Genomic DNA, 72,089 nt, shown 5'->3' with positions numbered 1-72,089 from the left:
GCATGGCTACAGCCAGAAATGTTTTCATCCAAAAATTCGGATTTTGAAACAAAACATGATGGGCAATAGAAAAGACATGTTTTCCCAGTGTCTTTTAGTTTTCACAAATACTTACATCTTTTTATTCTACGATTATTATGGATGGGACAAGCTTAAGTAAGGACAGAAGGGGGTCATGCTTTTAGTTTCTATAAAGGAAGTAAATAGAAATGATAATAGAAAACAGACAGAGAAGTTTGCTGTGATCTTACGCTCCCCTGAAAACAAGATTGGATTGGATCTTCTTATATCCTGAGCACATGCTCAGACTTCGGCGGAGTTCCTATCCTTTGACCAGGTCTCAACTTGTGGCTTTCTGTTAAAGCTAGGATTTTTATAATAGCCTAAGGTCGAATCCCACTAAAGTCAGTACAAAACTAACTGAACAAAATTCATTGGCCTTTGTTAAACAGGAGATCAAATTAGATGGCCCCTTCAGGCCTTGACATGTGCGAAGCTATGACTTTGTGGATCTTTTGAAAAACCTTGATTTTCTCTATACTGATCTCAGACACTGAAATTCTGAGAAAGTTTGAATCTGGATTTAAATCTTGAATTTTTTGTCCATCTCTGCAGCCTACAGTCAAATGCATGGTATGCTCCTCTCTCTAAAATGTAGAGTATACACAGGGAAGCTTATTAATTATGGGGGATAAAAGTATGTATGCGGAGAGATGGGAACTACTGCTACCTGGGAAGAGCAGTGTGTAATCTATGTCAACAGCGAAAACAACAGGTAGGTTGCACTCGTACCTGTTTCGTAGGCGTGCTACATGCAACCTGTGCTGTGCTACACGCCGCGCCACAGGTAAACTGGGACTGATGAAGCAAACTTCCATTATACCTAGTGTTCTTCTCCTCCAACATTAGTGCAATCAGTGTTAGTAGATACTATTTTAGAAACATCAGCCTTTGCAGTTTTTCACCACTATGCAAACATTTGCAGTTTGACCACTCTGAATAACAATTATTTCACACAGAATACTTTTCATTCACAAGTCAAACCTCTCTTTAGTTAAGAAGTACCAAGAGTTGAAGTTTTCTCTAACATTATCTAAGTGGGAATAGTGTCTGCTCTGAATAGAAATTATATGCCCTGCTGTTTAAGTGTTTAAATATCTATATTAATAGATAGAGCATCAATATATAGATAATTTGAGTCCAGTACTTTGTCCAAATCTATGTATTTGCTGGAGTTTAATCTTATTAATGACTCAGATACAGAAATATCAATCCAAGTGAAGGTGCTCCTGATAAGTCCCTGCAGAGATGTGTTCAAAACACCTCTGACAAAAAGCAATTTTCTTCCCTTACATACTGGCTGGCAGTGATGCTTAAGTTCATCAGAACGCAGAACACAGCTGTCAGTGGTTCGGAGTTTACTGATCCACGCCATGAATTGATGTCAATAATCTACACTTGAAAACTGTTTAAAATAGCTCAGCACTTGCCCAGTGCATAAAATCCAATACAAGTACCTAGGCTTGATCTCTGCAGTAGGGTGCTAAGCAAAGGCAAGACAGTGACCACAGGCACATATGAATGGACACACAAACTTAGCATAGAACAAGAAATAAAGTCTTCCAGAAATACAGGTCTACAGAAAGACTATTCTGAAAAATTTGATTTCTAATGCTCCCCAACCACTTAGGCTGAGGTTACATGAGCAAATTAAGTTGATCTAAGTGTGGGCTGCCACTGAGAGATGTTTGTGTGGCTGCATGGTAATTTGGGTCAGGGAACTAATCCAACTGAAAAACCAACCTCCTCCTCCTGCAAAAGAAAGTTTTTATCCAGTTCCCTGATTAGGTTCCCTGTGCAGCCACACAAGCGCAAGTGTCGGCATAAAGGCAAATAGAGCAACAAAATGTCAGCTGCTTGTTTTTTTTTAATTCCTTCCCTCTAATGACTTGTTCCTATTATTAAACAAGCTGTTTTGTGCGGGCTGCTTTGCCAGTTTCTTCACTGATACATTTCCTGCAGGAAAGAATGGCAGGTATTGAACTACATAAATCAAACCCAATTCAATCTGCTGGTTGGTATTCAGGGTGAAGTAGCTTAAGTGCAAGAAGGGAAAAACTACCAGATTCCAACTAGGAAAAGTACAAATTCATGAGCTAACAGTTGAGAGATGCACTCAGAAAGGCAAGAACAGGGACAAAGGGACAGCTAGCTGCCTAACTTTAAAAAAGGCCTATTAGCATTGCCTAGACAGGAGGTCTGCATTGATGATATTAAATCATTAGGAAGCTGAGCTAGCACACTATAAAAAAAGGCCACTGACCAGCCATTAAGTGGCCAGCCCAGCTGCCTGGAAATGGCAGGGTGTGGCAGGAGATTAATGACATGTTTCATAAAATATTACCTTTTTTAATCAAAATATTTGGAGCTCTACAGCTTGAAGGGAAATGAGATTAACTTTTCATGAAAATATTTATGAAAAAATATTTATTTTCATCAGATCATATCACCATTTTCTCAGTAGTTGTGAACACCAGCCAGGGACAAGCTGGCTGGAAGAGCAGTCCAGCAATGAGAGGGTTTGTAACATGTTTATTAACATCCTAAGCCTCCACTCTCCCAAAAGGAAGATTTATTCATTATCACTCATGGAAATTCAACAGTGGTACAAATTCATTAGAAAAACATGTGACTGTGAGTATGACACTGAACAGGGAGTCAGAAGACAGGGATAAATCCTATCGTTTTATCATTAGGTGACAAAACTATATTGATTTCAATGAGGTCAGCACTCTGCCTTAGATTTTAATTCCCGTTCTGCAACTGCATCCCTGTATGACAGTGGGTAAGCTCCATCTTTTTATGCCCCGCAGTCTCCTAGTTTGCTTGTCTAGCCTGTCTGTATTGGGAATTCAGAGGGCTGAGGCTGCTTCTTGCAAAAAATCTATCAGTTACTGTCATACAGGGTTCTGATTTAACATGAATGCTCTAAGCACTATTGCAATATGGAAAGAAGTGACTATAGATCAGTCCTTGAAAACAAGTTTTACTAAGTTTGTGCAGTTTCTTGTGTAACTTTTGATTGTGGCTTACGTACGTGCCTTTCGTGCTTTCATTGCACGCCATGCTCTTTACACATGTTTCAGCATCATGTTTTTTCTGGAAATGTTTTTTTATTGCTGGCATGTACCCTGGGCTCGTAGGTGAATATTTACATTGGCATCAATGGATATCACTTCTTAAGAGGGTTTTCATTAGAGGAAAATAATTTTTCAAAAGTTTAATCCTCCTAGTATGCTGTCAATTTGCTGCTACGCACACAGCCTCCAGCATGGCACTAGAATAAGAACTTCCGGGATCTGAACAGAAAGGAAACTTCCCAAAAGATTAATGATTCAGAACCAAATTCTTAATCACAGTCCTTGAAATCTGACATTTCAAAACAGTTTTCATATTTCATGTTACATGCTCTCTTTACACTTCTGGAAAACATGTTTTTCTAATTGAAGGCTATTGTGAAATCTAATGAACAGCAGAGAATTTTTCATTTTTAATATAAAGGGAGAAGCATGGGCTAGTGTGTACAGGAGAAGACAGGATATTAGAACTAAGGTTGCACTAATAACTTTTTGTTGTTTTTGTTCTCTGGCTTTTCTGAAATATCAAGAACAAATCAGTCTCAGGTCAATCACAAACCAACATTTTTACTAATTGAAAAGCTGAAAGGAAACACCATTTCAGGTCAAATGGAGTGTCTTCTCTCCAAAAAAAAAAAAAGTAGTAGGTAGATTTGAGGAAAAATAATATTTTTCTTCATTTAAAAACAAAATTAAGGGACATTTCAAAATTTAAAGGAATTTAATTCTGAAAAATGGAAATTTCATTTTAGGGAAATAAAAACAGAAAATTTAATTACTTGAATGCTGGAGAGCAGCACTACAAATGAGTAGAGAGGTGAAGTTGAAGAAAGTTTTTTTCAAAATGCAAATCTGCACAATAATCTGCACTAATCTGCACAAATCTGCTGAAAGATTCTGTCCAACTCTTAAGTCAACCTAAGCAGGAGTTGTCACTGCAAGAGCTGGCAATACCGAGCTATGAGGTTCAGTCCTAGTTCTACAACTGACTTGCAGAAAGTCGTTAGGCAGAGTGACTCTCTGGGCCTAATTTACGGCTGTGCTTCAGCCTCTCTGTGCCTGCAGGAACTCCTGACTGACAGGCACTCTGCTGTGCCAGAGGTAAGGGGAGCTGGGCCACCTGTAATGACCTTTCGTCCAATTTGCCTGAGTCCGTTAAAGGCTCTGGCTAGCTAGGTGTAAACTTAAGCATACCGACATGGGAAAAGAGGGCACTTTGTACTGTATCTTCCATAAGCTACATTTTGCCACAGTTCGAAGATGAGTTATATCATTTGTGCCCTCATTTACTCATTTGGTAACACTTTATTTATGTTGTGTCAAACACTACATGGGAGACCTGATACCACAACCTGCAGCAGGACAGGCTTAATATTTGTGTGGAACATTGAGATCCTCAGGTAGCAATACATTCATAAATTTGTAGTATTATTTAAATAAAAAACATTACAGTTCATGTCACATACCAACACCAAAAAGCATCTAATCCACATCTATTCCGTATGGGGGTGTTAGTCTTTGTCTGAGTCTGGAAATGGCAGAAGCTCTTACGTAGGCAGAGAATTTAGAACATCACAAACTCATTTGTTTCTCAAGCTGCTCTTAGATTCAGAATACAGTCTTCCCATGAAATACCCTTAATTTGGATGAATTCTATTCTGGACTGGTGAATCAGAGTAAATGCTCTAACACAGGCGCAATCAAAAGCTCCTATGGTGTTCCTATGACTACTTCATGTGAATGCCAAACAATGTATGCGTTCCAGTTTTGAGCGACTGGAAGTTGTCTAGGAAGTATCAAATCTGAACAACAGATACAACTGACACTATCAGAAACCCCAGCTGTAATTGCAGTGTGCTCATTAGAAATGTTGGAATAATTAGCTGGAGTCCAGTCCACCAAGATTCATCCACAAACTGGACTACTGGCAAACACACATTGATTTCTCCAAGGAAAGCCTTGCAACACAACTTCTTTTTCAGCCCATAAAGTCTGTTGAACAGAACAAGACACAGCAAGCTGTACAAGAATTGTTGAGCAGAACAGAAACAGAACACTCAAGTCAAAGGGAGGTAAAAGCCACACAGCCCACAGCTAAATGTACTGTCACTGGGTGCCCAAATCTTTACTTTGCCAGCAACATCCAGTCATGATCAAATAGCAAGCTGCTACACAACATGATATTATCTGCCATCTCCTTTCTCCCTGAAGGAAATAAGCTTGCACAATGTTTTCTCCTGAGACACGTTCTGTGTTTTTTGGTCTAAGAAAATCTTTTTCTTGTGTATACCTTGGAAACCTGAAGAAGAAAATGCAGTGTTGGCTCTGGCTTACTGGTGTCTACTTGATTTTACACCTTGTGGCCTCACTGTACTCCCTCTAAAATTGGTCTCAGAAAATCTGTTTGTAACAAGCTTTAATCACGGGAATGAAACACATCCATATATAGTGGCAGGCCACACTAATTCAAAAACATTTGATAGAGAATCTTGTTTAAAATTACATGTTAACCCAGCGGGTTACTTTATTTCTGGCTTTGCTAACACTAACAGCCCAGTCTGCAACTAGCTCTGCTGTAAGCGTGTTTCTTTCCCTCTACAGTGTGACTAAAACAGACTGAACCAAAAGGGATCTATCTTAATGCTACCTTTGTTTTCCTGGGCCTGCACAAACTCGTCTCAGGATGGCTGGATCATCACATAACTGCTTTGCTGTTAAGACAGGTTCCTTTAGTTATTCCTGTGTTATCCTGCATCCCTGAACTATGTTTGACAGACACCCTAAAATGTGTCAGGTATGCTGTATTCATTCACACTTTCTTGTCATGCTGCTCTCTGCTAAAGTCAGACACGTGGAGGATAAATGACATAGCTAAAGTTACACCATACATTCATTGCAAAACTGAGACTAGCATCCAGGCCATCCCCCTGAATGCCCTTATCGATGCGCAAACCATGGACAATGCTGCTGCCAAACTAGGTAACGGAACATAGCTGTGTTGCAGATGCACAGTGAATATGTGGAAGGAGCTTTTGTTCTATTTTGTTGTGGGCCCAGCTGCGTGTATGGGGATTTTAAAAGGTAAAACAGCTGTAGAGTTTGCAGCCCTGTTCCCAAGGTCTTTATAGCATCCCACATTCTGAGTATTGGCACGTGACAAACACCACAGTAAAATAAAGGCCAAGTGTCATTTTTCTAGTGGGGACTGCTGTATAGTTTCCTCTGCCCTCCCTGGGTCCTCTTTAAAAGGAAAGGCACAATGCAAAGAAGTGTCCTTTTTCCCTATGAAAATGCCTGCCTTGATGCCTTTGTTAGATGCTTCTAGGGCTGAGATCATTTAAAAACACCAAGGTGAATTTGATCAGTAACAAGAACCAAAGCTATGTGAGTTACATCATAGAGATATTTTTCTTAGCTGACACCAACTAGAGGGGGAATGTAGCCTACTGCCTGGATACCTAATATTCTTTATACCTTTGCTAGAGATGTATGGTTTTGACAGCTGCAGAAGTTAAAAGGGCTATTACCGCTAATTATCAGGTATTAAACAAGATTATGCTTGTAAAATAATATCAGCGGAGTTGAGGGTGAACAAAGAACTTAGATGTTTTGTCTATTTGTTTTAAATGGCCCAGGGTGAGTGGGTGGTCCAGTGCTGGAAAGACTATACGGCAAGATTCAATTCAGTCATTCACCTTGAAAATTCAAACAGAGGCGGGTGGTCATTGATCAAGTGAAAATGGAGAATAAGCATAGGTGAGAGGCAAGTCTGTGGAACAGCCAGTGGGATATTTTGTAGAACAGCCTTTTCAGAATTCATATGAACTCCAGGAGGGATGAACGGGCAGGGAACTTGGCTGGCTACATCAGTCAGCTCGTCTTCTCCGGTTCTCTATAACCAGTGGAAAAATAAAGCTTCCTACAGAGAGAAAGTGGTTATCTAAGTTAGAGCATCAACTGAAACAGAACCTCTGCTACTTATAAACTATTCTGAAGAACAGATTACAGTTTTATTACTCTGGCACGCAGAAGCTCATGGTGTGCTAGGTGCTAAACAGAAACTATTGCTATCATCCAGAGTCTGTAAACTTAGTGAGCAAAGTGAGCAAAGAAAACATTCAATACCTGCAGAACAGCAGGATAAAGAGATTAAATGATTACCCTGGGGTTACACACTGAGTATATGATGAAGCTTGGAATGGTACAGTCTTGTCTAATGTCCTTATTAGGACTGCATGTAGCACACGAGGAATGAAGGGACAGACCAGCCTTCTCCCTGAGACTGCATTCACCCATATATCTTACGTGCATAAAGTATTGTTCCTAGGTGTGAGGGAGAGAACGTGCTATGAATTAAATCAGATGCTTTTGACTTTTCCAATTTGTTCAGGGCATAAAAGTAAACACTTCAGCTCTGGTTCATCAGCCAGCATCTGCAGACCCAATACCTCAGAATATTTAAATAAATGCTGAACTTCACAGATGGAGGCAATCACAAACTTCACTTAACCGTTCTCTACCTCCCATTCACTTGCAGGAAAGGACATTAGCAAATAGAATTGTACATCTTGAATATTTACCCTCTTCCCAGAGCTTAGATTTGTTGGTAAGATGGACTGAACCATAAATCCCAGTCTAAACTTCTCTCCTTGGCTTAACTGTTCCATGTGCTTTCTTGTTGGGCTTTTTCATCCAAGCCTCCAATTGCTCCTGCCTTAGAAACGCTACCTACAGCAATGTGGAGAAGTCTCATTTATATTAACAGCAGCAAGGAATAAACTCACTTAGCTGAAATCTAGCTTTTGCAGGGGCCAAGGATACCTTTCCCACAAAAAGAGTAACAATAGTAAGAAACAAAATTATCTCAGCATTTTTTTCAGTATGAATGCTCCTGGAGTTGGGATTCACTTCAGAGTATATGAGGAAGCTTTGGAAAGCAGGGAACAACTCTTTATTTCATCCTAAACTGGCTCCCCATCACAACCACCACCCAGTAGTTACCTGAGTCTGTGCTTTGAACAGGAGAGGCCAAAATTCTGGAAAACACAAGAATTCATGATTCAGGCTGACTCCTTTCTAAACCTCCATGAAGCTCTGGGAAGGAAGCTCAGCCCTTTCTGCCTTTCAAATTCACCATCATCGTGGTTTACAAGAGCCTGGAAGCAATATCTGGAAATGGAAGGACTGGAACTGATATGGTGTTTGTTAGAGAAGAAAGTCTTTCAGCCTTCCTTCTCCATGTAGTACCAGGTCAATATTCTGTCTTTAGCATCATTCTCACAAGGAGTGGGAAGAAGGTTCAAGATGCATCATGGATAGCACAGTAAGAATCCCCCCAGTACATACTACTGAACCAAGCATGCTGATACTGGGATAGCTATTATTTGTACTGTAGTAGCATCTAAGAGCCCCATGAAGTGAGGTACTGGATTTTGCTGTGCTAGGTGCTGTACTTCTGTTTCCCCCTCTTTTCCTGCCAACAAACTCACCATGCCCACTCTGGGAAGAAGTCAGAAGCACCGAGCTATCCTTTTAAAATGTCCTCTTGTACTCTCAGGCCAAGATGATTGATGGGGGATGTCTCCAGCTGGGAAATGGCCATGTCTGAAAGTCAGGAGAAGCTGAGCTGAGCATAAGCTGTTTATTCCCCAAGTGAACCTGGCAAGTGTTTTGCTGCCTTCCAGTTCCACTCAGATGCAAATATTTCTGGCGTTTTCTGCAGGAAGCAGCTTTGCGGTTGTGAAAAAAAGCAACTTTGATGACTGATTGGAACTGCCTTTACCACCTGGCAGGACAACTTCAGGGGCCAGGAGCCTTTGGGAAATATGCTGCAGGACTTGATCTTTAGCTCCTCAACAGTATACGGTTTTGTATGGCAACATATTACAGTCTCCATCAGTCACCGGTGATACAGCCTCACTCCTACAGAGTGTTTCCCTTTGCCTTTCACTTGCACAAGTGCTAAATTCCTTGACTTCAGAAACAGAAGATTATGTTCAGAGGGAGTCTGAGATCTACTCCTGCAATAAGTTGTTTGTGGCAGATCCCTTTATCCACAAGAAAATGTACTGACTTCAAGGGAATAAACCATGTTACTGGGCTCAATATGAGACAGTAAGAATCTGTGTTAAACAGAATGTCAGACTAGATCATTCTACCTTGCTTGCTTGAAAGACTGATGGATGATGACTGTACAAAGAAGGTTCTAACTCAAGAACAAAAGCAAATCATGCATAAAGCATAGCAAGATCTAAGCCTAAATTAGTATACTTTCTTTCAGACTCAAATTCCTTAAAATTCATATAGATGCTTTTGGACTTAAAGCGATTTTCAATGTTTAGCTTTAGTCAAACATCACACATTTTCCCTAAATGGGCTCAAAGATTATGAATGGATCAAGAAACAAATACTATAAATTCATAGTACTCTGCACCTTCTCCAAGCTTTTTCCGTCTAACATTTACTTTAGTGGTTAGATTTAGACCAGCAACAACAATTTACAGGATTTTTTTTTACTTAGGGCTTTTTTATTTGCCAAAAATCCAAGCAGAAAAATATGTAGATATATAAAAAAAAAATTGGAAAATAAATCCTTAAAATCAACAATGTTTTGGAGGGGGTTAAGCTTTTTGGTTTATAACTCGTCACTTAAATTCTTTTCCAATCAAACCAAAATTTTTTCATGAATATTCTCAACTGGATGAAAAGCTAGTTTTCATTCTATGAATTTCATGAAATAATCTTGAGCAGTTGTACAGTTTTTATTTATTTGTACAGTGTGTTAGCTACATGAATGACTGGTATGAGATGAACACTGTAGCAATGAAGATACTATGTAAAGGCAGGATGTAACCTGCTAATATACAAGTCAAAAGTGAACCTGAAAAATGGTGAAGCAGGCTTACCAAGCAGTGAATTACAGCTTTTCTCTCCAACCAGATGTTGGGTATGTCCAGATGAATAGGTGCACAGTTGGGATCCTACTCTACCTACCATACTTCACACAAGTCAGATGTCAGCCAGTCTTAATCAAAAGCCATGTAACCATGTGAACATGGCATTGAGCCTGAGCTACTATTTCTTGCCTTTCAGCACATGGCTTCTGAACTGGATTTCTTCTCATAACGGGCAGGCTCAAAACATGGGCAAAGCAGATGCACAACTGCCTTCATTCACACAGCAAAGCACCTCCACAGAAGAATTATTTCTGTGCAGTTTCCAAATGGGAATGCTGTGAGGCATTATGATGAAATGTCATTTGAAGACCAAAAAAATCAAGATAAAATACATTTCAGTACAAACTCCAGTTATGCCAAAGAACATTCCACCCTGCTGAAATGCCTCACCCTCGTTAGCTTCTTAAATGCATATTGTCAAAATCAACAACTTGCATACATTTAGCTTTTTGAAATGACACTCCTGATGTGAATATGTCTCACTGAGAAATGCTGAGTAGTTCTACTTTTATACCATGATGTGAATTACCATGGTAAAAAACAGGTATACTGCCAGTTTGGAAATTTTTGATGATTTTTTTTCCTTAAAGACATGAATTTCTTGGAAACAAAACTTACCATGTTGACCATCTCAACAGAAATTTATCTAAAAGGTTTTTTAGATCCTGGATTGAATTTGTGGCCAAACTCACACTCGCCCCTGTGGGTGTCTGGATGGGTAAGTAACCCTGTCTCAAATTCTTCCTCTGCCTGATCTGAATCACTAACTTAAAGCTATGTCTCATGACACAGGAGAAGCCAAGGCATGTAGCCTGGCATGGCTAAAAGGATTCCTAGCATGGTAGTTTATAACAATTCCTTATGAATCTATGAGTTGAGAGTGAAGGCAACACAGCATTCATTCAAGTTAACTGGAAAACTCATACCATTTTAAATGAGAATAGATGAGATCCCCACTAACAACTTAGCCCTCAGATAGGAATAATATACCAACAGTAACTTAATCAGGTGATTTTTCTTCAGGATCTAGATTTGTAAGGAAAAGTGTTCAGAAAAAATATGCAAGAACAACAGAGCAAAAACATCTATTAGCCATTCAAAGTAAGTATGAAAATACTGAATTATGAAGGTCAAACTTCCTTTTTTCAATTACTTGTTTTTTAAAAATAAAGTTTTAGTGTGGAGATGCCATACAGTAATAGTATGATATTAAAAGAAATGTATTATATAGACTGAAAACTATCCTAACAAAATATAGGAAATACAGATGTGGAATCAGTGTGAAAATGGAATATGACTACCACAAAATGTCGGTGTCACTCAAACCGAGACTGGAACACTGTGTCTGACTTGGAACCCTATTTCAGGAATTTCATTTGCAGCTCAGCTTTCTCCTACATACTATCTTTCATGGATCTCAAGGAATTTTATATCCATTCTTTCCATCTTCCTGCACCACTAGAGGTAAGGAAGCATTATTATCCCTATTTTACACATGGCAGACTTAGACACAAAGAAGATGCATGAGTCACCCAAGATCACACAGCAGTGCAGAGATGGAGCCTAGAACACCACCCAGGAGCCCCGACTCTGAGCATCCTATTCTAACCACTTGGCTGAATTCCTTCTTGTTACATGAACTGAAAGGATGGAAGCCAATTAGCCACCTGTTTCATTGTTTGGCATCTTCAAGACATCTGATGTGTGTTAAGTGGAGCAATGAGCTTCACACATACAGGACCTCCTGCTACTCAGAAAACGCAGAAGTTTCACACATGACCAGGATCTTCCACTGTGTAAAATATAAATCGTGCACATGCCAGACTTTTGTTTGTATTAAACAAATGTTTTGACTGGGAGCACTGATTCCATTCCACCTCTGTTGTTTCTGATTTCCTGTTGCTGTTTCCTTTCTTTCCACTCCTTTTCCTCTCTAACACTGGCACCAACACACTGACCACACACACACAGGTCATGGTTGCTAGTAGCCAACTGGCAGGTGGTAGATATTTTTCTTGCAGCATATATATGTGTGGATGACTGCTCCCACTGTGTGACTGACTTGGTTGCTGGCAGTACTTTTGGCTGGGGTATACTCTCTCTGGCAATATTTTAGATTCAGACATCTGATGGGTTGACTCTACTGTTTTGTTCTCCCAGACATTATTTTTCAATATATCCTTTTTTTTCAGCCTGAAACAGTCATGGCTGTGTGGGTGTCTTTTGATGATGTTTGCATAGCTCCGGGCCTTTCTGTCACTTTATACAGCTGTGCAGGGAACTATGGTGCGTGGGTATCTATGTGTGTATTCATGCAATGCATGTTCACAGTTGTGCACCTCCCACTTCCTGTACATGAATTTGTGTCTGTGTGTGCACATATGCATACATGGTCTTATGCCCTTCTGTTTCTGTAAGCATGCCTGTGCCTATATGCACGTACTTCCACTGGTGTGTCTGTTTGTACAGTCTGCATATACCTGAACATGTGTGTTTCTCAGTGTGAGGGGATGTGCATCCTTCTGTGTACTGTATGCCTTTAGTTTATGCAGAAAATGCTACTTTAAAAGTATAACTGAAGTTGCAAAGTCAAACAGCAGATATTCAAAATTACTATAATTCAGTTTGCCTGCTCACCCTTAATTCTGGATCTGTGTGTGTATCTCTGCTGAGACAATCTAAAATCTCATCTTGAACATAGCTTATCTATATATTCCTAATTATTTCAGTGCTCAAAACAGGCCTGCTCTAGGAAGGTTGTTTAGTAAAGGAGTCTCCTGCCTCATTTACTGAAGAAGCTGGTAGTTTTGCAGTGAATGAGGCAAATGATTACAAAAGGAAGGGTCTCTGGATCCTTGGTCCAGTCTGTCTCATCCCTCTGGACCTGCCATTCCAGTCTCTTTATATCCTAGACTCGGTCTCCTTGCCTATTTCTTCATTCTTTCTTGATCTCAAGCTCATTTTCCAGCCATTCACAGTTTTCCCTACCTCTCCATCTATTTTCTTTCCAAATTAGCCTCAGTCTCTCAGCACCAAAACTCCTAATCCAATTTATCTCAGTTCTGCCTTCTTTGCTAGTGTGTGCAACATTCTTGCAATGGGCAATGTTTGATAATCTTAATCATAGGCAATTGCCCAGAACATAAAAGTAGATTTCTATTACTCTCATTTTAAGCAGTTCAAGACTCCTGTAATGCCTAAAGGATTAACATCACTTCTCTGTTTTTAAGTGAGCTCATAAAGTTCTATAGATGCTCAGAAGTAATAATGACTCAACAGAGTATATGAAAAGCAATGGCATATTCAAATAGTATTAAATGTTTTTGAAGTGAAACAGGACACACAACAGCAAGGAATATTCCTGAAGTATTTTGTTACAAAATCAAGTATTATTTTCTAGGACTTAAACTTTGCATGTGTTAGCATCTCTAATTCTAGCTGGCAACATATTTCTATCGAATGATAAAAATGATATATAGAGATACATGGTACTGGTAAAATGGTGACATCAGTCAGCAATGGATACATTTGGATGCACACCATGTGCTATCTGATGGGAGGAAGACAGAAGAAAAAAAGGAATCCTCACTTCTGTAACTACAGCCAGAATGGTCAGGAAAACATCCTGGACACGTCATCACAGCTCCACCTCGCAGATGCAGTGACAAGACAGGAAAGCATGATAGGTAGGAGCAAAATAGCCCAAGAGTCTTATCTACAGAAGCAAAGTCAACTGCCAGAGTGAGATCAGGTAAATACAGTCCATGGCACATCATATACAAATAGGTGGGCAATGACCTCCAAGTGCTGATCTACGCCGTCAGGGACTGTAAACATACAGCCCAACACAGTATTTGTTGGAAATAAATGAAAATACTGCTAGAAGGTCTTAAAGGTACTGGACAAGGGCCATAACATTTCTTCACGGAATACACTCACACACTTCATGGTCTAGTCTGATAGCCCAGTACTATTTGAATAACAAGAATCTTTTTCAAAATCAATGTCAGTTTTGGATACGCCAGACCTAGAGTTAGGTGCTCTCAGTACACACTTGTAGTCACACGATAACAGTAAGCTGTTTCCAGAAGTCTTCCACTCATCAGTCTCATGGAAGGAGCGAGGACATATGCAACGCATTATAACTGGCAAGACAATTATAGCCAGCCAGCACAGCTAGACTGGCAAGAGACTGTCAGTGCTAAGTACGGGGTTCACTGGGGAAAGTGTTACTGGCTAAGCTGCACCAATGCCATTTAAAAAAAACATTCAGGCTATTCTAGTAGGGTTTTTTTTCAAATGGGAAATTACTTATGTTTACTCTGGAACATTTTTTAGAAACTTTTCCTGCTCATATACTACTACTAAGCCATACACATTTCCCTACTACTAGATAGCCATTTTTCTTTATCCAAGGAAGTATACTGGAAACAGAAATGTTTGGAAAGGAATGTAATTTCATTTTCATTGCTAATAGCAATAGATTTCATTTTCTATTCAAGATTTGTTATTGCAATTCCTGCTGCACTAATTACATTCCAGTTGCTCAAAAATATTAATTTCTGGAATCAGAAAAAATACCATGTGAATCATATAGCTAACTGCCCCAATCAGAAACACTATCCATTCAAAATTAGAAACTGGATGTGTATAAATTAACTATTTGCCACTAAGTTCTTGATTTTTTATGAGTATTCTTTCTAATAGCTCAATTTCTAGTAAGAGTAGCAAAAGGCAAACATGATAATATGTTGCCTATGTCTTAATTGGATCTCAATTCTAATATCTAATAACTATTTTTGTAATTTCCACCATTATCAGTTGGCTGTAATAGTGACGCATATGTGCATTAGAAAGATCACTTAACTCATATTTCTGAAGTGATTTCTGATCCTAGTACTAAATTTTTTTTGACAAATTGTCATTACCTGTGTTATGTCATTTTTTTTAAAAGAAAAAACCTTTCTATTCAGTTTGGTTCAGCATGAAAAATCTGGATTAGCTCCAACTTAAAATGCAGAAAAATTGTAACATATGTCTACATAACTTCCTGTCATTATTTTACTTCAACCAGTTGGCCAAAAATGAATATAAAAGTAGCAAAAAACATTATTGATCCATTTTTCATGCCTGTTTGAAATTTTAATGGAATTTATTTCAAAAATTAAAACTTTTAAAATTTCTAGCGAATTTAGACTTGATGGCTAGAGCCAGAATTTTCAATCCACAAAACAGAAATAACCACATAAGTTTCTCTCACTCAAATCTTTCCAGCACATCACCTGCTGTTTTATAAGCATACCTCCTAATGGCAAGGGCTGGGCATTCAGTCTCCTTTGATCACTTGCTGGCCTCTCTGATGCCATAGGGTTATTTATTTATTATTATTATTATTATTACTATTATTAATTAGTACTGAAGTAGGATCTTGTGGGGCCCCACTATTTATACAGTCCCTGCCCCCAAAGCATTTACAGCTGAACTGTAAGATAACTACACGCCTGATCCCTTACATACACGTCATCCCTTACATATCTGTCTCTTACCAAGAGACATACTTCTGTCCCTCCCGAGCTAGCTGTTAGCTTACTCAGGGCTCTAGAATCGTCTTAGTTATAAAATCTGATACAGCCTGCTCATGAGTTGTGATCTACAAAAGATTTGCAAAGCTTTCTTTTTTTCATTCTGAATGACATTCAGAACAAATTTCATTTTAATTTATAAAACATTTACAAAATTTTAAAAGGCCAACACAAAACACTGCAACTATTTCACAGTAAAATTTTTTAAGTTGCTTTAATTAATAAAATTTAGAAATTGAAAACCCAGCTCTGCGTTGTTCTGTATTTGAGTAGCTCCATAAAAACTACAAAAGATCAGGCACGTAATTAAGTGATTTGCTGAACTGAAGCCTTGTGATCTAAAGCTAACTGAAATCAACAAAGGGATCTTCCGTGGGCTTCAGTGAGTTCTGGATCAGACCCCAAATTACTGAATTGCATCTTTTTGCAAACAAAGTGCAGCTAGAAGATAGAAGGACATATATAGTACATATTAAAGGCTACAAAGATAGAAAAACTATTGAAAAAATGAACTATAAAACTTCTTATTGCACAGTCTACAATATTTTATATAGAATATATTTAAAAGAATGGTGAAAAGTTAAAACAACACACTGGATAAAAAAATACTTTGTCCCAAGGGCAAGTACTGTAGTGATCAATTACATCCTACGCTGCAGGAGCAAAATTAACTAACTTGATGGAAAGCACCACATTACAACAAAAGATATCATATACAGATGAACAGGAATCAAGAATGCTATTTATCTGAAACAGCAAGCATAATATACTGTACCTTTATACCTCCTGATGGAATATTTCTAAATGGGCTACCCGTATTTTGCAGCATGACTGCACTTTGATTTATGGAGCCAAAGTAAATGATATGCTTCGCCAATAAAAATTCCTTGCAAAGGCAGCTTTTTCCATTTCATTTTAAAGTGAATATGAAAAGAAACACAGAGGCTTTTTTTTAACAAACATTGCTATGTGAAATGTATGATCCAGGTATGAAAGTACATTTGCACATATGTATGTGGGAATTTTCTATTTTGAAACAGTTTCTGATACAGGAAAAATGACAAATCACTTCACATTTATCCAGACAGCACAAACAGAACTTCCTGACTGAAGGATGGAAACAGTCAGTGTAAGTAATTTGTTGGATTATTTTACAAGTGAATAAAATCTCATCAGTAATTTTGTGTATATTTAATATTACATAGGAGACACAACCAGTAAGAGGTGTCCACTGTGCGAGCTGACTGCAGGCAGTTGACAGATGTAATGCACACCAAATCATGCATTGTATGTCATGAAAAGACTACAATATGTGGTTCATTGATGGTGTCTGCATTTTTAGCATATGAAATTCAGCATGTTTAACTTCTATTTCTCTTTCAGTGTTGTCAGTTAGGCAGGAAAAATAGAAGTTGAATGATCACCAACACATTAGGTAGCTGTAGCCTTTCCCACACCATCTGGGATACTCCCATGATTCAATTTCAGGGACCAAACTCAGCTACCTGTGTTAAGAGACTGTGGCGCAAGGCATTTCCCTTAATGTTAGACGTGTAAAAGCCAGCTGCCCAGTCTCAGCTTGTTGACTAGGCTCTCTTCACAGTCAGTGGAGAGAAACCTGTAATTCATTCACTTCTTAAGATACATATCCAGGACAGTTGGAATAAGCAGCTTTCTGGAGATGTCTCTCTCTTTCCATTGATTACAAAGAGGACCTAGACAATAAGATCAGACTAGGCATTTAACCTTCAGATAGCTAACACTGAGGTGTAACCTGCTCCTCATCCTTTAATTGTTGGGCACAAGAGCCTCCAAAGAAGAGGAATTAGGAATTGAGAATAACCAGTTTAGGCTTCAGTGAAGAAATCAATGCAGCTATTCTCTATTCTCTATTATCTTCTCTCTATTATCTTCTCTATTTCATGTGGCTATATAAAATTAGATAACATACATCTAAGACACTGAAAAAATGTAATGATTGTAATTACAGGGATGATTTTATCGATTCACTGTGTCATTTGTAGCTTGTATTAATGCCTCAACATATGGAAATACTCTCATCTCCAAAACATAAGACAAGATCCTTACTGTTAGGGTTCCTAGGATGTCCAAAGGTTGGCTGCCTGTAAGATGTTGTTGCAAGGAAATCATAGCTTTATGCAGCATCAAGCTCTTAAAGATTTCCACTGATGTTATTATGCTGATGAATTCCAAAACATTTCATGCTGTATAGATGATTGCCCAGACTGTCCAGAGAACTGTAGCTTTAATTTGTAGGGGTCACCACCAGCCACATCCATATTTTGCAGAAATCAATCTTACTAAAAGCATTCCTTGACGTGCACGGTGTAACAATAAGTAGAATGAATAATTACTCACATTAGCCCTTTTTTTGTTAGGCATACGAAGTAAATTCTGCCAGTTTACCAGTCTGACTGGGATAAAGGTAGATTTTATTGCATGGACACTTTTACATTGGTTGCAGGAGTAAAAGGAAAAGATGAAACCCTTTCTTGCTAAAAATAAGCAGAAGCTTTAAATAACCCAGCTCAACCAGAATTTTTACCTGAATCTAACAGAAATCACCAAATCTCCTCCAGAGGATTCTGGTGGAAAAGGTGGAAAGGATGATTTAAGGAACCAGATTTCAACAGAACTTTGAATCTCTTTTCTCTGTGACAATTCAGATATTTTCAATGAGACTCCAAAACCTTTTGCTAAAGAGTTTGAGGCAGAGAGCTCATTAAAAATACTGCAGTTAGCAGATGTCCCTTCCAAGCTATTCACTCACTACTTAAATTACCACAGTTTCAACAGGACTGTAACATCAATACCACAATATTTCTTTTGCTTTACCTGTGACATCGTAGTATACATACATTCTCATCCCTTTATTGATAGTTGGATGTAATCACCATATTCATTCTAAGCAGCTCCTCTCCCTACATTTCACTAATCTCATATAACTCATCCCTTTTCTTATTGAATCCCATGGCATCTTCTGCCTCATTTCTTACCTCTCCTTATCTCAGCTCCTTTTCCTGGAACATGCCTGCACTGCCAAATCAATTTTTGGTAACATAAGAAAGAGCAACTTCACACTTTTCCCATTCAAACCACTTCAACTCTCACAGCTCTCAACTGCAAAAATAAAGACACATATCCAAGTCAGAACTATTCACTTTCTCCATTTCTTGGTAAAACCACAGTTCACATTGACAGTGCCTAAAATACTTCGCATGTGAAAGGGGAAAAAGAGAAGACAACTGTTCAAGAGCATTGAATGAATCAAAAGAACAGATGATATGATAATGTTTTTATAAAATTTTTCTCTACCTCGTTGTGATCTCTATTCAGTTTTGTCACTAGACCTACATGCAGAATTAAGCTGATTATACCTCCTATTAGGGATGACAAAGTACTACAGTTACTCCGGTGTGAAATCTCAGAATCAATCTTTATTTCCTGTCAAACAAAACAGGCAACTCCCTGCCATCAAGCAAGGACACCTTTCTCTGAGGAATCAATATCTAGGAAGCTGTTCCATAATCGGTCCCACTCTTCCCTTCCCAAGCTGGAAGCTTTTAAAATCTGCCTGCTGGGACCCCAGTCACCTGTGCTTACTTGTCTTCCCAAGGAAGGCCAGCTGCCATTCTTGAACCTCAAAAGGGCCATATGCCCTGTCACTAGGAGGATTTTATTCCCTGTTCATCATTGTAATGATGAATCACTTTTCACTGCAGAAAAGGAGAGATTATTTAACAGTGATCTGTAATATGTTTTCAGTGACATTTAATGTAGCTCCCTTGTGCTGTAAAAGATCCTGTGACATATGGGCCATGAAGCAGAATCCCTCAGCTTATCAGTTCCCTTTGGGACAGTTTGCTAGAATCCTTATTTCTTCGGGGGGATAAGGAGAAAGAATGAGTGACATTTCTTTGGCAATGGTAAGTAACCCCGTGATGAACTTGGGTTCTCTGAGTCAAGAGTACAAGTAGTATTAAACAGCAGGAAGATGAATGCAGTAAAGAACCACCTTTGGGGATCGGGTACCACTGACCAGCCCTGGAATGCCTTGTGGTAAATATATCCCTTCTAAAAGTATCACTCATCAGTGTGTTTATTCCAGGTCTGGATCATGTTGTCACAACTCTGCAATGCCTTTCAAGATCTTATAAAACATATGAGCAAACTAAATTAAGGCAGTAAGTAATAATAAAATACTTTACATTTCCAAAGCACTTTGATCCTAGAGCTCACAAGGAATCCAATTATAATCATATTTAGGCATGAAACAATGCAAATTAGCACCTAGTAAAATTTTCCAAAATTCTAAATATAGATACCACAGTTCTTCTGAAAATGCCATTAGGTACATATACATCTGCATCCCAAGACACCTAAACACCTTTGTTAGAAACAATACAAGCACATAGGTGCTCCACTACATTTAAGTTGCCTTATAAGTTTCAGTTTAGTAGAAATTTAAAACCTTTTAATTTGCAAAGTCCCTACTGAAATATCAAAACAAAACATATGTAAGCTTTGAGTACTGTGTTCATCCATTTCATGAAGAACTGCCTGTTGAAATATAAGGGTTTTAAAATTCCCTTATACCATTTTTTCACTGAATGATCATACTTTCTAACTTTTCTCTGTAAAAGCAGAAAGAGATGCTAGGAAATGTCCCCACAAAGCACTCTATCTGACATCCACAAGCACCAAAGAGTCAGTGCTATCCCTGGCCTATCCTAAGAAACTGCTCTCCATATTCTGCATCATCTTTGCCATTTTCTTTCACGTGCTTGTCCCTCTGTCCAGCTCCAATATTAGAGTCCCTACCAGTTTTGAAACCTCAGTACCCAACATGTTCTCTGCAACACAGACATTCTTGGGAGTAATGTCCAGTCTCATTTTTACAGTATTTAGTGATTTGTAGGTCTCATGCGCTGTAGCTAGACTGAATTCTGAAATGCTGCTATACTAAACTTCCCTCAGACTGCAGCATGGTTCCACCTCCATGTTCCTGTAACTGAAGATGCCAACACCACTATTTAATGCACCATTCTCCACTCAAACTTTAGGGTGTTGGCAACTGAATCCTTCTTTACACTGAATTCCTTTCTTTACTGCATTCTTTCCTTTACTATTTCTTTACTGAAACTCTTCATCCTTTTCTTCAGACTAGTGCTGCTTCTAACCATCTCTATTCTCACCTTCAGTCTCTGTACAAGCTACCATCTTGTTTCCTGAAGGAGTTAATCAGTGGGTACGAATTCCAGAACTGCCACTGTGTTGAGAGCTTTGAAGTTAAATAAAACACACCCCAAATTAAGATTATGTTTATATAGAAAGGGACCAAAATGATAAATGTGGATAGGGAAGATTTGAAAAGCACTGTATTAAGCTGGCCTTTGTTATTTAGTGTTTCCTAGAGACTCACACTGCACACGTACAGAGTTGCTACTGAGTGCGGAAATGAGCCGTGGCAAGTTTTTAACATGCTTTGTTTTGCTTTAATAGTCAAATCCATTAAACTATAAAAACATAACGATGCTCATAAAAACTTGACACTCCTTACTAAAGACAGGGCTGCTGGAAGCTGCCTCTGCTCCAGCATAGCCCTGCTGGGCCACTTTACTAGCTCTCTGACTCTCAGCTCTGGGACATGGCGGCACCGCGGCTGCTTTCAGCTCCTATGGAAGGAGCCTGACCCACCAAAAACACAAAGAAGAAAAGGCTTAGAGCTTTGTTTGACTGCAAACTTTTACTGCCTGCTGCAGCTCTTTCCAATTTCAGAACACATTGCTTCATCACCTCACAGCTGCCTCACTGAGCAGAACCACTGAGCGTAGGCCTGGTGGAGCCAGAAGTCTACTCTGCAGTCTCTGCCCATCTCACTAGTGCTACTTTATTAGATCAAGCCTATTTCTGCAGTGAGTCTTTGGGAGACACTAGGATGCTGGCAATAAAGGTCTAGCGTGTCTGTTCTAACCTACACAAGTTGTTATACATCATCATCTTAGTATCAAAATGCCATCCAATGGTTTACGGAGCACCAGAGTTCAGATATGTCTTATGTTTGCTTTTGCATTATTTCCTGAAGGGAAGAAGTATTAGCAAAAGAATATTTTCTCTGAGTAGAGAAGCTTCTTCTTTGTTTGGGGTTTATATATAAAAAACTAACATGACAATACAAGTGGTCTCTTTATTAATGTCAAAGAAATTGCACTATGTCTTGAAAATGCACCTTGCGTTTATAGCAAAAGCTGATGAGGATTTCAGTAGCTCTCAGTTACTCAGAGAATTCTTTCTACAGCTGAAGATAGCTTTGAAGAAACTTTTCTTTCCTGAAATTCCCAGAAGGTAATGTGCTGCCAAAGAACTGCAGTTGAATGTTTATTAAATTGATTTTGAATTAAACATTGCAAGTCAAATGGATACTGATGTGAAGGAAAGTGTCCATAAGACTATCGCTAACAATCAGCAGTCGCTAATTTACTTAGTAATTCACTTAATTTACCATTACTTAATTATCTAATATTTAAAGCAAATTACTCAATTTACATAGCAATTGCTAATTAACTTAGTAGTTTTGAGATCCCTTCTTTTCATGCAAGCCACAGGGAACTTATTCCTCACTTCAGAATCCTTCTAAAGCGGCTCCTGTCCAACAAAGAAGTCACTCTGAATTGCTGGCTGCTCATGATGACAGACCACAAAGAAAAGAGGCAGAGGAAAAAGACAGGTGAAGAACTGAAATCAGATTTAACATCTAATTTGATCTGCACAGCTTATGAAATGTCTCTTAAACTAAGAAGCCAATAATTTTGCAACAGAAGATTTAGATCTTACTGAAGATCCAGAGTTTACAGAGCAATTTATGTGGCCCTTCAGGAATTCTGTAGGGCACAATTGTACCACACTACATTCAGCGTCCACACTTGCTACTGTTACCATCTTCTTATATTAATAAATGCTGAAATAGGAATTGATTTTATAAAGCTGTGCACAAAGAAATGGTGAATTTATCAAGCTCATTACCCAAATTGGTACATATCATTCCATTCCTTTATAAATACAAGGCTGGATTAGCTTAATTTTTTCCATCTGCAAAATGATGCATAGGAAGATGTATAGGCCTGGGAAGAAAACCAGCAGGTCATCCATTCCCTTCTCCTGTCCCACGGCAGGTTCCATCCTACACAACCATTTGTCACACGTTTGTCTTTGGCATTTATAAAAAGCTCTAGCCACTAAATTTCACATCTATTCTAGTGCTTCAGGGTCTTTCAGTAAAAAAGTTCTGTTAGCCTTCTCAATGACAGGAAATCAAACAAATTTGACACAGCTATTCTGCACTGCTTCTGCAAATGTTGTATTTTTGAAGTTGCACAGGCATTCTTTTGAATCTAATAAAATTTGGAATATGGGACAAAAAGAAGTATAAAAAGAAGGACACTGAACATTATTAATGCAGACAAGTAGTTTCAACCTAACTTTCCATTCTAGAAAGAATGATTTCAAAGTAACAGCCACTGAAATTAACAGGAGTCTTTTTACTGCATTAAATGTGTATTTGCTCCCTGAATTTCTTATATTCTTACATTAGGGATTAAAAAAATGTACTGTTTTTACGCCTATATGCCTTAGGAACAAGGCAGATGTTACATGTATTTGTGAGTCAGCATAACAGTTTACTGCGTTCTAGTCGCACGTTGACTGTCCACCTGCCTGCGTGCTCCCTTCCCACCCGTTGCCAGCAGCAGGGCAGTACAGGTGGGCCACAGCATCCAAGCTAGCTTGCAGGAGCTTACCAGGGCTGATGCAGAAAGTGCGAATAGACTTTCGATGTGGAAATCACTATCATGTGAAAACATGAACCTACAATGCAATTATGTGTAAATAAAGGGATTGCCATGCCAGATTAGATCAGCAGTCCATTTAATCCAATATTGACCAACCTACCAATTAATGATAGCAGATTTTTTAGTATCTGTTTGTTCCTTTTGCTCCACTGACTTGCTGATATGCTGAAAAAGCTGTAATGGAAGAACAAATTTGCAGAGTAGAAATTTATTAAAGTCACATGCAATTATATTTCTAAGTATTGAAAAAAATCTAGTTTTAGCTTCATGGTTCTGCCTTTCTGATATTTATCCACAAGCTTTTTAATTTATTTGATATAAAACAATTCCAAGTGAGCCTTATGGAATCTCTGAGATTTCTCCTTTCCATGGAAAAAGTTCTTCTGCACAGGGTTTGCTGGAAAGAGCTGGGAAAATGTTCATATCGTGTCATCCTTATAGATCGAGGGTATACTTGAATTTATAAAATAAATATGACAAGAACAGGCCTGAATACACTTAGAGGTACATCTATGATTAAAATGGGGGAGGAGGGGGAGGAACAACTCCACATTTACAACTGTAAAAATCAGAGATAAGATGCCAGATGACAGAAATTAGTCTGATACTTCATTTAGAATCATGTTCCTAATTTCTCCAGTTAAATACTTCAATCTATTCTGTTGTAATCGGCACCTTACTAACAGCTTGAGAGTTATATGATGTTAATTAAAAGTTAGTGTGAGATTGAAGAACAAAGCATTTTATTTCAAAGCTTAATTTTTCAATTTACAGGCAATGAGAACTTTGGTGGAGTTTCAACTGATGATTTGTGGTTGCTATTCTGGCACGATCCCTTTCTAAGCAAGCTGAGATCAATCATGACAAGAATTTAACAATTGACAGGGCCAAATTCATCTTGGGTGTAACTCCAAAGTTAATGTAGTGACGTTACATTTTGGACCACAAACTTAGTATGACACAAAAACAGAAAACATCCCCTTAGCATTGTTTTACAACAAGCAAAATACCCACGTGGACTCAAGCTACACAACAGTGATCTGTGGAGTCAGTCTACACACAGCGTGCGAATCTTGTTTAACACAAGGATAAAATAGGGGTTCTGTTTATGAAAATCAGAACACAAACTCCATTTTGAGCTCTGGTCACCTCCTCTGTTGCCTTTTATTCATATTGAATATAATATGGAGATGATAACCTGAATGACTCTCTTTCCAAGGGAAACTTCCCAGTTGAATGGTGAAAGCCTCAGGAAAACTAGTGTTCTGCACCCACTCACTCACAAGCAATTCTTCTGAAGGCTGCAGGGCAGAAGAATGGGAATTTCTCAGCAAGAGGAGAGAGATGTTGGCACCTCCCTTCAAAAGTACTAACCCTGAGGAAAAGAGAAAGGAACATATGAATAAAAGAAAATATGGACATAAGAAGAGTGATAGCTGGAGGAATTCATTCTGTTTAATTGTCGAAATGTCTGAAGAGGTAGGTAAATGCTTACACAGAATAAGAAACAGGAAAATAGACTTAATGGATTCAGAAGCAAGGCAGGAAGAGGCAACAGTTCTCATTACAGCAACAAGTAGGGTTGGAAAATTTATATAAATTTTCAGCCTCCCTATGATAGTTAACCTAATACAAAGTATTACTTCTACCCTCAAACCTTGCCTTGACTACATCCTTTAACCATCACGGCCACTGTGTGATTACCACTGATTCAGAGCAAAGCCATGTAAGGATCCTGTACTCCTAAAAGCATTCTGACCTATTTCCAAAGACTCCCCAAGAGAGTGTGGAATCACAGTTCCTTTTGCCTGGAACTACATCTTTCTTGCAGAAGTAAAAGTTTGTATGCTTGAAAACCTGACAAAACATCTGAATCTCTTTGCTTTCAACTGTCTCATACTTTGAGGTATTTGCAGGGTTGAGAGGAGGATGTCAGCATGCATCCAAAGAAGTAGAGTAGTAAGACTGCATACATTTCTCTGAAGAGGGAAACAGAGAGCATGTTCTCCAAAAAGATGACAAACAGGCCTAGGCAAAAAAATACTCCTGCATTCTATATGGACCAAGAGAAGTTTAAGATATAACATAGATATAGTGTATTTGGTTCAAACTCAGAAGCCTAATGAGTTTTTACTGGGGTAAAACGCCCTAGCACATCTCCTGTACTTACTGTTATTGTTCTTTTTACTGGTATAAATTACGATCCTTTCCATTAATAGTACTATAGAATTTTAGAAATGAAAGCTCTCCAGGAGATCATTTGGTTCTTCATCTTACCTCAAGGCAGGTAAAAATAAAATGCTTAAATATCTGCAACATCTTCAGTCCCAAAGTTCGTATTACACTTTGAACCTAAACCAGCATGCAATTATGTCAATGGGAAAGATGCCACTGATTTCAGTCAGGCTTTAATACATTCATACTTGCCTTTATTCATTACCGCAATGCTGCCCCTTCTGGGAAGAGCATGTGAACTGCTTATAGTTGCACAGAAACCATACTGCAGTTCAGAGAAGGAAAAAAAGGCAGTATCTGAATCTGCAGCAGAACTGAAAACCAACAAATTTGAAATAAAAATAAAATGTATATTTAAATATTAATGATAATAATTTAATTCTTGTTGTGAGTTCTCTATTACTTGTAATTAAGACAGCATGAATCCCTAATACAGCTGTTATAGTTCAGGTGAGAGCTATCAGCACCAAGCTCATCTCACTGGGCCAGGTTCTCCCACAAGCCCCTTGCGAGATGTCAAAGTTATCATAATAGTCATTCTAGGTCTTCCAACGTTATGAATATGCAGGCTAGAAACATCGAAGCTACCTAACAGAGCTACTCACTGGGAAAATGCTATGGGATCTTAAGTGATCCCAACTGTCACCTTAAAGACATGACGGAGTCCCACAGGCAACCACATAGCAATGGGTTCCCCTTGACTTAGGGGCACGCTTGCCACCTGCTGGTCAGCAGCTGCTCATCGTGCTTCTAAGATACCACCCCAATATTTGTCTAATCTAGTCCACTACGTGCAGAAACCTTTCTGTATTATCAGCACAATATATCCTCCTCTCATTTGCAGCATAACTCAGAAGGCAAGACAATCCTGGAGAGATACCAACCCAATCTGCAAGAAAATCTTTGCAAAACCAGCTGTGGTCATGGAGGGCTCCCAGCTGCTGCTGCCTTTTTTTTCCCCCTGCTTCCACAACCTTGAAATTCCACTTGTAATCAGGAGCCGGAAGATGCATATTACAGCTGGCCATCATACCACTGATGCAATGTATATAATGGTACACTGCAGCCTCACCAAGCCTCCCTATCCATCTCCCGTTGCCACTTGTTCTCTTGCAAAGCACTAGTGTTTACGCTGGCAACTGTTGCTCAGCAGGTATCGGTCTTGCCTGTTAAGTGCATCAGGCTGAGCTCTGAACTTGTACTGAACACCGACCTCAGTAAGAGTCTTTGCTGCCTAGGAAACAAGCTGAGTAAAAGGACAGGGAATGCAAAGCCCTATAGGTTGCTGGCTGGAATTTAAAGACTGGTGCCTAGGGCTGGTTGAAATATTTCCTTAAAATTGCTTTTCAACAGGAAATTGGATTTAAACTTCTCCCCCCACTTTCCTCCCCCAGTAACTGTCTACTTTTGCTGCAGCCACAATCCAAGCGGTTTGATTGCTTTGTGCTTTCATTCTCCTGCATGGTCTGCAGCTGCCCTCTCCTACAGAAGGAAGGGCTATATATTCCAGGAAACACTATAGCCAGGTACTTGTGTTGCATCTTCTCACAGTAAGGAGACTTCTTACAGACTGCAATGGGAACCACTGCAGTTCAGATAAGGTCCACAGCAACATTACCAACATGGATGAGCTGGGTTTTCAACTAATTTAATTCACTATTGCAATTTCCACTGAAAAAGCTTGCTTCTCTTTCCAAATGGGAAAAAATAGCTAGCCCTTTTTCTCACCAGATGACTCTGTGTGTTGATGCCTGGGACACTGAACTTCAAGTGCCTGCTTTAAAAAAAATAAAACATGGCCTTGCATTTCATGCCAGTGCCCAATAACATCAAAGAATTACTACCTCCACTGATACCAGCTGACATCTTTGCTGGGTTAAACTGCCAAGATGAAGGGATTGCTCTTAGTGACCTATGCATGGATAAAATCCTCCAGAAGAGGCTGGAAGCTTGTGGGTAGCAGCAGAATGCGAGAAGCTTGTCTAATTGTCCATGCTATCCTCATTACAAGCATAAACAGTGGACCTCAAGGCAGAAGCACAAGTCTGTACCTCCAGAAAGATAGTCCTGTCATAAACACCATCTTTTCTAAGGACCTTCAAATACAGAAGAATAAATCCTGAACTCCCAATGAGACAATACTTGCAAGGGGAGATACTCATGACATTTCCGTTATCCATGGGGATAGGGATTAATATGCCCCTACCTGCTATACGCAAACTGTGTGACGAGAAAGTAGAGTTATAATCCAGCCCTGCAAAATGCTCGTCCTGAGGCTGAACAGTGCCATGTGCCATCATACTCCAATGAAACTAATGAAAGAGGAAGGCACTCTCAACCTCACACAACCAGCCTCTTAGAGTGAAATTCATCTCTGCTACCTCTCAGCTAGCTGATTAGACTTCTTCTACAGTCAATGAAAAGCAACAAGCACTTACAGAGTATGATCCATATAACTATTTTGGACATCTACTATAGGATGGGGCAAATTATGATAAACAAATTACAGTTTCCCCCACGGACTACAAAGGCAGCCTAATGTGACTGGGTCAGATGTGGATGTTTGAAATGTATATATTGAAATATGAACATAGTAATACTTTTACATGTGACTTACTATAAGCTACAAGGTGCACTGGTTTTGCTTGGGCCCATGGGCAGGGCATGGGAGGCAGAGCCCCTTGGTGAGGCTGCTCAATTAAGGCCTACTGGTGCACTCAGGGCCCTGAAAAAACTAATTACAGAGCCGATTTTTATTGCTGTCAATTTTCATTCATTTCATTTATTGTACGCATGAATACCTAGGATTTGGCAAAGCACTAATAAGCCATACTAAACAAGCAATCCACAGGTACTTATAAGTGCCTTCATCTATCAATATAAGTACATTTCACACACGCATTTATCTATCTTCACAACACACATCTGAAGTAAACATTATCAGAACCATTTTATAGGTGTAAAGGCACAGAATATTTTCTTTCATTTGCCAAAGAGACCACTGCAGATCCTAGTCTGATATTCTGCATTATAATGTCCTAGCAGCAGCCAAAGAAAGTCAGCAGAAGATCGAAATTGAGCCTGTGTATCTTCATTCCCTGTTCTTTACTTTTTGTTATTATACACCATCGATAGTGTGGGAGCATGTAAATAGAGCCAATTCTTACTTCTCAGCAATACAAAATAAATGTTGTCACTAAAGTTAAAGGATGGGGAACCTGGCAGGCAGAAAGGCTATTTTTGCCACAGATAAGAAAATTAGAAAGTGTGGATCCAGGATGGAAATTCAAAGTGAGAGCTTGTTCTTGAGCTGATGGGAGGGGCTGGGACTGCAAGTGCTGTTTCTTGAGAGGCAACGCTTTCCCTGCCAACAGCAGGCATCGCCTTATATGCCCAAACTCTTCTCTCAACATTAAGACCCTTCCAGGGCTCTGCACCAACTCTGATCATTTTGCTTGCTGTAACACCTCAATCACAGTATCCTACTTTGTGTCTGTTTTTTGTATCAAAATAATTTCACTATTGTTCAGAAAGACTAAACAAAACACACAAGCCTTTCTACTTGCAATATATCATTCTTCTTGTCACTCCATGTGATTTTGGATGGAATGTGAAAAGGGTTTTAGAGTTCTGCTGTTAGTTTCTAAGAGAATCTGCAGCCCACTGTATTTCATTCAGTTAATTTATAATTAACATGTTCTGTACTGAAGGAATGGTCTTATATGGTCCTAGGTAATTGTACAGCATTATATATAGCAAGATATTTTTGTGAGTGAGAAATAAATGAGCTGTCCTACCATACGTAGTAACCAGAATTTTGGAATGAAGCCCAAATTCAGTAATAATTTATGTTTCATCAATTTCCCAGGAGTTTTAACCTTCATTATCCCTGCTACTACTTTACTATTAAAAAGAAACAGAGAAAAGTATTTCAATATAGATTTTAGAGTTCTATACCTACAAGGGAGTTAATAAGTTATTTTACTGTAGAACAAAAAGATCAGATTCCCCTCCAGCTTCCCTATATCCCCTTTGATATATCTCCTACATCTATGTTCTACAACAAAACACAAGCACAGGTCACAACAGTTCCTTTGTATAGATGTCTCTAATTCCATATGAAAACACTGTTTGTTTTTTTCTTGTATCATCTGTTATTAATGGTGCTTAACACTATTTATATCATGACAATTTTAGCAGGCAGCATAGATTTGCAGTTTAAAAACTTGAATGCATTGCTCTAACTATAGGGAGACTTTCTCCAAGTCCTGGCTTGCAAAGCTTTGACTTGAGCCATTTAAGAAGAAGAAGAAGAAAAAAACAGTCTACTTGGCAAGAGCTTTAATTAGCAGAAATTTCCACGCTAGGAATATTATTCTGCATGAGCAGAAATTGCATAGCTCTTGCCTCTAGATGCCTTAGAGATGCCATTGATTGGCCATATTCAGAACAGGGGAATTATGTGACCCAGTGCTAATTTGAATTCCTTTACCAGACACATTTTTATTTCATCATCTCAGCTGCATAAAAGAGTCAAAGTACCAGAGCTTTAAAGACTTTGAATTCCTGCTGTTCTGCAATAAAATAAGGCAAGAAATATTAGCCATCCCTGGTTGATTCTTTAATTCTTTCCCAACAATGTCAAAGTATCAGTGTCCTACAGGTTTTAGTGCAGGTTAAAGACTGATACAAAGTGTACGCTTGAATAGCAGTTTGGAGTGAGTTAAGGAGAGAGAGAACATTTTAATGGGACATTGGTCCAAAATAGCCCAGCTTGTTCCTACCTCCTGCTGCCTCTTCCTCCTTTTCACAGGACCTTGATTGTATAGAAACAGTACAGACAAAAACTACAAACAACAAAAGGTTCGCTCACACCCCCAGTGGAGGTCACAAGCATGCTACCATGGAGAAAAAAAAAAAGCATCAAAGGATGGTTTGGCTTATTTATAAGCAAAGATTAATTAACGGGAGGTTTGATACTTTAGCAAATTATGTTTGGGCAAATTTGTATTTGCAAATTGTTCGTTTCATACATTCAAGGGGCACAGAGCAATGTGGCCTGCTGCTAATTTTAAAAATGAATCAAACCTTTCTTTGCCATGATCCAAAAACTACAAACTTGTGGTTCAGAGGCTTTCAATAGTATCTGCTCAGATTTGACACTCCAAGGTTAAAAAATCACAAAAGGGTTGTGTTATACACAGCAACAGTAGCTTTTTCCAACCATTTTTCAATTATTGCACTGTGTACTCTCCAAGAAAAGTAACTGTCTTGGCTACCAGAGAACAAGCTTTAGAAAAGAGGCAGAATGAACAAATCCCCTTAAAATATAACATGCTCTCTTAGAGGTTGTCTTTAAAACTGCTATTCATTATAACAGCATTTATACCCACTGGGTGACTATAAACTATGATTCAGAACTACCTGTGTCACATGATGAATAAGCATGACATGCACCATTCACTTTTAAATCAACCCCCAACTATGTAAGCCATGTAAATCCTTCAGAAATTCACCCCAGTATTCTCCTTCTTCAGATCACACATGGAAGTACCCCAATGACAGAAGTCCACCATGCACAGCTGCTTTAACCCCTACTATTTAAGTATCTGCTTGGAATTATCGGTGACCCTTGCTGCACTCCTGGCTAGTTCGCGCTGGCTCTTTCAGAGCACGGATTCGCCGGGGACCTCGCTTTCCTCCAGGATCCTTGCAACAAAACCTGTTTAAAGCATTGCCTTTCTAAGAAGGCACTGTCAGCTCTGATGATCAAAACGGAAAAATCCCTTCCACTTCTTTCTGCACGCATGTGTGCAACCTTTCCTCCTCATGCTGTCCCTGCCACCCGCCCGCCCTCCTGTCCTTTCCCAGCGCCTGCCTGCCCCCTCGTTTTCTATTTCCTTCTATCTTCTAGAAGCGGTTTTCTCGCCTCTTCCTCGCCCCCGCCCCGCTGGCACACGCAGCCAAGGTGCCGTCCTGCCACAGCGCTCGGTGCCCCGGCGGCGGCGGTGACATGTGTCTCCAATCAGCGGCTGAGCGCTAATTAATTTAGAGCCTTTCCCCGCTACGCTTTAAAGAGAGGGGAAGCCCCAGTTTGGAGGAATGCAGCGTCCCCTCCCGCGAGCTCCCCCAGCGCCCGGAGCCCCTCAGCCCGCCCGGCCCCGTTCCCGGCCCCGCTCCGCCGCCCCCGGGCCGGAGCTCCTCGCCCCGCGGGCCAGGGGATTGGCCCGGCGGCGGCGGCATCAGCAGCAGCAGCAGCAGCGGCGGGGGGGGCCGCCCCCACCCCGCCGCCCGCCCTCCCCGGACCCGCCGCCGCCCCCTCGCCCCGGTGCGGCGGGGCCGACCGGGAGACCCAGACGCAGGCAGCGCCCGAGCTGCCGCCGCGCCGCTCCGCGCCCGGCCGCCCCGCGCTCCGCTCCGCTCCGCTCCTTCCCCGCGGCATCCCCGATGGCCGCCCGCCTGACCTGCTGCCTCTTGCTGTGGGCCGTGGGCCATGGGGGCTGCCGCTCGCCGGCGGGGGAGGGCGCCGGCAGCCAGCCCCGCTGCCCCGCCGAGCCGCCGGCTGCCCGCGGCTTGGCCTCCCCCGGCCGCCGCCCCCGCGGGGGCTCTTCCCCGTCGCCCGCGCTGGGCAGCATCGCTCAGGACATGGTAGCTGTCCACATGCTTAAGCTCTACGAGAAGTACAACCGGGAGGGGAGCCGGCCCGGCGACGGCAACACGGTCCGCAGCTTCAAAGCCCGGCCAGGTAAGAGCGCCCGGGCGGGAGCGGGGCGCCGCCGGCGGGCGCCTTCAGCCCCTTCGCTCTGCCTCCGCCTGGAGGCGAGGGGCTCCGCCGCGCTCCTCCGCGACCGCGGGGGCGCCGCGCTGCTGCAGGGGTCCCGCAGCCGGTGAGGGCTGCAGGACCCCCCGCTACCGACACGTACGCGGTGTCTCCGCTTGCTCGGCTGCCCACCTCCCGGCTTCGTAGGCGCCCTCCCCTTCCCCGAAAACATTTGCAACAGGGCAGCGTCTCCCTCTGGAAAGCCTCCCCTTGCTGTGGGTGCAAACCATCAGCAAAGGAAGCGCCTTCCCCGGGGCAAATCGCTCTCGGTCGAAAGATCTTTCCTGAGACACTTTAAGCATAAAACTAGCAGCGATTGCTCCAGCCTTAGGTCCTCTCATCCCGCTCTTCTCACGCTCTCAGAAGTTGCTGCTACGAACAGTGCCGCCTACGGGACCGTCTAAAACTGCTCGGGATCTTAAACCCCGTTGCGCTGCCTAAACGTGAAGAGATGGCTATCAGACCTTCCTCTCCTTCATTTTCCTTGGTTTGATATGAGAGCAGATATGCTCTGTCAAAAACGCATTTTCATTATACGCTTGATACTTCAAAATGATAGATGAGTTTTGCTTAGTTAATGCTCTTAAAACTTGTTATCCTTTGCCACAGAAACTCAAAACGTGTCATCTCTGGGAAATGCCTTCCTCCTTTGGTTAACTCCTACAGACTGTAACTAGAATCTTAGCTCTTTAAAATAAGATTCATGCCAACTGCTGGAATATCATTTTATGTTAATTTCCAGAAGCTTTCATTTTTATAAGCTTATTTGATAAATGAATTCAAACTTTGCTTTTGTCAGTTTCATTCTTGTGTGTAAAATACAATGCAACATAGTGCTTATTAGTAAACGGTTACTATAACATTGCACACTAATTCACATCCTCTAGTGCACCCCAACTTAACTTCTATGTAAAATGTAATGTTAAAAAGGTTTAAAAAAAAAAAAAAAAAAAACAACACAGGAGGAGCAAATGAGTCCATGGAAGAGTATGTGGCTAATGAAAACGTCTAGAAATCTATCAGCTTTTAAAGCAAACCCAGACACTTGGGAAGAAAATAAATCTTCATGCTTTAGATCAATAGCCAGCCACTAACTAATAGGAAGGAACTTCCACTGTGGGTAGGTTATTCCATGACCTCTTCCTCCTACTCTTAATTTTTTGTGAACCAGCTGATAATGGCTGCTGCCTGAGCAAGGCCCTGAACCACAAGTCTGATCTGGTAGGAATACAAGAATTGTCACTTTTTTTCCACTTGTTCAGCAGATTAACTGAAAAATGACTTAGACATAAGCAGTGAAGTTATATTTTTAAGATACTGAACTAGCATGCCCTTTAAATCCAGCTTTTCTTGCCTACAGATCAGTATTATTTTGCTTATCTTGCAGTTCATAAAAATCAAGGCATAGGTATCTGGAGGTAACTCCTCCAAGGTCAGGCAGTGGAAATAAAGCACACCCCTGTCCAAAACTCGCCTCTCCTGTTTTCCATCTGTGTATCTCCTCTGCTAGACCTCATCTCTCCCCAGTAGCATGGCATGAAACCAGAAGCTCCTCTGTAGTGTTACCTTGTTATAATGACAATGTGTTATTTCCTCGCAATTCTTCAAACTATGGATAAACAGCCTGAAATGAACCACAGAATGATACAAAATGGGGGGGGGGGGGGGGGAAGAACTGTATCCAGCATTATGTTTTGCTTTCTGTATCTCCTCCAAGAAATTCTAGCATTCTTGTGCCTTAAAGAAGTCTACCATGTTCTTCTAGCAACACATGTGGAATATCTGTTCCTTATAAAATACAGATGATACTCCTGATATTATTGAGATAAGCAAAACAGGGTAACATCTATAATTTCCTTTTCATTATCCCAAGCAATGTTTTTTTTTTTTAAACACACACCCTTCTGAAGATCTGTAAGGCCCTACATTCTGTGCTACAGGTTAAAGCCATTTGTCACTGGACACTCAAGTATCACTGTTGTTTTAAAGTTTGCCAAAACAAGTGCTGCAAAATTGGGAAATGTCAGTACAAACTTATTTTGCTCCTCTGTCACGCGCTATTGAGGTCTCCTTAACTACACGATTGTATTGCCATTTAGCCCTTGCAGAATCTATACATCCCTTCCATGGCATGAAGGGTGGTGAATATGGAGGAGAAATATTACATAATAATCCAGTCAATGTGGAATATTAATTATGCACCACATAAACTTTGCATATGTTCCAGGCTATAGCTGTCTCATGTTTCTCTAGCAGTGCTAAACACTTCAGGAGGAGTGGTTCACAAACATGCAGTCAGTTCCTCTTAACTCCCCTCTACAGGTGTTCACAAGAGATCATTATTTCTCAGATAATGAGCTGGTATGAAAAAGGCACTTGACAAATTAGTTCACAGTCTTTTTCTTTTGGGTGCTTCCTAGTTTTCAGGTAACTCTGTATCTTCAGAAAACTGCACCAATTGAGTGAAGTTACAGTTACATGGTCATGTTGTAACTGGCTTTGGACATAGTTTGTGAACAAATGTGAAACGTTAAGCTATTGTCCAGCATCATCTAGGTGTCTGAGATGGAGGACTTAGCTTTCATAGCAGCATTCAGCTATGTAAGTCATGAATCCTCCCTGTAAATTGCCTTCTACAGCTCAGACTCATTCCCTGAACACCATCCCTCCTCTGTGCTAAATCAGGCAAAGGCCTCAGTGAATGGGAGAAAATCAGCAGCCATTTAATTAAGACTTTATCATAATGCATATGTGCAAGAAAGGCAAATCAAGATTACCCGGGGAACTGTAATTCTGGCCTCTAGAGCCTTAAGGTTGCTTTAACATGATTTCATACATTAAAATATTTAAAAATTAATTCTTGGCATATTTTTCCACACAAATGCATGTCATCAGCATATCATGTAAATCTGTATTGTTAACCTTCATTTACTGCAATTCCACAATCTCCTATGTGGATTATCCATTAAAGGCTAGCACTTTCTTTCCCTGGCCACTCGCCTGTCTTTTCCCACCTCTTGCATGTACCCTCCAGAAATCTTGCCTGTATTCCTAGCTTGAAGCTGTCTACAGTGACCAAAGGTAGATACAATCACTAAAAATATTAACAGCTTTAATGCATACAACTTACCTAGTTCAACTTGGAGTAGACCTAAAAAAAAAAAAAAGTAACAATTCTCAGTTTACAAGTTGGTAAAAGCCCGAGTGATCTGATGAAATCTGATACATTTGACGATGCTCCATCTAAAACTCAAGTCTCCTCAATTCCTAAAAAGTCCATACTTCCAGGCTCCTGGCTTTTCAGCAGTTGCAGATTCACAAGAACCTATTCTCTTCTGCACAGAATCTTGGCTTTTGAGGGGTTCATTTAATTTGGGAATACAGAACAAATTTAGATAAATTAAAATTCTCTTTCTCTGAACTATTGCTCCAAATTCTCTTCACATCTGAAGCCCTGGGACTCTGGTGCTTTTACCCAGTGGTGCATACGCTCAACAATCATATCTATGAAACTGATGGTACTGGAAGCATACCTTCATCTGGAACTTGGCATGTACTACTAATAAATAAAGAGATTTCAATCGCACACAGAGCTCATGTAGGGAGAGGCAGTGGATAGACTTTCTTCTTTTTTAAACATGTCTTCTGAAATGCACCAACATCAACAACAGCCTGATGTTCTATAGGAAATACTAAGATTATTCTTCTATTTGGTCTGGAAAGTAGTCTGACAGCATAGGAATGCTTGCTCTTGTGCAATTTCTAGACTCCAAAGCCTTGAATCAAATCTAAACTATGAATTTTTCATGGTCTGAGCATCTGTGCATAAAACTACAGTTGATTAAAAGCGCTTTTTTTTTTGACAGAAATCCTGTCCTGAACTGACAGAAACGAGTAGGTTCTTGTGGAACCCTGCTTCTGTTAGCCTCCCTGCCACCTACGAGAATGTTATGTGGGTCAGTGCAGGCAGTTCCACTTCCTTGCATCAGGAAAAAAATACAGATGGTGTAGATTTACTGGTGACATGGAAATTGCCTACTTGAACACTGGTACTTTCAGACTGTATATGTAGGCCTGGCACTGATGAACATCCTAATCTACTGTGGTTTTGTCCAAATGATGGTTCCAGCCAGCAGACATCTGAACTGGAAGACAGGAAGCACCAATTCAGTGAGATGTGGTCCTCTAAATTTCCACCTTTCAAATGAAACTGTGCTTAAAAGGAAGAACATTCTGACAGGTGGCAGTTAACAGGACTGTCTTTTTGTTGTTAGCTGCCAACACTTCTGTGGTTCATCATCAACAGTGCATGTAAAAAGAAACCTAAGCTCTTCTGGGAAGACTGGCTGGTGGGGGCTGCCAGAGAATTTCTCTGCTGCCAGAGAATTTCTAGGTATGTCAAGAAGGGCTGCCAGCGGGTTTGTCCATTTGGGTTAACTAAAGGTGTAAACTTACCCACTGAAGTCCTTTAATGACTTCTAGGCACCAGACTAACCTTGAAAGCACAGGAATCATTTCCTGGTTCTGCCACCACTTTCCTGTACATTCTTCAGCAAATCATCTGTTTTTTTTCCTGTGCCTCTTATTGAGCTGTAAAATGAGGTGAGTAATCTTCCTTTTGTTCATTTTGAAGAAAGGATTTTTGTCAGGGACTGTCTGCTATGGCACATATAGCATATGTGTGTTTCTCACATGAGGCTGATATCTAGGGATCCTATCTGTGCTTGTGCCAAAGGAAAAACTATGTTTAAGAAGTACTGCAAACATCACTTGTTCTGTGAAACAGAATTGGTGACTCTCGGATGGACAAAAATACCTGGATGATTACCTCAGGCCTTACAGCAGGGGCATTTCACTTGTCCAAAAGGAGTTTGGACTCCTTGTAGTTAGACTACTCTGAGGCTCTTCCATAGCTCAACAGACTTAACTGCGAAAATCAGTCTAAATGTTCCCTTTCCCATCATCTTAATTATACTTCGGCATACTCTAATCCTCTCTAGTGAATGATACAGATCTGGAGGTAAGCATAGATGTAAAGGAAGTTTAGTATTTATGTAAGCCTGGGACATTTGTTTGTTTTTTTTGTTTTAAAATAAACACCAAACAAAACAAAACCATCCTTGGGTGCAAAATATACTGTGAAGGCATGGTCTTCTGATTCTGGGATTACATTTTAACTTACTAAGAGGGGTTTCTACAGTTTGAATAAGCCTGGAGTAAACGGTTATTAGTATAAATTTGTTCCTGTTCCTTGAAGATGGGGCAGATATAACGTGGATACAAATTGTTCAACTAGCTAAAAAGAAGCTATATCCAATAGTTTGAATTTTAAGAGTCAGCTCCTATTCCATAGCAATAGACTTCAAGCAGATCAAAACATAAGTCTTAAAAGCAAAGTAGGTTTCACAATGCTTAGAACAAAGCTCCTAAATGATGTATACAGAAAGGAGGGTTGCTCATTAGGGTAATGGCCCCCCAAATTTGGGGGGAAATGCTTATTTCCAGCCCCTTTGTAATATATCTCGCATATGTACTACATTATGTACTGCAATGAATTTCATATGCTGTTGCCCAGTCAGTCAGCACCCAGTGATCTTACAGAAATCTTTGCAGTCAGCTTCAGGTTAGACTATCTTGAATACTGATTGTAAAGCTGGTTTTCAGCTAATATACTGAGAAGGGGTTTGAAAGATTCAGGTACAATTCTGAGCTCTGCCAAGGGCAAGTTGTACAGCCTCTCTGAGCTTGACTTTGCTATTAACAAAACAGAAGCAAGGATCCTTTTCTTGACTGCCTGGACTGAAAGTCGGTCTGAAACTGAAATCTTTGGGCGGAGATTCAACCTTTATGTATACAGAAGGTGTGCAGCATGTTGGACACTCCTGATGTTATTCTAATACTGCTACTAAAGATTGATTTTTCTTCCTCTCATTCACCATAGTTTTAAGGTGAATAACTCCAATGAACTCACTATATTATCTGGTTTGAAGTGGGTAAATGAAAAGCAAAGTTTGTCAATCCACTTATTTAGCAATAGGTGGTTTCACTAACATTTTTGGTCTCAGGTATTTATCTGTGTTTTTCTTGCTCTCTTGTAGAATTCTTGGCTCAAAAGCCTTTGTATTGCTTCAATCTGACATCAATGCAGGATTCAGAGATGATCCTTGCTGCCACGTTCCACTTCTATGCTGACAAACGCCCCCGGCACCGGAAAGTGTTCTGTAAGCGGTCCAAGAACTCATCCTGCCGCCTCCTTCACCTGCCTCAGATCCTGCGGCTCAACATCATTTTCAAAAGCATTCCGCAGAACTCTGCCTATGGACTAGTCAAAGGGAACATCACTGTGTTTCTTCAGAGACGAGGAGCTTGGCATGCAAAGGACATTTCACACATTATAAAAGAATCAAAACAGGCTGGAGAGCTCATTCTCTGTGCTGAGCTTGATTCTGGAGAGAAATACCAGGGCTTCCCTGAACAGGTTGCCAGTCATTTGCCTTATATACTGGTTTATGCCAATGATCTTGCAATCTCTGAACCAAACAGTGTAGCAGTCACCCTACAGCGTTATGACCCATTTCCTTCCAATGATGGGGACCCAAATCTATCCTCAAATGCTTCTAATGATACTCGAGTGAAGAGGGATACATACCCCTCTAGCTCTGTTCAGAACAATGAACTGCCAGAAGTAGAATACAACAACAAATACAATAAACATGATATATGGGAGAATGCCTACAAGTCCTTGAAACCAAAAGCCTCACGCAAAGACCGAAGGAGAAAAGAGCAAGAAAATACAGAAACACTCTCAAAATCTCAGGTGCTAAATTTTGATGAGAAAACAATGAAGAAAGCAAGGCGAAAACAATGGAATGAGCCAAGGATTTGTTCAAGAAGATACATGAAAGTTGACTTTGCTGATATTGGCTGGAATGAATGGATCATATCTCCAAAATCATTTGATGCCTACTACTGTGCAGGGGCATGTGAATTTCCAATGCCTAAGGTAGTATGTCTTTTCACTGTTGTTAACCTGCAAACACAGTCTAATAGATCTACAGTTTTAACTATCCAACTACTTTGCTAGTTAGATTTTACCTTCTTCACTGTGTTCTGATGCTTTTTTCAGCCCAAATGATTTGAGCAATATCTTTTCTGTCAGCTTATGTATCAGAGTGCAGAAAAGATTTCAAGTTATCCTTAAGTGGAGTCTGAAAAATAAGAAAAATATCTGTCTCAGGTTTATCCTACTATTTTCACACACTATACCATCAAGCTACTCTGGTGTGACAGCAGAAGCATACAGTGTTATATGCTAATAATAAAACAGACTACCATATCACAGGATATCCAAATTCCACTGGTAAAGCCTTACGGCAAAAATGCAGAGTAGCAACACTGAAGTACTTCTAATTAAAAAAAAAAAAACTGCTTTTCACTTTCAAAAAAAGAATGCTAGTGAAACTGACATTTTTGTCTCAAAATTTCCTGGCACTTTCTTAATTTATTAAATTTCTAAATTGAGACAATGTTGTTTGAAAGAAAAAAAGTTGCTTTTAAATATGTAGCAGAAAATGCCAAATAGCTGTCTGTTGCACTCTGGTTAACTCTAGTGTTTTGAATTCCTCTTATAGAAGCAGTGTGATATTTGCTACCAAAGAGGCAGACTGAAGTCCTGCTCTAGCGGAATTCTGCAGGGGCAAATTCCCTACTCACTTGCCCCATGGCAAGAAGTAGAAATTTTGACTACCACAAGTAGAACAAAAATTCTCTGCATTTTGTAGGACTTTCAGATAATGGGTGTGGAGGGAGAGTTTGAAGCATTGCATAACCTGCATGTTCAGTAACTCATATACAATTATTGTGCATTTATATCTGCAGATGGTCTGATTACTCATTCTACTGCGATTTTTGCATGTGGTCACCCAATCTGCACATAAATAATGGATAGTGTTTTACAGCAGAGAAACTCAAAATTTTGAGGCAGGAATCAGCTTTATAGAGAGAGAGACTCTTGTATGTTTATACTGAAATCAGTAGTACGATTGCAGGAAGAGTTGGCATGTGGGCTAGCTTAAGTCCAGAAACAGTGGAAGTCCAGACTTCAGGGCATGGTGTACAAATATATGGCCTGCCCAGGTCACATATATTTTTGAGTAGCTGACCAATGCTGAAGCCTGTGTTGATATGACTTAACAGCTATTGATATACAAACTAGTAAAATCAAAGCTGGCACTGACTTACCTACAATTTCACTTTTTGGTTGCAGCATAAAGATATCATGTGACACAAAGACCACTTAAAGTGCCCAAAAGAAAACCTCGTTTGGGAATGAGTCCTGTGCCATAGACTCACAACCTAATTCACCACTCATATATACCAAAGCCAAAAAAAAAAAAAAAAAAAAGAGAGAGAGAGATTTTGAATATATATGACTTCTATATATGAGCAAAACAGTATGACACAGGAAAACTGAAAGAACCAAAATAGAGTGGATGGGGGTTTTTTTATCTGGAATAGTAAGAAATAAGCTTATATTGCAGATTTAAGTAACACTTTTAGGTAAGAAATTAAATGTTCTATAATGTAGATTTCCTTATAAATCAAAAGCACTTATTTTACTTCTCATTTTGATACTATTTGTTTTATAGACAAATTAATGTACCTGCACTAGCATCTTGGGGCCAAAATCCCAGAGAATTTTATAACCAAATCACAGATGCACAAATTTGGGGATTTTTGGTTTGACTGTCTAGTTGGGTCTGCTTTGGAAGAGGTTTACTTTTTGTTAGTTCATAACTTCTACTTCTAAGAGAACATAAGCCTAAATGATACAGGCAGATTTACAATTATAACTTTTTAAAATGATTGTAACTGTAAATGAATGTAACTTAAAAAATGACTGTCTTCAATTGAACAATGCCTAGGATACCAGTGTACTTGAATAAAGGCTTTAGCCATCCAGGTCAGTGCATGAAAATTGCTAAATATTGTGGAGGGAGAAATAGTCTTTGTCCTTGCAAATATACTGGGGTATTAAACACTTGATCACCTCAACAACCCTAAGTCAGGAAAGCACATATATGATCTTGACAGTTGTAAGTCAAAGGCCAGACTGAGGCTATTCATGAAGACTTAATCTACGCTAGTCAACCTGTGACGGGCAACAGATAGCTTGTAATTAATAGGGAAGACTAAGCTCTCTTTACAGTTGTAACTATGGAGACAGAATTGCACTTATACACCTAGGATGTTAAAAATCATTAAATCATACAATTCTTTTAACATCAGCTCATCACTGTATATTTATTACCTGAATAACTGCAATTATTGATCTACATACAAAACAGCTCCAGTAAAAATCTTGTCATGGCAAGTTCATTTACCTTACTGCCTTATTCCCTGACCTGTAAGGGAGAAGACTAGCTTATATGGTTAATAAGTGGTTGGCTGCACTGCTGCGCTTGCCAAATAAATGCTAGTTCTAGGTGTGGATTTACTGAGGTAGAAGTAGATGGCGACGGGCACAAGGGAGAGGACGTGCTAGACATACTTAATCATCCTCTGCCTTCATTACCACCTCCTGGTGCGGCTAATGTTTCTGCATCATGTAATACTGTCATCTGGCAATGCAGCACCTTCTGTTTGTCACCGTAAGGAAAAGTTAGCTCTGCCCCACAATTCTGATGATGGATTTTGATAGCATGGGTATCTGGCTGCTAGGAACTGAGCTCCAGCAACTGGACAGGGTAAGGTTTGTTTACACAGAAAGTTTAAAGTGAATTGCTAATTAAGACAATCTAAATTATTCAAGCAGGTGGATGCTGTTGCTTAGCTAACAGATCTCTTAAATAGCTTTTGACTTACTCTTGGGAACAGTTAGGCTACAGCAGCCCAGGGTTTGCCCTGTAAAATTATCCATGACTTCTTTACTCCTGAATATGAGAACAGGCTCCAAAGGTTTCATGCTTCTAACTTTTCTATGAAGTCATCTTCTTTAGAGAAGGTCTGTATACCAAATACTATCTTGAGACATCAGTCTCTTCCAGATGTGAGGACATATTACTGATATCAGCTCTAGAACTGTGCCTTTGTCAAGATAACCTCTACTCTCAGCTGCCATAAGATTATTGCTGCATTAGTTTGAACAGTGTTTGGCTGACTTCTGTTGCTATGTCAGGACTCTGGTTCAGTGTCCATGAGTATCACTGGGAAACCAGGGTTTTGAAAAATGTCCCTCCCCTGACCTACATTAATCGGAATACTCTTGGTTTTGTCCTTTAAGAGTCACAGTTCATGAGTTTCATTTTGAGTGTAGAGTTCAAACCTGAAAACAAAACTTTCCTGAAGCTAATAACTGTTGCTTATTAAGATGTGGAGGAGGGCGTTTTTTGCAAGGCAAATTCATGATGAAAAAACACAGGTTTTAAAAGGAATGGAAAAGCCAGGAAGAAGGGGAGGAGCTATGGTATTTCAAACCTGCTGTTTAGCTGCTTTTCAACTTCAGCCCCACCCTCTGTTTTCTGAGGCCCAGTCTGTTCCTGAACTAGGACTGTTCTGAAGGTAAGGTAAGAGCAGAACCTGCCCTGCTGTATATAACTTAATAGCCAACATTTAAGACATTACAACTGTCCTGGCACCATCACTACTAGGCATTCAACTCATTCTTGCAAGCTTTCCATGGTAACACATTGGTACGAAGGGTAGTATGAAGCCTAGCCCAAGATTACTGAGCACTCAGGCCGAGTTTTCAGAACATCTGGAAACTTCTGGCTAGATGTGGGATGGGTGTGCTGTCCAGCTCTGCTACAGATGTAGGGCTCAGGCAGTCAGATCCTACACTGAGCAATAGTCCGTAATAAGCACTGTCCTCTATGAGCACTGTTGAGCATAGTGTCTATAGACTTTAAGGCATTAGAAACGCAATTAGTGCTATCTCCCTGTGGCCTGATTTACTCAGACAGGATTATTTTGGCCTGGTTTCAAGTGTGACAGTTTCCCACGCTAGACCTGCCTCACATCTATTTGTTCCTTGCAGATATCTTAGGCTGTACAGCTGGAGAACATCCTAATGGGATCTTCTGCAGGTTCATACGCAAGAATCCTGTAAGCCAGTAATCAGGACTAAGGGAAGTGATAGCTATCCCTTGCATGGGGTCAGTCAATTCTCTTTGAGTAGCACATTAAGATCTGTGGCTGTTTCAAATAACACTCAAATAATAAAGGAGCTAGGAAGATTTTAGGAGTTTTTCATAATGGTTAAAGCAAGAGCTAGATTCTAGAAGCTCCACTTACTTGAATTTCCAAACTGCAGCTGCTTATACACCTGTAGGTTACTTTTGTCTCCCTCTTGCTGTCCATCTTTTCTGACATGGGCAATGCGGGTAGGAGGTTATTTCTACTTCACCTGGCAGCTGTGAGGCTAATTTACTGCTGCTTGTTCTTGGACGGCTTTTAAATCCAAAGAAGAAGGGTGGCATAAGAGAGCATGCTGTTGCTAATTATGCCAAGCCACTCTAAATATGAAAAGGCACTTTCCAGGATAGGTCATTTGTTGGGACTTGGATATAAGGATGCTCTCTTGAAGCCCCAGAGGATCACGACTGGATTTCACAGTTTGACCTTGTAACAATTCAAATGAGCACTCTCTTTAGTTTGTGAACCTCTCAAAGTTTCAACAGTGATTAAGGTTTAATTCTGATTTTCTGATATGAAGTATATCAAAAATGAATTATCCTAAAAAATGTCTCATTTATGAAACCCAGGCACCATGTAACTTTCCATGTTGAAATGAAAAGTCAAGAGTTTTTCATAAATGCAATTCTTATAATTTGAAAAGTAGGGAAGATATAGGGGACATTAATTCTTCTCACTTAAAATATCTGCTTTCATGTCAAAGTGTGTGAAGTCCCTATTTGTTGTCCCACAGATATCGTTCCACCTGAGATGCAGCTATGTTCTGACAGCAGTGAAAGATTTCATGTGCCTTGTATACCAAATCAGTGCAGACAGCTCCTGAAATTGTAGCAAAAAGCCTGATATGATCAATACAGATTTGACTAGCTGTTACTGCACTCACTGGCTGAGACACTATTCAAGCATGATGACTGAAGAGGAGTGACTGCAGCTTCAGCCTCAGTGGTGGGTTGCATGCTGTACTATTACACCATGTAACTGGAGCACATGCACTCCCTACTGGGCTGAGGCAATGGCAAAGAAAGACTGTCACTGCTTCACCTTTATCAGTAAAGCTCTGCTTGATGGGACATAGCTAAAGCAACAGAATTGGTGAAAACTGCTTACTATTCAGTTGCTCAGACTACAAGGGTCAAGTATAGCTTGTGAATACATGCTAAAAATATATGACTTACATTTAACTATTAAATAGCATATACTATTTATATACTCTTAACACTCCTTTTCTTATTCTCAATGTTCTTATACCTAATAGCCTCCATTCTGTCCTCTTCTCAAATATTTTTCCTTGTGTAGTTCTACTGCATACAAAAATCAATAGCAGAAGAAGGTGGCTCAGTACTCTGAAGAGTATATAGCTGTCAAGCTGTTGTGAGCTCTCACTTCATATGCCTCCTGTCCTCACAGCTTTTTGTTTTCTTCTCCCATTCTGAGTCTAGTTAGGACTTAAAGGAAAGCCTGGTGAGGAAGGCTGAGGGAAGCAGACAGGCTACAAGTTTGTCATGGGGGTATGATCAGAATAGGTCTGTGAGATTGCGTGACTATTTTAGAGTAACTCCCCCCTGTGGACACTGTTCCTGAAGCACGTCTACATTAAAATTACTCTTTTAATAAAGAGTAATTACTCTAGGGAAAAGTAACTAATTCCAGGTTAGTGAACATGAGAATTACTCCCGGACCATAGGAATAGCTATTTTGGAAAGAATTACAATGAACAATTTTCCCAGTCAGACAAGAGGGTGAGAAGATAAGAGATAAAGCTGTACGATGGAGAAGCATGCCCCACCTTAGCCCTTTTCTCCTGCATGCCTGCCTCCAGCATTTAATAGGTGAAGTCATGAACACTCTTCCTTTTTTTTTTTTAGGCTACTGAATGCTGGCTGTGCCACCAGTGCCCTCCTCCGGTATTTACGAAGGCAGCATAAAGAGCACAAAATATCTGACAGATGCCTCCTGGGCAGGAGAGCTGAAAATGTGAGGGACTGACTGTGTTGCACAGCCCTGTGGCTCAATCACATATATTCACTTTTTTGAGGAAAAAAAAAATCATAATGCTGTCATTTGCTAAGACTATGTGGGAAAGTGACTTCTCATAAATGAAGTAATAAATGTTTCCTTCTATGTTGCAGATTGTCCGGCCATCAAACCATGCTACAATCCAGAGCATTGTAAAAGCAGTGGGCATCATTCCCGGCATTCCAGAGCCCTGCTGCGTTCCTGACAAAATGAACTCACTCAGTGTGCTCTTCTTAGACGAGAACAAAAACGTGGTTTTAAAGGTATATCCCAACATGTCGGTTGAAACCTGTGCCTGCCGATAAGTTCATACAAACACATCTTTAACAAGACCTAAACATCCTGCCCAACTACGCTGAGAAAGTTGTGAATGGGAAATGAATCTACTGCTGTTGATAAGAGAATGCAAGCCTACAACTCCTACAGACAGCATGCAGAGACTAAAGCAGCGCACATGCTCACCTGGAAGGATATGTCTTAATATCATCACTTGTCTTGCAAATTAACAGTGATTCACCTTCCAGGAAATCAATACTTTACAATTTCTTCTTAACCCATCTAGCCAAGAAACATGGTATTTAGTGCAGAAATTTAAATGTAAAGTTTTCCATAATCAAAGGACTAAAATATGTTTTTATATGCTATTTTTCTATTTTCTCTCTTCAGTTAACCAAGAAGATGGGAAGTGAACTTGCAAAGGCAGGCTTATTCCAGAATATCACTTGTGTACACAAATCAAAACTTTTTGCCTAAAACACTCATACTCTTAATCTGTATATTTATACTGAAAATGCTGTAATAAAGGGCTTAATATGTATATTTTCTTCAGGATTCAAGTGTAGTGCACTGTATAAGCTTTTATATATACAGTATGTTAATATAACCATTTTTGGTTACCCTTCCCTAATATATAATGTGTTCTACAAAAGGCATATGTAATATCCCACACTCTTGGTTTGCTGGATAATTTCAGGTTGTTAAACATATATTCTCTGAATAACACATACTATATAGTAATATGTTGAAATACTAAAAATAAAATAACCAAGATTTATATTTTTGTAAATTATACTTTATATCCTCTAGTTTGTTACATGCTTTTAACAAAAGCTAATAAATTAAAGGTACAGCAGTATCTAAATATAGTTGAAATGTCTTTCTACAATCCACTTGGTTACATTCTGTTAATTAGATGGAAACATGTAAATGCATGTTAAGCTTGCCATAATGTACATCAATAGACTAAAGCCAGAAGAGAATATTATGCTCATCTAGACTGACCTCCCACACAGCACAGATCAAAGAGCCTTGCCCAGTAGTTTCTGCATCATGGCTGAAACTTCTGTTTTGAGCTTGGGAATATCTTTGAAAAAAATGCATAAATTTGCCTTTAAAGATTTCAAGTGACAGAATATCTCTACTGGACTACACGTAGCCATTCTAATAGTTAGTCATCTTTGTTAAAGTGTAGTGGCTTATTCCTAGTCTGAATTTGTTGAGCTTTAGCTTCAATTCACTTGATCTTACTCTAACCTATTTCTATTAGATCCCTTTTGTCTAATATCCAAAATACTTTCCCTGTATATTTTTAGTATATACAGCAGGCTCAAATTATATCTTGGCTAAGAATTAATAGATACTTTGATTTCTTACTATTCCAAGCCTCAAAACAATTTCTCATGGCTCTTTTCTGAACTCATTCCAGAACTTTCAATAACTTTTTTTTTCCCAACAATGAACATCAGAACAGGACACAATATTTGGCAGTGGTTCCATTAGAAGTCTTTAATGGAAATAAATTTGCTTCCCTTCATCTCATGTATAAATCTCTCTTATACAACCATGATAGTCCTCTTAACTACAGAATTCTTCTAAGAGCTCATGTTCCATTACTGTGACTGTCAGTTATCTTTCTCAGTGCCACTGCATGCCAGGACACACTGACCATGCTTTATTCCATCTTCATTCACATGCTGTACAATAGCGTAGGACGACTAGGAGCAGAACAAACTGCTGAAGTCTATGAGGTAGCATGGAGTGCAAGATGTGGAGAGTTTACTCTTCAAGAAACAGTCTGACCTTCTGCATTGTCTTGCCCAATTAAAGTTGTGTTGTTTAGGGGAAGGATACTACACACACTACGCTCTGATGTGAATGACTTTATTGTGAAGGCTCCTATTCCGCTAAGGCACTAGGGTAACTTGGTAACTGCCACCAATATTCCATTTTCATGTGGTAAAGATTCCCAGCCAGCAGAGGTGTGTAAATGTGGCACTTCTTGCTAAGCCACATAAAACCAAAAACCTTCCTTGTGTGTACGGAAGTATCTGTCTGCACAGTCACTCTGAGGCTAGTTAGTGTGCAGTTCTTCCTACTTCCTCCTAAACACCTCTCAATAAGTAGATAGCTCTGAGGCACCTTGTAATAACTGCCAGTTAGAGAAAGGAAAGAAGGGTCATGGATCCAGGTAGGCATTTCTTCTTCTCCCAAATCGCTAGTGATTTGCAAAGGAACTACTGGGACAGACCTTTGTGTACTGCTGCTATTAAAGATCTCTCTTGTAGGGTCTTGTGTTCTTTTCATAGTTACAGACTTAATTAAGGTTGAAAGAGTAATACTAATGCATAAAAAAAGTTAAAAAGTTCTCAGAAATTCATCATTTATTCCTAGGGTACGCCCATAAGTATAAAATTTTTTTAAATTTTAAACCATTGTCATTTCTGTCTTCTATGAAGAAGAGGTCTAGTTTTGCTCCCATTTAACATCAGCTCTGAATAAAATGACTACTAGTTTAGTTTAATAGCCTGGTCTATTGCGTTTTGTTTTCTTTAGGGAGTCTTTTTTAAATCCTGAACTACTCCTTGAGCACAGAGTTTCTTTCCAAGATGTGCTCAGGCAAGCAGTTAGGAAAGAGAGATACCATCCCTTGATCTAAGTCCTATAGGATGTAAGGGAAAATGCTACTCCTACACACAATAGGGAACCTATAAAACCCCTAAAGGTCTAGTCTGCATTTAAAAGTATTGTTGACATAACTACGTCATTTAGCATGAGAAAAACAAAATTATATCCATAAGCGGCAAGGCTATTCCAGCTTCCCTTACTATACAAGCAGGACAATTCTCTTATTTACAATGTTTATTTTATCCAGAGAAACAGTGCAACTTAGAGAAGCAAAAGGAACTCTCATGTTTGTCACTAGGCAGGTTTTCTGGGTTAGATGTACTGGTCAATCCTTTAATGTGGACAAGGCCTTAACCACTATTTGTTTAGAAGTGGCTACTACTTCCTGGGGCTTTGATATTTGGATGCCTAATCTGTGCCTTTATAAAAGGTATCTTTGCATTTAATTCATTTAAATTGTTTTTAAAATGGCACAAATGCAGTTGCAAGGCAGTGATATCCTTATTCTCTTGCTTCCTCTCTTCCAATAGCTCTTTTGATTTCTAGGAGCATCCTATAAACCATTCCACTCAATGTGCATATTACTAAGTAAAGTTACTATGGACAAACACTCAAATTAGCAAATCAAAAAAATTCCACTAAATAATCCTAAAAGAATTGAGAGTGTATTAATATGGGATGATTGAAGATGGAAAAAAACAGGAAAACAGCTGATACTAGCCAGCAAAGTAATACGGAAAGCTGTTTTTCTAATACAAAATCAGTTTCATTCTTTGAGGTCACAGTTTAATTGCTAAAGGTAAGTACAGTAGTTAGAATGTACTTAGGTTTTTGCGGAGTATTTTGACCCAATTGTACAAGGCAGCATAATTAAAAGAGACCACTGGACAATATTAATATATTTGTGAATCACATGAATTAAGAACTGTCTCACTGCCAAATCTCAAAGAGCAGCTTTCAAAAGGGAACTGTCACTGAATGAAGCTGTTCACTACAGAGTTTCTGCAAAGATGACAGTTGGCCTGACACGATTTGACATCTTCATATATGAACTGAAAGTCAATATACAATAACCCAAACGGCATTGCAGAAGACACTGTTTAGGAGAGAGGTATTCATACAGAGCACTAGATCTGGCTGTGCTCTAGTTAATCAAAATCCATTTTAAGGTAGAAAAATGCAGAGCTTGGTACCTGGGCACAAGGAATGGAGGCTGTTCCTACTGAGCAGAAGACTATGACCTTGAAAGCTGTAACTCTTAAAACAATTTGGGTGGGTGTTTTGGACTTACAATGCAATATGAGGATCCAGGGTGATGCTATGTAAGGAGAGCTAATGAAGGCTTTGAAAGATAAACAGTGGAGTAGTGAACCACCAAAGAAAAGGAGATTTCATTTCTACATGTGGCATCAGTGGAGTGTCACTAGAAAACTATGCATAGCCCTAGTGCTCACCTTTTCAAAAAGATATTGAAACTCTAGAAGGGACACAAAAAGAGAAACAAAAAACAGAGAAAATGTCTTATAGCACATGACTTAAAAAGCACAGTCTATTTTATCAGAAAGCAAACTGAGAAGCAACTTGATTACAGTGTACAACTACTCTGATGGGGAGAAAATGCCAGCACTATGAGGCTTCTTAAGCTGGAGGGAAATACAAGAACTAGTGTCCAGCAGGTGAAGCCAGGCACAACAAAATAATAAGTGAGACACTATTTTCTTTAAGTGACAGTGAAAATTTTCTAGAATAAGTGCCAATAAATTTGAAGAAATCCTCCATTTTTGTGACATCTTCACATAAATCCTGGAGACCTTTACATAAGTTATGCTTTAGCCAAACAAAAGTAATGGGTAGGAAATTACTTTGGTAGAAGTAGGAAATACAAAATCCTTGAGAGAAATACAACAACCTTGCTATTCAGGAGATTAGGATCAATGTCAAATAGTCCCTTCTGACCTTACACCATAGAAACATAGTTAACCAGAATCTGGGATCCCAGTTGTCACTTGAACAGACACAGGAGTATTTGAATAGCATGAGTTCACTTTAAGCACTCTGTATGCACTTCTAGAAAACTGAAGAAGAGTGACCAGTACTGAGACAGACAGGACAAAATCTTTTCTGTATCTTTGCAATGAGGTATTTTTGTAATGTAAGAGCTCATAATACCAGGCTGATCTCATAGCACATAGACAATATGGATTTGGCTGCGCTTAGAAAGACTGATACACTTAACAGTTCAGATAAAACACTTAAGTATCACTGGATTAATTCATAACAGATTCATTAAGATAAGTAAAAAGTAGTATTTTTGCCTATAAATAACCTAGAGGGTTTCTTTCTTGTATCATCAGAAATTCTGTCAGTCTTGTATTTTTGTCTTGGCCCGTACTTCACACGGATAACAGTACCTCCATAGATAATCTTCCATATCTTCATATAGACCTTTTAATTTCCATATAGGCTTAGAAGGCTTAGTTCTGTCTTCATTCTGAAGTCACTGTAATAACAACTGCCTGTTCTTGGACTGAATAGACCAACAATCTCATATACAAGAATATAAGAAATATATTATATAAGATACTATAAAAATAAGACTTACTTCCCATCCACCAAAGGAATCAAACTGCAAATGGACAAGCCTGCAAACAACATGAAGCAAACTTGACACAAAACAGATATTTCACTGTGTACAAATAATAGCTCTTTGCTGATAAACGGAAAGAAATGTTAAGGTTGTTTGTACTTTCATGAGATCATGTCTTGCTGAATCACAGGCTTCCATCAAATGATTGGGGATTTTCCGACAGTTTGTGAAGGGACTGTAACAAAGATTTGTGAGGTGTTATTCACAAACAGCTGACAGACTAATTTTGTTCTAAACCTCAATTTTCTAGTCTTGATGAAAATAGTGTAATCCTTCACGTCCCTAAGAAAGCTTCTCCTTGTGTTGGCAAGGAAATGATAAAAGAGTATAATTAAGCAATGATGACCCTAAAGTGAAATGTGGATTCTTTACAATATACAATGTCCTTCCCACCAGCCATATGTGTTTGTCAGATGTTTATAGAATCTTCATTAACTAAGAGCTTTGCTAGATAACAGAAGCTAAAGCATGGCATCAATGACTCAGATAAGGGCAAGTGTACAACCAATCTGCTTGACAACTGACAAGAGGCTGGGGTTTGAAGCAGACTGCAAAAAGAACTCAAGAAAGTGATTTGCAAAGGGCATCCCTGATCCCAGTTGTTTGCCTTCCATCTACTTCCTTCTGCCTGTAATGAAACAAGAGTTTTAATCACATAAAATATAATTGTCCTCTTGTCTCTTCATCAGAAAGTAAATACAGAAGAAATGCACTATTTTGGTGTATTAGCTGCACTGTCTGTTTTCAACATCATTGCCTGTTTGACAAGAGGCAAGCCTTTGAAAGACTGGGACAAGTTACCAGCTATGGGAAAGTCTGATGCACACTTTCATGATCCTGGGAAAGTGGAAGATGAGACCCATTTCAACTTTAAATCCTTCCTGGAGAATATGAAGATGGATTTACTAAGGAGTTTGAATTTATCAAGGGTCCCCTCACAAGAGAAGACCAAAGAAGAACCACCACAGTTCATGATTGATTTATACAACAGATATGCTGCAGACAAGTCTTCCATCCCTGCATCCAATATTGTGAGGAGCTTCAGTACTGAAGGTAGGAGACATCCTAAATATGTAGACTAGAATTTTTAAAGAAGTATATGAGCAGGAGGTACTCGGATTCCTTTGCAATTCAGAGGGAATCGAGTTCCTAATTCCCACAGATTCTTTAGAAACAAAACAGATTCAAATCTTGGATTGTAGTCTTGCTCCATAGTTTCTTTTAACCTTTAAAAAATACCATTATCTTTAGTTTTCTTCTTTGGTATTTTTATCATACAATATCCCTTTCTCAAATGCATCAACTGAGACAGTGCACTGAGTAACAAGGTTTAGATGAATTGTGTTTCCCAAAGCTAGAGATTTGGGACTGAGTTTTAATGTTAGAATGGTGATTTTTGATCATCTGTAACTGCAAATTTCACACTAGAGAGCTCTTCTTCCTGGTGAGTTCCTCTCATCCTTTATAAACACCTCATTCAACTGTGAAATGTGTCGCTGGATCCAAACAAGGAACACCAATGCTCCCCCAAAATTCTCGTGCCTGCAGATTTAGATGGAAAGAGGTTTTCAAGCTTGTCTCAACTAAAAAAAAAAAAAAAGCAAGATCTCTGTCTGTATAACATTTAAAAAAAATTAAAGCTCCATCACAACAAGCAATAAAAAAGTTGTAAGTATATGCAATCCTTGTGATAGAAATGAAATAGGGAAAATCAAAGCTCCTGTTTATTTAAAAAACAAACATACACAAGCAACAGCACTACAGTGATCTCCACGTTCCCAAATTAGTGCCCCAATCCTGAACTGGAAAGAAACCGTAACAATACAAACTAGAGTACAGTTTCCATATCCCACTCTCCTCTCAGACTGCTTTAGTGGGTAAACACTGTGAAGAAGTGTCAACATTAGCCAGTTAAAATTGCCCTAAAACCCAATGATGATTGAGTAATTGTATTACATAGACCATGAAACAGCCATCAATCAATGATGATTTTTAAACACTACCGATCTGATCTTCCAGCAAAATGACTGCCTCTCCCAAGGCAGGATTGCTGGTAGTGTGTGTACCTTTGGAGAAAAAAACCCTGCATAAGCCCAGTGAGTCTGGCCTGGAACTCACTGGGACCTAGACATGAAAGGTTGTTTATCACCAAGTCCCATTTTAGACCATGAAGCTTCAAATTCGGGTTTTTCAAAAGCTTTTCTATTTCCTCTAACTCCCAGTAATCCAAGCTGCTTTCAAAGTTATTGGAAGACAAAAACCAAAGCCTCAGCACAGCTAATTCTTAGAAAGAGACACTTAAATACATACTATACTTCTCTGTACTGGGGGAACCTTCTCCATTGGGAGGGCAATTCACCCGATTGCATGGTGATAAATGTGGGAAATTTATAGCTTTTTTTAGGAATTCTTCCTGTTAAAATTTCTTTAGAAAATTGCTAAAACTAAATACTCCCCAGATGCCTTATTTATGTGCCTTCTACTGACCAGGGTCCCCTATAGCTTGTTCTGGGCAGACTCTTTACGCTCCCATCCACTCATCCTCATGCTCACCTGACTATGCAGACATGATGAAACACTTCCAACACCAGAGACCCCCTTTTGGACTTTTCACTCCCTACCCTTGAAACCCTGGCCAGAAGCCTTTTTTTTTTTTTTTTTTAATGCTGGGTAGCCCTGGTCTTGTTTTACTCCCCGAATGCATCCTGCATCTTTCAAGATCAAGTTACTTGGGCAGTCAGAAGCACTGTAACCACATGTTTTAATTTCCTATTGCAGATGTTGTTTCTTTAGCTTCACCAGAAGAAAATCCATTTCAGAAACACATCTTGCTCTTCAACATCTCTATTCCACGATATGAGGAAATCACCAGAGCTGAACTGAGAATTTATATCTCCTGTCACAGAGAAGTTGGGTCTCTCTCTAAACTGGAAGGCAACATGGTCATTTACGATGTTCTAGACGGAGATCACTGGGAAAATCCAGAAAGTACCAAATCTTTCCTTGTCTCCCAGGATATCCAGGAGTGTGGCTGGGAGATGTTTGAAGTGTCCAGCGCTGTGAAAAGATGGGTCAGGGCAGACAAACTGAAGACTAAAAACAAGCTGGAGGTTGTTATAGAGAGTAAAGCTTTGGGTGGTTTCACTTGTGGGAAGCTGGATATCAGTGTTACCCCTGACACTAAAAATCTGCCCCTGTTAATAGTGTTCTCCAATGATCGCAGCAATGGAACAAAAGAGACCAAAGTTGAGCTCCGGGAGATGATTGTTCATGAACAAGGAAGCGTGCTAAAGAAGTTAGCAAGGAACAACACTCTGCCTGAAGAGGAAGAAGAGGGAGAGGAAAAGGCCATCTCTAGGCCCCATCAGCATTCCTCCAGAAGCAAGAGAAGCATCAGAGCCAACCACTGCCGGAGAACTTCCCTCCATGTGAACTTCGAAGAGATAGGCTGGGATTCCTGGATCATTGCGCCCAAAGATTATGAGGCTTTTGAGTGTAAAGGAGGTTGCTTCTTCCCTCTGACAGATAATGTTACCCCAACAAAACATGCTATTGTCCAAACTCTGGTGCACCTCCAAAACCCAAAGAAAGCTTCCAAGGCCTGTTGCGTTCCAACCAAATTGGATTCAATCTCCATTCTTTATAAGGATGATGCTGGGGTTCCCACTTTGATATATAACTATGAAGGGATGAAAGTGGCAGAATGTGGTTGCAGGTAGTATACAAGGCAGCATCTCTGAGAATAAGAACAGACCTTTTTGTGCTCTGTGTAAATCTGTACATTAGTGATGTAAATGAAAATTCTTGCAAACAAGGTTTGGGGCAGGGCAGGAGGCTGGTTGTTGTTGCTGCTGCTTGTTGTTGTTGCTGCTGCTTGTTTTAAAGGAAAACTGATGTTTAAATAATGGCAACCATTGTAAATACCCATTATATATCATGGCAAAGTGAATACTGGATTAAAATATTGTGAGAGTGAAAGAAACATACATTATTTGATAGCAGACAGTGATACAATCTGAATATCTTATATGTACTTTTCTGTTAAATCAGTTCCATTCAGGTCACGAACTAAAGGATTTTCAAAGCAGACTATGGGATCTAGGATGTCCTGTAAGTGTTTAATAGGTATTGAAATGTAATTCTCTCAGCCAGCTCTGACATTTTCAACCTCTGTAAAACTCAGTAAACTGAATTTACGGTGCATGGTAAAGCCAGGGGTTTAAATCCTGCAAGTATTTTCTCATGTCAGTAATCCCAGAGGCTTTTACAGATCATTTTAATGCAGATTATTTACTCCTATAACTGAAGGTTTGCAATATTCAAAACAGTTGAGACTCTCAATCTTATTTCATTCCCAAGTTTCCTTCTGTGGGTAGCAGGTGCCTTGGTTTCAGCTTTCTTATCCTCAATGTCCCTATTTTTACCCCTTTATGGCACATACTTGAATGATAAGAAGTGCAGCCTTCCGCTTCTAAGACACTGTTTCCTAGGAGGAACAGCAGCCCTTATCTCCGCACAAAGATAAAGAGCCACTTTGACCTACTGCATATTCTTAGTATTTCTTTGCAAGAACACGCAGTCAAACGATGTTCAGCCTTAGAAGCTGCATCCTAACAACAGTGGGGGTTGGCAGTGATCAGCATTTGTGAAAAAACAGGCTGCTTATTTAGAGGCCTAAATATGGTCTTTGGAGTCTGACACTGGGCTCCTCTTTTTTTTTTTTTAATTTCTTCTTAGGAGAAACTTTATTTCACATACAAAACTGTTTTTCCCCTTAGAAGTTTGGGAATAACTGAAAACTCCTATCTGTGTTCTGCAAGACTTACACTGCTGTATGGTAAATACAATATCATACAATAGTCCTCTTGACTTCAGTTGTATTTTCACTAACCAAGGGCCCCATCCTTCCTGTAATTAAAGTAAGTTTCCTTTGATTTTAATGAAGGTTTTGACTATACAAGAACAGATGAAGCATTTTGTGTCGACTTCAAGCGACAAGTGTAAATGCTGTACAGTGCAATCATATTGCATCTCATTTCTACTACTACACCTTCCACAAAAAAAAGAAAAAATTTATCAGAGAAAACTTTTGATCCAAACCCACAACAAACTATACATCTGTTCAAAATGGTGACGACAACTGATGAGGCAAAAATCTGAACAGTAGCTTAATATATAGCAAGCAACACGATTTAAATGGATACATATGTTTTAAATTAGAGCAGCCTGTGGGTAAGACAAATTCATTTGGCAGGAATAGTTCAGCTTGAAATCTAATATGCAGTTTATTTACTATTGTTAACTTAATACAGAGCAATTCGCAGGTGAGCGTGAGCAAGGCGGTTGTAATTCCATCAAGAACTGCTGGTGACATCATAAGCCATGAGAACAAAGCACGATTCACCAGCATCCTTGGCCTCATTTACAGCCTTTTTGTTCAGAACTGGGCTGCAATTGGATCAGATCAAAGATCTGGGTCCATGCAAACCCCAGCCGTCCATAACCGCCTGTCATTAACCTCTTACGCTTCCAGTGATAGGTCCTCTTATTTTACTACTCCTCACTGGCTTCTGTCATCTTCTTACAGTTGTTTTTATGCCTTTCCCCTTTCAGAACCACTTGTATTCTTTTCCTGTTTCACTGATGTCTCATGAGCTCATGATATTTCGGCATAATTCCCCTCTTCTTCAAGTAACAGAAACAACCAAACAAGCACCCAGCGTGATCACATTTGAAAAGTTATTCACTCATACACCAAGGTAATTCTAGCTGTGTGCCCTTAAGTCATCTGAACACAAGGTCCTAGTTATATTCTGACTTCACTGAATATAGGACTTTGTCCATAATCACATGAAAAAGTGGGGAAGGGGAAACACCAGTTCCCACATGTTCACGGAGAGAAATTCTCAAGAATCAATGTTTCTTTTTTCCATACTCTGCAGTCAAATGTTGATCTTTATTTCTCAAGCTTACATGGAAAACAAAAAACAAAAAACAAAAGCCAATCAGAATCAAAAGCTATCAGAATTCCAAAGATGCTCTACAGATCCCTTCCCAGAACTGTAGTACAAATCCCTTTTGTATTTCAACAAAAAAAAAAAATCAACTGCTCTTCCAACCAGCCCTAATGATCACATTCCCATAGGCTTAACATTTTGGTTGGTACAGCAGTAAAATGAAACATGAATCTTTCCATAGGGTGATGATCAGCATCAAGAGGAAACGGGAACCCAACAGTGAGCACAGATACTACCTACAGCATGGCTGAGGTTTGTACCAAACTGATATTTGGTTTAGCAGCTTGATTTATGTAGTTGTGACCATCTGATTTTAAAAAATTGCTCAGGTTCCTTGTGTCTCATAGTTTAACTGCTTTGGGACACAAAGAATCAGCCAAGTGGCCAAGAAGTGCTAGAAATTACACAGGTGGCAAAGAACAAGCAAAACACCTTGCCCCCTCTGCCCCACTTCAAGACACGCCCCATGAGACACTGAGAAAAGCAGCTTGCTGCTACTAAGGAGCAGGTTGGGACTTGTGCATTGTCCAGCAGATGTAAAGTTAAAAACGAAACATCCTTGTTTAACACAAACACATGACTGGAGCATGCCCTTATACTCAGGCTGGTTAGCTGTGTATAAGTCCTGTAACATCAGAATCACCAGCTGACCCCACAGCCAATTTTAAGGCTGCCCTATAGCTCTTCAGTCCTAGTATATACGATCAAGCTAGTGAAAGGCAGACAAGACATACAATCATTGTTATTTTACACAGCTTCCTATCTTGTCTGTGTACACAACAGGCACAATATCCTCTGACCCAATCCACTGCTCTGTGTCATGTCCAAACACAGAATAGTAGGTGCCACTTATCACTTGACAACATCACAACACCAATCGATCACTGGCAGTCAAAAGATCACCATTTCTGATATTCTTTGCCATAGGTTAAGAGCCAATGACGGCATGGGAATAAAAACTTCACAGCAACTCAGCAGTCTGGAGGTGTTCAGCTGCTATCTGCTCAGATATTTTTGAACTGGGAAGATCTTGACAACACAGAAATGCTGACCCAGAATTGCCAATTCAAAAAATTCAAAATAACAAGTTTCAGATAACCCACAGGTTATCATCTCAAACACAACTGTGCATTAACACAGTTGCACTGCTCCCACACCGCAGCTGAGACCTCTCCAGCCTCCTCAGAGCCTGGCAGTATAAGCGTGCAGCACATGGGTCCGTGTACACATACAAAGTTAATTCCAGGAGGTATCAACACCTCACAACAGCTCCCCACTTGCAGCAGTGAATCAAAGTTTGTTACTACAGAGAAAACTGGAAGGGTACAGAAAGAAACACTGAGCAAGCTGGTAAAACCAACAAGCCACAAAGGAACAGTGTCTGCTAGGCAAGACCCCATCCTCAAACAGCTTAACAACAGCTCTCTCAGACCCCTCTAGCTGCTCTGAAAGGCTAACAGGACCCTGTATCAGAGTCTTAACCACCTCCTTTCTCCCCATGTTAACTCCCTGACTTACCATTTGTTGTCTGTTTAGTATAGACGAAATCAGTGCAGGTCCCTCTGAAGCCTCTTGAGAGCGTGGTTCTCAGAAAGCACTGCTAGCCTGTCTGTGGGGCCGGCGGCTCTAGCTGGAGTCACTCTTTGAGGCTCAAATCTCCTCCATGTTGTCTCTGTGCTGCCCGAGGCCTCCACGCTGCCTCAGGCCTCCATGCTGCCTCATAGCCATCTTTGGGCTCTCTCCGGCCTTCAGCAAAATCTCTAAGCTATGTCCCATCTTCTCCCTGTCTCCGCGCCATCTCTGGGCCGCATGCGGCCTCCGCCCTGCCTCAGCGTCGTCTCTGGTAGCGTGCTGTCCTGAGGCCTCAGCGCCGTCCCTGGGCAGTGTGCGGCCTCCACCTTGCCTCAGCGCCGTCTCCGGGCTGTGTGCGGCCTCCACCTTGCCTCAGCGCCGTCTCCGGGCTGTGCGCGGCCTCCACCTTGCCTCAGCGCCGTCTCTGGGCTGTGTGCGGCCTCCGCACGGCCTCAGCACCGTCTCCGGGCTGTGTGCGGCCCCGCCTCAGCGCCGTCTCCGGCAGCCCGCCGTCCCGTGCGGCCTCAGCGCCGCCTCCGGCCGCGTGGCCCCTGTGCGCGGCCCGAGCTCCGCGCGCCCTCGGCAGCGGCGCCGCCCGTTACGCCCCGCCGCCCGGCACAGCGCCCCCTGCTGCCCCCGCGCGCCCCGGCCTTTTCCACCGCCTCCCCGCGCGCTGGGAGCCGCGTGGGGGGCGCCGCCTCCAAGGCGGCTCTGCTCCTTTTCCGTCCTCTACCTTAAAGCTTCCTCTGGGTCGTCAGTCGTGCCCAGCTCCCTCTCGCAGTTATTAGTGGACATTTCACTCCATAGCACATCGGCTCTGTGGTGACTTTTTGGGTGAGGACTACTGGCGCACATACGCTTTGTGCCAGCAGACAAGAACTCCTTAGAAGCGATAAAAAATTAACTAGAGAAAGGGCTTCTCGAGGTTGCCTTTGCTGAGTTATAACTTTAGTCAGAGCAGCCATCTTGCCAGGCTCATTTGGTGCAGTCCATCTTTTTGTAGGCCAGCAGGAAGAGCAAAGCCTCATGATATCTAAGGGAACACCATTTTGAAGTAAATGCCCCCAGCCATCACATGTACACAAAATCTGTCCCCTCCAGCCCTTTCCCGCTCCCCCGGCCAACGTTACCCGCCAGCAGCTGTCCTGCCGCGGCGGCCTGCCCTCGCTGGCCTGCCCGGCCTCGCCACGCACCTTGGGTCTCCACAGCCGCCACCAGGCGACAGCCTGGGCATGGGAGCAGCTGGCCAAAGCGGCAGCAGCCGGAGGCCTCCCCGCAGAACGGCTTCGGAAGAGCCCTGGGCAACGAGAGCGTTTAAGATGCTGCTGGCAGGTCTGCCAGGACACCCTGGGCTCTTTCACCCTGTGCCGGCACAGCGGATCCCAGCACCAGGACGTGTTTGAGCCGGCATTGGAGCTGGCCAGGTTTCAGCAGCGCGCTCACCAGGCACCGGTTCAGCAGCAGCCGTTCGTGAAGCCTGGCAGCTGAACAGAGGCCACTGTGAGTTACTGCAATTCCCCTTTTTTCTAATAGTACACTTAGGGAAGGAGAGCACTTGATGCAGTATTTAATATTCACTGTTTATTACTGGCTCACTCTGTTTGGTGCACCATGCTGAACAAACAGGTAGGTCGACCAGAAATGTGGGATCTAGGGGATACCAGCAATATAACACAAGCACATCATATCCCAATTCTCCAAGGACCGCACATCAATAAAGACTTAATTTCCCCTTTCTGTTGAAAAACTACTTGCCAAAATTCAAAACTATGTTCCTAAATTACTTCAGTCTGGATAGCTGCAATGCATTTATCCGAAGCCCTCCTGAATCTTTTGCTTGCCTAGAATATGGCAGTTCAACTGTTTAGCAGAGTTGGTCAATGCGAGTTTATTACAGCTGTATTCTGCGAGCTGTGATGACTTCCCAGCTGCTCCTGATTGTAGCATGAATCCTGGCTGAAATTGGAGCCATTTCAGAAATAGAATATACATTTTCCACTCTTGCCCCCCATTTTTCAATAAAAATGTAAATTGTTTTCTCATTCTTTTCTTCTTTTTCTTTTTTTTTGATCACTGTAAAAAGAGAAAGAAAAGGAAAAGGAAAGGAAGGGAAGGAAAAGGAAAGAGGAAAAAGGCGGAATATTAATGAAATGAAACCAAAATCCAACGCATTTTGGATTTAAGTTTTTCTCATAAAAAATGTAATCATTAAAGTATTCATCTGCAGTGCCATTTTCATCTTCATAAAATGGACAGCTTACAGTATTAAAAAAAGTTGTGAAAGAAAACTTCAAACAGCTTTAATTTTGATCCATATGGGTTTGTATAGCATGAGAACTAAAAGCCTTGGGGACAATCTCCCCATATACCAGTAGTGGAAGAAATTTTGCTGGAAAAGACCTAACCTTACTTCCTTTAGCCTGCGTGTTATAAAGTAATCTAAAGGAGATATTATTATTTGTTACTTGTATTACCGAGGGGCCTAGAAAGCCTAGTCAGGGACAAGGTTCTCTTTGAGCCAAACATTGCAAGAACAAGAACATAAAAGACAGTCTTAGGCCATACCTATGCAATCCAGTCATGCTCGGTGCAGACAGGCATGAGGTAGCACTGACCCAGACTTGTACATCTGTAAAAGGCAGTGGAGATTTGTCTAGAAATACTTACCGAGTTCTGGAAACATTAAATTTTTCATTAGCATAGTCCTGTGCTTGAGCTAACAAACCCTGCCTCTTGGTATTTAGGAGCCCACCTGATCTTTTCTCAGAACTGAACAATCCTTTCATCTGTCTGGTGATGAATTTAAAACACTGTCCCATTTTTGGCATTTATTTTGGTGCCATGGCACTCTATATTTCTGTAACTTGTCCATTTAACCTTTTTTTTTTGGTAGTGTCATGAAAAAAAAAATCACCTTTACATAATTTCTAATTCTTACATATAATTTAAAATACAGTTGCATTAAGAGGCTGTTTTAAATCCAGGAGTACTTTGTTTCCAGATTTCACCATTATCCTGTTAATACAGCTTGTGGACTCAAAAATCTTTTACAGTAGTGGAGAAAACTGCTCTTGCTGCCACCATCAGGTGGACCTCTTGCTACTGCAGTTTATCAGTGCTCAAATTGGTCTACCTGTCCTTCGTGAGGGAATGAAGAGATCGCCTACACATGATAACAACAGTAGTACTGGAGGAGTATGTAATCTCACTGTTGTGGAAGCTTTTGAACTTGTGAGCTGTGAAATGCAGGCCACGCATACAGACTAATGTGGGAAAGATTAAAGAAAATACCTCTTTCCTGAGTATGTGAGAAGTTCATATGCACAGGAAGTCAGAAAATGAAATACTTGTGGATAGATTTTAAAGGAACATAAATTTTATGAACTATAAAAGCTGTAGCTGGGCCTGAGATATTGAGTTCAACTCAAAACTAAGATCAAAATCAGAATTTGGGTTGGGTTATATTAGAAATTAGACTTGACTGTAGAGTAACATTCTGAATCTGGCTACTGAGGGTTCAGTGAACAGACTTTGCATTAAACAATGTATTTGAGAAAAATGAAAGTTATATCTAACAAGAAAGGAGTAAGTACATAGTCATTCTCCAAAGCTTGAAGTATCCACACCACATGAGGAAGGATTCTCACCTTCTAACACTATGAAGTATGAAGAATTGCAAAGGTAAAAGTGAGTGATGTAGATCCCGTTGGATTCAGGGCAAGAGAAATCACAGACCAGTGAACAGATCCAGTATGGAAAAATAGTATTCCACTGTTCTAGTTTTAAAGTCATGCATGTTGGGAAAAGCATTTATTTTACATTTACATTGTGAAACTAGTTTTGTTTTTGTGTGCTAGTGACAAAGTGCAATAGCAAGAGACATGAGGGAGAATATGTTTTTGAACTTGAGGAATAAATTGAGCTGTTAAGTGTTGCCATATCTTGGCTTTTACTGGCTAAAACGAATCATAATCCTGAATATATTTCTCAATAGCCTAGCTTCATAAAAATCTCGGCTACAGTTTCCTGCCCTTTTGATATGAAAATCTTTAGAACATGATACAATGCACAATAAATGTTTAAAAAGCAGAGAAAAATATATTTTTTAATCTCATGATTTTACGCCATCACAGTTTGGCAGGAAAGGGCTATTTCATTATTTTAAACCCCTAGAAAAGGCAACATTGGAGAAGAACATTGTGTATCTGTGGAAATACTTCCTTAAGTGCTAGAAAAAAATTATCAAATAATGAACTTAGCAGTAGATAAATAGAATTTATTTAGATATGGAAAGTAATTATCTGGCACATATCCTGATCAAAAATGCTCAGTGCTTGTAACTATCTCATTTCTGAGTATGATCATCATGGTTATTCATCTATGCCTTTTACATTCATAGCGAAATGAGGTGACTGTTAGCCTCCTTTTCACAGCAATTTGAAACTGAGGTAATTTGAGTAATCTGCTGTCGTTTCAAGTTATATTAACTTGTCTTCTAAAAGCAGAAAGTGACAGAGCAGAATACAGTGAAAAAAAAGGCCTTTCCTCTAAAAAATATTTTTAAAAGATTTTCTGTGATTTAAATAGCAAAAAGAAGTTACTGTCATGAAATCCAGAAACTTTGAATTTCTCTAATTTTAAAGATAAGTTATTTAACCTTATTTCCACCATTATCCCCATACTTTGTAAGCATTTTAATATAAATATAGGTCTCCATTATGTACTATGCACTGAAGGATTAAAAAAGAAAGTACTATAAATACTCTATAAACATGCAATGTCATTATTTTTCCTGCGATAGAAAGGTGTATGCTTAAAGCTACTGTACAGACAGACAGAAATAGAGATCCATCCTGACACATTCTTAGAGACATGGATTATTGTACTTTTTTTCCTGATTCTTGTCACAATGGATCCATTTTGTGACCCTGCTCCATGGCTCTTGGGCATGCCTCCTCCAGCACCAGCAGGAATAAAAGGAAGAAAGAAATAAGAAACAAGAAAAGAGGACCCATGAAACAACCCAACCCCCTAACCCAGCAGGCAAAATATCTAACCCTTTTATGTTTGCACGTTTGTATTTCATTGTTTCAGATCATACATACTTTTTTTTGGTCATCATGTTTTGTTTTCCATAATTACAATATTATTTAATCTATATCTTCCCTTTGAAGTTAATTTAAAGATGCTGAAACAGAAGAAACAATTGCTAATAGTGAGTTGAGGCTACAAAGTTAAGCACTGGGGGAGTGGGAAATGTCAGAATTAAAATTGTCTGTGCATCGTCCCCCACTTGACTGTATGTATTAATTACACAATCACAGTGCATAATGTTTTTATTCCAGAAGTCCCCTGCCTTAGTCAGTGCCCAGAGTGTGTAGTGCTTAGGAATTAAGTTGGGGCTCCATGAAGTACAATGTCTTATTTATTGAACTGGTTCTCCTAACATATACTATAGTGTGAGCAATTATTCCTGTGGCAGTGGCATGTAGAGACTATCTGAGCTTGGAAGTAAAGGTAGGGTATGTGATAAACATTAGTTTAGTAAGAGAGATTCCCTGTCCTAAAAACTTTACAAAATAGATCGGAGAGTCACAGGCAGCAGAGCAACAGAAATCAATGTGCCCAAATTCATTTCAATATTGTAGTGGCAAAGCTAGAAATAGATCCCAGGTCTTCTGAGGCCTTGTCCTCTTCCTTGGCCACTCTAGGAATATGAGCAGGGATTAATGCAGCTCTGGCAATAAATCCTTTAGCTAAAAGGTCAGCCTCTTCTGGACAAAACTATTCTGCTAGAGAGTTTTTGTTCCAGCTCTGCATGCCTTGCAATGACAGATCATTCTCTGCAGGAGGAAAGCAAGAAGAGCAATTCAAGTTGGTGATAATGCCCTGGAGTTAGCTCTGTGATGGATATTGCACACTGGCACAGCCCCCCAAAATGAAAGGAAGCTGCAGAGAATCTGAAACTCCCTGCCTACCAGGCACACAGAAAGTTGCTTGGGCACACTCAGAGCTGATGTCCAGCCTAATTACTTATTTATACATTATCAGCAACAATTTCTGCTATAAACTACTTCTCTTCCTTGACAAGGAAAGTGGCTACATTTTTTAAAGTAGGTTTTTATTTTTACAGACAACCTTGTTACTAGAGATACCTGTGACTATTATACCACCTTTTACAGCTTTAGCAACAGAGCAGTCCTTCCTCTAACGGATTCTTAGAACAATTTGTTTTTCCCTGTGCTGGATTTTTTTCTTTAGCACAATACCAACAAAGCCACCATCCACAGATGTGGGAATCATCATAACATTTAAGTGGCATACTTTCTTCTTTTTTATTAAAAAAAAAAAATCAGAATTTCCTATCACTTTGGATAAATACCACATGCCCAGAATTTTGTAAGCAAACTGGAAACACCACATAAGGCTAAACTGCTTAAATTGCTCATGAGGCCTCCAGCACTTATATTCACCACTGTACAGGTCATCTATGATTTAGATTGGCACATCTTGGAGTGCCACTGTCATCATACCCTAAGCCTGTGTGCAATGTGTTTATAGCAGGACCAAAGCCTTGAATAAGGAAACACCAAACTGAAGTCCTGAAAACCTTATGCTGATGAGAACAGATATTCTGCAAGATTACAGACATGCTGTATTTGTTTTCTTTCTTCTCTTAGCCCTTTTCTGACCCCCTCAGCATGTCCTGCACATTAGAGTCTTCTAGATGTAGGACTTGCACCAGTACTGTTGTCCTAAGTTTAGATGTGATGAAACTGAGGCAACCGGAGACTAAGCAGTTTTGCTGTCAGTCATGCAAGAAACCTATGAGAGAACAAGAAATTGGATGTTGATCTTTCTGCGTAACAGTGGAAACTCTGAGCCACCCTGCCCCAACATGATAGCAGCCTTTCTCATAGTATTTCAGTCTCCTAATAGTGAATTCTCAGGTGAAAAGACTAAAACCAAAAGCTTACCTCAAATGTCTTCAAAGCCCCAGAATATTGATTCATTTCTGAACACACGCCAAGGTTCAGTGAGTTCACTTACTGCAGGATATGATGGGTAATTTAACAGAAAAAAATGAAAGCAAAAGTTGTTCATAAAATGTAAGAAAGGTTCTAGATCAGAACTTGGGTTAGGTTCTCTCTAGAACGGAGTCTTATCTCTGACAGTAACCAGCATGGATGCTCAGGGGAAGAGTAAAAGCCTGAGTTTAAACTGGTCCTTTCTGTAGCGTGACATTCCAGCTTCTGGCTGCTATCCATTTAGGAACTCCCTAAGCCCAAGACTGCATCTAGACTGAAGCCATAAATGAACCTGTCCTCCATGAATTTGTCCAAACAATTTTTTAGCCCATGTACTTTTAGTATCCACAAATGCTGTAGCAATAAATTGAAGAAATTAATTATTCATTGTATGAAGAAATGCTTCCTCTTTTTTTTGAACCTGCTATCTAATAATTTCATTGAGTTCCTTCAGTAATTGTGTTTGGAAAATTGTTGAATAATTGTTCTCTATGTAACTTCTCTACCTGATTTATGGTGTTAAGAACATCTACCTGATGCCTCTTTATTTGGTTTGTTCAGCAATAATTTATTGTTTTGAAAACCAAAAATTAAGCTTCAAATAGTTTTCCCCTCAGAAAGCTTATATAGTGCTTGAGATTTTCTGGGTAGAAAAAAAATCATGTGAATATGTTTAATTTTCCATCCTTTGTACATTTACACATACACAGATAGAAATTAACCATGGGATGAAATAGCACCTGTATATATGGACTAGGCTAATCCTATATAGACATGTTAAAGGAAGGAGCTTCCTGAAACTCCTTTACTGCTACTACTGAATGACCTAGAGAGAGAACTGCACTAAACTTTGCTCATGTGAGCAGCTCATTTGTATTTCAGGCCTCACTCCATTGACACCAACAGAGTGTGCCCAGCCAGGTTAGACTGTCTTTAGATTCTCCCTTCCACATCTAATTCATATGTAGAAACAAGTGAAAGCCATATAAAAGCATGCTCTTCACAGATTCCCTAGTCCATTCTTGCAGCTACCTCCAGCAAGCAGAATGACTGAGGGAGCAACTCGTTTCAAACTTAAAGCCAGAATCTGTTCTTGTATGGCTTTGGCATGTTATACTGGAGTGCTGAAATGTTGACAATTCACATGGGTACAGCCTGCAGCTGCATCCCGCATTTACTGATCCTCTTTCAAACTCTTAATACAATAGAGTCTCAAATATATTGTGGGCTGAAGAACACCCCCCCACACACACACCCCCCACGTTCTATTTTGGTATATTGAGCCTGAAGTCTATTGGCTGGGAGCTGTCATCAGACATGACCATATGTTACTCAATGGTATTACAAGTAAATCCTAATTGAGTGCAAATTATGAAGATTAAAGTCACCTCAGATTTAGCTGTATTATGTTGAGGCAAATGGATTTCAAAGTTCTGTTTAAAATGCTGGCAATTCTCAGCACGGAAATTAACAGGCTGTCATTACCTTGGATTTTACAAGCTGTTCCAAATGTCTGGAGTTTCTTGTTTGGAGCCCTTAGTTATAGAATGTAAGAACAACCCTTTGCAGTCCACAGACTAAAATACACCAAAGATATTGTATTGTAAACAACATTTGAAATATTTAAAATTGATACAACTAAGTCACAGAAGAATGTCCTGCTATTAGCTTTTCATAAATGATGTAAAAGACTGAATGATTGCTGTTCTAATTTTGGTTAAAATCAAACAATATTGCATTTAAGCAATCCACTGTCAGGATAAGCCAGGACCAGTTTATAACAGGCAATGAGGTACCTTCTGAAAGCAATTAACTGCCAGAAAGTATCTCCTTGATGACTGAAGTTTATTACTGTTTCATAAGAGGTTTGTAAAGTGGTGTGAAGCTGAACTTCATCTATTGGTGCACTTTGGCTGATGCACTCCATTTTAATGAGATTAAAGGTTTAATGCAGATAAAAGATTTTTATTGCTTCAGTGCACCTGGGTTCAACGCTGAGATTTCAGTGTGATTCACAAACAGAGTGGGTCAGCGGAGAGCTGTGTTCATCTTGATCGATAAGGACTTCTGACTTCTTTCCTACATACAGTTTATTTTTTATTCCATAGAGATACAAAATGATTAGGATGCATTTCTTCCTGTTTTCAGCCCTGATCATGTGCAGCATATCTGCTGAGGAAATCTTTCAGCCAAATCTAGTGCTGGACATGGCTAAAGTCCTTCTGGATAACTACTGCTATCCTGAAAACCTAGTGGGGATGCAAGAAGCCATTGAACAAGCCATCAAGAGTGGAGAGATCCTGGACATCTCAGATCCCACAATGCTGGCCAATGTCTTGACAGCTGGAATGCAGGGTGCTCTGAATGACCCAAGACTGGTGATCTCCTATGAGCCATTGCCTCATGCAGCTCCCAAACAAGAAGTTGAGGCTTCTCCCACTCGTGAACAACTCTTGAGTCTTATTGAGCAGGTGGTCATGTATGACAAGCTGGAGGGCAACGTTGGCTACCTGAGGATTGATTACATCATAGGCCAAGAAGTTGTGCAGAAGGTTGGTGCTTTTCTGGTGGACAAGGTGTGGAAGACACTGATAGACACCTCTGCATTGGTCATAGATCTTCGTCACAGCACTGGAGGACAGATCTCTGGCCTCCCCTTCATCATCTCATACTTGCATAAAGCAGACAAGGTGCTGCACATTGAGACCGTATATAATCGGCCTTCCAACACCACCACAGAGATATGGACACTGCCAAAAGTGTTGGGAGAGAGGTACAGCAAGGACAAGGATGTCATTGTTTTGATCAGCCGCCACACCACAGGAGTGGCTGAAGACGTGGCTTACATCCTCAAGCACATGCACAGAGCTATCACTGTTGGGGAAAAAACAGCTGGGGGCTCACTGGACATCCAGAAGTTGCGTATTGGCCCCTCTAATTTCTATCTAATGGTTCCTGTGTCACGATCTGTGAGTCCCCTGAGCGGAGGTGGGCAGAGTTGGGAAGTGAGTGGGGTGATGCCTTGTGTGGCTGCTGAGGCAGACCAAGCCTTGCAGAAATCCCTAGACATCCTGGCAGTACGCAGAGCAGTGCCTGGCACCCTAAGCCGACTCACAGGCATATTAAAGGACAATTACAGTTTAGTGGAGCGGGTGCCAGTGCTGCTGCAGCACCTCACCACCTTTGACTTCTCTTCTGTGCAGTCAGCAGAGGACCTGGCCACCAAGCTTAACACTGAGATGCAGACCTTATCTGAGGATCCCCGCCTGTTGGTTCGAGTCATGATGCCAGGTGAAGCTGTTAGTCCTCCTGCTGAGAAGCCAGATGCAGTGGCAGCCAACTTGCCGGACAATGAGCAGCTTCTGCATGCCTTGGTGGATACTGTCTTCAAGGTGTCAGTGTTGGCAGGAAATGTGGGCTACATGCGCTTTGATGAGTTTGCTGATGTTTCTGTGCTGGCTAAGCTGGGACCCTACATTGTACACAAAGTTTGGGAGCCCCTCCAAAATACAGAAAACCTGATCATGGACCTACGCTACAACCCTGGGGGCCCATCCTCCTCTGCTGTGCCTCTGCTACTGTCCTATTTCCAAGATCCTGCTGCTGGCCCTGTCCACCTCTTCACAACCTATGACAGGTGCACCAACCACACGCAGGAGCACAACAGCCAGGCAGAACTGCTGGGCCAGCCCTATGGGGCTCAGCGTGGCATCTACCTGCTTACCAGCCACCACACTGCTACAGCTGCTGAGGAGTTCGCTTACCTCATGCAGTCCCTGGGCCGTGCTACACTAATCGGTGAGATCACAGCAGGCAGCCTGTCACACACCCGCACCTTCCCTCTGCTACAGCCTGAGCAGGGAATGACTCGTGGCCTGACCATCACAGTACCTGTCATTACCTTCATTGACAACCATGGGGAAAGCTGGATGGGTGGAGGAGTTGTGCCTGATGCCATAGTATTGGCTGAAGATGCACTGCAGAAGGCTGAAGAGGTGCTGACTTTTCATAGGGTTATGGGGAAACTTGTGGAGGCTACTGGGCAACTCCTAGAGGCTCACTATGCTATCCCAGAAGTGGCTGGGAAGGCAAGTGTTATGCTCAGCACTAAGCAGGCCCATGGAGGTTATCGGTCAGCTGTAGACTTTGAGACATTGGCTTCCCAGCTTACCAGTGACTTGCAGGAGGCCTCAGGGGACCATCGGCTTCACATCTTCCACAGCCATGTGGAACCAACCCCAGAAGAACAGCTCCCCAGTCTGATTCCCAGCCCTGAGGAGCTGGGCTATATCATTGAGGCTCTCTTCAAAATAGATGTATTGCCAGGCAACCTGGGCTACCTTCGCTTTGATATGATGGCTGAAGCAGAAACAGTGAAGTCCATTGGACACCAGCTGGTGCAGATGGTATGGAACAAGCTGGTGGACACGGATGCCATGATTATTGACATGAGGTACAACACAGGTGGCTACTCCACTGCCATTCCAATCTTTTGTTCCTACTTCTTTGAGCCTGAGCCTCGGCAACACCTCTACACTGTTTTTGATCGCAGTACCTCCCGCAGCACAGAGGTGTGGACTCTCCCCCAAGTCTCTGGCAAGAGATACGGCTCCCTCAAGGACATCTACATCCTAATAAGCCACATGAGTGGCTCAGCAGCTGAAGCTTTCACTCGCTCTATGAAGGATCTACACCGGGCCACAATTATTGGTGAGCCCACAGTGGGTGGTTCCCTCTCAGTGGGCATTTATCGTGTTGACAACAGCTCCCTGTATGCCTCCATCCCCAGCCAAGTGGTACTCAGCCCAGTCACTGGCAAAGTGTGGAGTGTGTCTGGGGTGGAGCCACACATCACCATCCAGGCCAGTGAAGCCATGACTGTAGCTCAGCACATTGCCAACTTGCGTGCCCAGGTGCCACAGATGTTGCAAACTGTGGGGAAGCTTGTAGCAGACAATTATGCTTTTGTGGACATTGGGACTATCATAGCATCCAAGCTTGCCAAGCTCATCAGTAAAGACAATTATAAAAGAATTAACTCAGAAGAGGAGCTGGCCAGGAAGGTGACTGCTGACTTGCAAGCTCTCTCTGATGATGAGCACCTGAAAATACTCTACATCCCTGAACACACCAAGGACAGCATCCCAGGGATCATGCCAAAACAGGTACAGTTCTCTCATACCCAGGTATAGTGATGCCGGCTAGAATGGGAGCACTGACTTAAGTATCTCACCAGACTTCTAGCCCGTATCATCAAACCACCAAATTTACCTGTACCCACTAGAGAAGCCAATGCTTCAGTGGGTTTTGGAGACTGAACTCTGTTGGACACTTAGGCAAGTCAGGATAGTAGCTTGTAGTAGCTGTAGAGGGTCGCTCCGGATGCATGTATTTTAGGGACAGCACACTTCAGGCTGTGAGTCTCTCTCAGCAGCAATCTGCCACAAGCAAAGATTCTGACACAGGGCTTCACTGTTATAGAGAAGATATTTCATTATCTCTGCGATCCCCTCTCTTTCAGTACTATGGCTTTTCAGTAAATTAATGCAGAAACCCACTGCTACTGAGTTTGTAATTTGAGAAAAAATTGGTTGATCCAGATTAAATACATACACTCACAGAAAATACAGCCACATACTTTTAAATGTATTTTTATATATAAAATTGCCATGCCTGACTTCTAATTCTATTACACCAGAATAACAAACAACTCCTTTGGTACTGACAATGGAAAGCTGTTCTGATTCTGTCCGTTGGTCAGCATCAGACAGTCTCCCAGCTGGAAGAAGTACCTGGGTGGAAGTTGGGTGACCCCCAGGGAGAAACTGATTTTTAATATTCTACTTCTGCCCTTGCTGTGTGGTTTGCATAACAGTCTGTGCTTTGTTCTGAGACTGGCTATTTATATGCTGGTCTGCCTTGGCAATCTTTCTTGTTCATTGTTGTGCTGGAGGGAGCTCCCAGGAGCACTTGTTAAAATTCCACCTTCAAATTAAAGGGAGGGTTAGGATAACCTGATCCCTGCCTTGGATGGAGTTAGCTCCTTTTTGGCTACTGCTCTAGCATGGCTATCAGAGACTTCTTACCCCAGGGACTCATAAAATTACTTTTTGA

At 40.5% G+C, this 72,089-nt stretch overlaps 3 protein-coding genes across 3 annotated transcripts in view; all 3 read left to right on the top strand.

Moving 5' to 3' along the window:
• Nucleotides 1-32,225: 32,225 nt before the first annotated feature.
• Nucleotides 32,226-46,878, top strand: GDF10 (growth differentiation factor 10). Its single transcript, XM_067299520.1, has 3 exons — nucleotides 32,226-32,523; nucleotides 38,697-39,601; nucleotides 45,921-46,878. The coding sequence occupies exons 1-3, from the start codon at nucleotides 32,226-32,228 to the stop codon at nucleotides 46,110-46,112; spliced, it is 1,395 nt and encodes a 464-aa protein (XP_067155621.1). The 3' UTR covers nucleotides 46,113-46,878.
• Nucleotides 46,879-52,065: 5,187 nt separating this feature from the next.
• GDF2 (growth differentiation factor 2) lies at nucleotides 52,066-56,150 on the top strand. Its single transcript, XM_013958809.2, has 3 exons — nucleotides 52,066-52,411; nucleotides 54,137-55,073; nucleotides 56,096-56,150. The coding sequence occupies exons 1-3, from the start codon at nucleotides 52,066-52,068 to the stop codon at nucleotides 56,148-56,150; spliced, it is 1,338 nt and encodes a 445-aa protein (XP_013814263.2).
• An 11,942-nt stretch (nucleotides 56,151-68,092) lies between these two features.
• The window catches only part of RBP3 (retinol binding protein 3), a 16,635-nt gene continuing 12,638 nt past the window's right edge, over nucleotides 68,093-72,089 (top strand). The window contains exon 1 of the mRNA XM_013958812.2: nucleotides 68,093-71,140. Coding sequence (XP_013814266.2) covers nucleotides 68,093-71,140 — 3,048 coding nt within the window. The remainder of the gene's footprint in view (nucleotides 71,141-72,089) is intronic.

Source organism: Apteryx mantelli, chromosome 7, assembly GCF_036417845.1.
Source record: "Apteryx mantelli isolate bAptMan1 chromosome 7, bAptMan1.hap1, whole genome shotgun sequence".
NCBI lineage: Eukaryota > Metazoa > Chordata > Aves > Apterygiformes > Apterygidae > Apteryx > Apteryx mantelli.
This window is presented reverse-complemented; position numbering and strand designations above follow the sequence as displayed.

What these genes read in the sequence shown, in the direction of transcription:
- GDF2 (XM_013958809.2), top strand. Translation starts at nt 52,066, where the DNA reads ATGCACTATTTTGGTGTATTAGCTGCACTGTCTGTTTTCAACATCATT. An exon ending in GAGGAGCTTCAGTACTGAAG is followed by an intron (nt 52,412 to 54,136) that starts GTAGGAGACATC and finishes TTCCTATTGCAG; the next exon opens with ATGTTGTTTCTTTAGCTTCA. An exon ending in GTGGCAGAATGTGGTTGCAG is followed by an intron (nt 55,074 to 56,095) that starts GTAGTATACAAG and finishes ATTTCTTCTTAG; the next exon opens with GAGAAACTTTATTTCACATA.
- GDF10 (XM_067299520.1), top strand. Translation starts at nt 32,226, where the DNA reads ATGGCCGCCCGCCTGACCTGCTGCCTCTTGCTGTGGGCCGTGGGCCAT. An exon ending in CAGCTTCAAAGCCCGGCCAG is followed by an intron (nt 32,524 to 38,696) that starts GTAAGAGCGCCC and finishes GCTCTCTTGTAG; the next exon opens with AATTCTTGGCTCAAAAGCCT. An exon ending in GTGAATTTCCAATGCCTAAG is followed by an intron (nt 39,602 to 45,920) that starts GTAGTATGTCTT and finishes TCTATGTTGCAG; the next exon opens with ATTGTCCGGCCATCAAACCA.